Raw genomic sequence first — 72,089 nt, forward strand, 5'->3', positions numbered from 1 at the left:
CTATTGTTCTTGTCAAGTCTCGTCAAAAAAACTTAATGACAGAAAATGATATGAAACAGGAGAATACATTTGGAAAAAAACTTGGGTGACACCTTTACCATCAGTTCCACATATAGATTTACTTAAAATACTAGAGAGACGTTAAAGATATCCATTGGTCCTGAATTTCAATATAGACTTGCATGATAGAAACTAAGAAAGAAATTTCTCTCCCTTTTTATCCAGTTTTACTTCTTTTCTACAACTTAGCATGATGCATTGAACTAATTAAACTCACCTCAGGTCCAGTAGCTTTTCAAGATAAGAGAAACCTCTATGAAAAATATGTACAGCTATTTGTATTAGGGATGTCTTTTCTTCTAAATTCACAGCTTTTGAGTTATAACTAAGACAAGATACTTTTGTTTTTCTCTCTGCCTTAATGAGCACTCTGCACTATTTGTAGTACACAGGATTGCACTGTTATCCAATTAGGAAAGTATACAGGATGCAAAGCTTATTATTATTCTGCACATAATTGAGCCATGCATCTTCTACCTTCATCATTGTTTTATCTCCCTCAGAGATGCTCATTATCATGCGTAGTTTTTGCTTTTTGGCAGAATTGAGAATGTCCTTTGGGGGTTGAACTTCAAAGTAACTTGACATCCTCATTAACTTTTATGGCAACTAAGATATTGAGCATCCTTATACTGAAGAGTTATCTCAGATTCTTATAATTTCTTCTTTCTCCCTCCATTAATTACATACAGTCTTATACTATTATGCATCAGAAAAAAAATGAGAAGAAAACCAAAAGAAATTATTGGGGTTTTGAATATATTTTTAGTGTTTCTAAGTAGAAATGGCAATTTCTTCTCATAAACGGAGAGGTGGATGTTCTATGAAAACAAACTTTTAGAAGTTCATATAACCATTTAGTTTTGTGATTTCAACAGATTTTGAAGCCTGAAGGTGTGTTAGTGATTGCTGGGATTACCAATTTATTTTATAAATGAAGTTATAAGGACCTTAAAGAGAGTAAAGACTCATCAAATTTGGCAGAATAAAATTAAAGCCACAGAGCATTTTTTAAGCCAATTGTATTCAATGCATATTAAAGAACACTAAAATGTTTTAAAATATGTGTATATAACATAGGTTGGGCAGAGACAATTGTCTAAATTTCATTTCTTTCCAGAGCATCCTCCAGATTACTATAAGCTATATATTTGAAAATGATACTTTTCTGTTTCAAATGCTTTGCTAACTCTTCATCAGCTACAACAGTATTTCACAAACTTCTGTGATTATCAGAACCCCACCTGATCATTCCCCTTATTCAGCAATTAAGCACATATTGTTCTGTAATTGCTCATTGAATATGTATTTTAATTGGAAGACTGTTGTAGATGGACACTTTTTTTTTTTTTTTTTTAAATCCTGGATTGTGTTGTTGGAAAATCTCTGATTAGTCTTTTCCTGCAAAAACATGCCACCCCTCTTTTGGGCTGGAAATGTGTTCTAGTAAGTCCTTTTATGAGATGCTCATCAGGAGACAGAATGAATCATCCATTAAGACCAGAGGGCTACTTGGTCTCCTTGCGGTAGTGAATTAAGAAACAACTATGACTTTCAGGGGTCCCAGAGGTGGCTTTGAATAAAACTATTGATAGACTGCTTGACTTAAGAAAAGTCGTTGTAAGATAAGTTATCTTCATTAACCACTCAGTTAAAAATACTTTTTATAATTATGGATACACAAGTAAACACCAGTAATCTTTCTCTTTATTTCTCTTTATTAAGTCTTTGCAAGAGATCTAATTCAGAACAAGGTTGCATTTATGAAATTATAGATCAATCTCCAGAAGGAACATAAAATAACTCAAATCCTTTGCTTTCATCCTTGAAGAACATTAAAAGAAGATCAAAAAATATAATCCAAATAATATTAAAAGTCCTTTTCCTTGATTCTTTAATTCTTTAAAACTTTCTGAATATTCTCACTCCACAAACCACAATAAATCTTTACATTATTTCACTGTTTATTTTCTAAGATAATTTTATTTTCTTGTCCAGTTTTGTCCCAACCAGAAATCCATATCATACTCATACCACACCCTCACATGATGTTAACCCAGAGAAGTTCACGGTTGCTCAACTCTGGAAGGAGTAGACTCACTCATCCAAGTTTGCAATTTTTCTCATGAGAATTAACCCCTTTTGCCTCCTTCCTTAGTCTTATTCTGAAGGGCATGAGTGTATATGATTGTAGATATTCATATGTTAATAATTAGAAATTATATATGCCCATATAATTTTTAGTATTTCTAACTTTAAATGTTTATGAATAAAATACACAAAATGAAAATACACAAGAAATGAAAAAATGAAAAAAATAAACAAAAATGAAAAAATGAAATAAAAATCACCCATAGTTCCACTACTCAATGACGAACACAATTTAATAGATCATTATGTCCTTTTTTCAGTTACATATAAATATATTTAGTTACATACACACACACACACACACACTCACATACACACATTTTCAGTATATACAATCTAATAGAATTTGGATTGTATCACACATATAATATCCTATTAATAATTATTCTATCATTAAAGAAATTTAAATTCTTCCATTAAAAAAATTTAAATTCTTCCATAAAAAATTAAATTCTTCCATAAAAAATACAAAAAATAATTGTATTGTAATTTATTATGTGAATATACCATAGTTTCTTTAACCATTCTCAGATATGTAAACATACATGTGAAAAATCCATATTGAAATGAACTTCAGGAGTTTCCATTTTATAGGAAGAACAATCTGATTTTAGTAGCTGAAAAGATCCACAACTACATTTGGAAAACTCTTCAGAATCTTCAAAGAACCAAATATACTTTCAACTCCAAGAGAAATGGTTTGGTGTAAAATGAAACTGGCTTGGGTCCAGTTAAACATTCTTTTTAAGTTACCTAGAAAGTAAGTCAAGGTGTCATTTCCATTCTATTCATTTTCATTCCATTCAAGGTGTCATTCTTCCATTCTAATGGAAGAAAGGGAAATTTATTAATTTCTAGTTTTTAAAATAAAATTTTAAGTCAGCTTGAAACATTCTTTTTCAAATATTGTTTTTATAATAACCAGAAGTATATGCTCATCAGAAGATATTTTAAGCTCCCTGTAATCATTCAATTACTTCATCAATCTAATGCAGACAGTACTTATTTTTCATGGTAATTTTATTCAGTATTTTGCAGTACAGACATACTAAAAAACGCATTTATTTTAAACAAATGAAATTGGAACAGTCAGTAAAAAGAGGCTGAATCTGATGGAATTTTTAAGTAAATGCCAACTTCGGTATTCAATTTATTTATTCAATAAGAGGGCAATTGACAGGTAAAGAGAAAAATGATATGTTTTAATCAGATTCTAAATTCATAGCTTAGCCCTGTGACAGAAGTTACCAAACAGTGTAGAATAATACCATCCCTTCTCTGAGCCTCTTACCAAAGAATCTTTAAAAGTTACAAACATCAACCTTTATAGTAATCTTGCAAAACTGGCAGAATCCACATTTTCCAGCTAAAGAGATAAGCAACAGAGAGGTTAAAGTCACAGTGTAAAATGCAGATAGCAATTTAGAAAGCAGAGCTAAAATAAATCTTGCACTGTTTCCCTCTTATACCTATCTGATGCTCCTCTTGAAAAAAAGAATACTACTATTATGACACCATGGCAATGACAAGAGTGATGGCTACTAATATCGCTACTATGACTTATGATGATCCTAAGAAATGGCAACGAGAACAAAAGATTATCGTGATTGGGAAAGTTTGAAGAGATTCAAAAATCTTCATCAGAACAAAGTAAAATGAATAAATCCCATTTGAAAGAAAACTTTTGTATTTTTTTAGAAATTTTTTAAAGAGTTTATTTATTTATTTGATAGAGATGCAGCGAGAGAGAGAACACAAGCAGGGAGAGTGGGAGGAGGAGAAGCAGGCTTCCCACAGAGCCAGGAGCCTGACATGGGGCTCAATTCCAGGACCCTGGGATCAGGACTTGAGCCGAAGGCAGATGCCCAACAACTAAGCCACCCAGGAGCCCCAAAACTTTTGTATTTTTAAAAGAAGAAGGGCCATCTGTACCCCAATGTTTATAGCAGCAATGGCCACGGTCACCAAACTGTGGAAAGAACCAAGATGCCCTTCAACAGATGAATGGATAAGGAAGATGTGGTCCATATACACTATGGAGTATTATGCCTCCATCAGAAAGGACGAATACCCAACTTTTGTAGCAACATGGATGGGACTGGAAGAGATTATGCTGAGTGAAATAAGTCAAGCAGAGAGAGTCTATTATCATATGGTTTCACTTATTTGTGGAGCATAACAAAAAGCATGGAGGACATGGGGAGTTAGAGAGAAGGGGGTTGGGGTAAATTGGAAGGGGAGGTGAATCATGAGAGACTATGGACTCTGAAAAACAATCTGAGGGGTTTGAAGTGGCGGGGGGGTGGGAGGTTGGGGTACCAGGTGGTGGGTATTATAGAGGGCACGGATTGCTTGGAGCACTGGGTGTGGTGAAAAAATAATGATACTATTATGCTGAAAATAAATAAAGAAAGAAAGAAAGAAAAAAAGAAGAAGTTTATGTCAAGATTATTATCCTTGTAGTTAAATATGGGTAAGGGAGCATGATATAAAATTGTATTGCTTTCTGTAAAGCAATCTCATTTGTTCTACCTTTACCTACTGATTAGTTATACAAGGAAAAAATGTCCACCCTCCCTTTTTTCAAAGCTTTGGCAGTAATGTACGGGTTGAACTAAATTATTTTCATAAGAGAGGAAGACTCAAAATCATCAATTTCATATGACTTACCTAATAGAACTAAACCTATTTAGAACAGTGTATTTAGGTATTTTTCTTTTGATCTATTTGTCTTCCCTACTAATCCTCTCAGACCTATCAAATCTCTCTCTGACTCCACTTGCTCCTGTCTTCTAAAATACTCTTAAATTCATGTCTGAGTCAAGAGGGAGACATTTTTAACCTTTCCTGGGTTATTGCTTGTTGAAGAAAAAGCTTATTCCGTGGCTTATTCCATTAGGATGGTAGACACATGCAATTTCATTAACCAATAACTACAATCATAGTCATATTCCTAGGAGCAGAAGTTTGAAGCTCTTGGTAGATTTTGGAATTACTTCTGTTCTAGGTATGAATTCCAGCTAATTTCATAAGCTCAGCAACTTCGGGCAAATGAATTAAGTTCCTTCAGCCTCAATTTTCTCACCTACAAAATCGAAATGATAACTTGTTTTAAAGGAAAACTATAAGGTTTAAATTACATGATATTAATATATATCATATTAATATATATATTAATATATTTACATATGTAAATATAATATAATTATATTCATGTTAAATATACATGCTATACATGTATAATAATGAAATGAACAGTGAGAGATGAGTTTCTAATTATTATAGTGGGAGTTTTTAGATAAACAAGGATAGGAGGTTAGAATGATCTGTGCAATAATGGATTAAAGTTGGAGACTTTAGGATGAACTCATGCTTAGCTTCAAGTAGTTACAAATAATTATATATAGAAGTATTATAAATATATCTATAAATATAGAAGTATCTATAAATACTTCCATATATATAGAAGTATTTATAGATATATGTATATACCCAGGTTGGTACACAAACATATTTCTTTGCTTTGGCAACTAAAGGGCCTAGAAATAGCCCTAGTAGAAATGAATATACCTAGAACCTAAGTCATGATTTCTAATAACATTTTCCAATAAAAGTAACTATTACTCCTTGAGAAAAATGGTTTATTTTAGGACTGGAGTAGTAAATATTTTACTACTGGAGTAGTAAATATGCACGATAAGTCTGGAGCATCTCCTCTGTCAGATATGACATAAATGAGGTATTGAGTGAATAAATAAATGGGGAATAAAAACAAATATCCTAGGGGCACCTGGGTGGCTCAGCAGGTTAAAGCCTCTGCCTTCGGCTCAGGTCATGATCCCAGGGTCCTGGGATCGAGCCCCACATAGGACTCTCTGCTCCGTAGGGAGCCTGCTTCCTCCTCTCTCTCTCTCTGCCTGTCTCTCTGCCTACTTGTGATCTCTGTCTGTCAAATAAATAAAATAAAATCTTTTAAAAAAATTTAAAGAAAATATCCTATGCAGAAAAATTCCAAATGATTTATGTAGATACTCCAACCTCAGGTGGTTACACTCCCACTTCAATATGGGCTGTACTTGGTGATCTCCTTCCAAGGAGTACAGTATACATAGGTTAAAAAAGAGTAACTTTACAGTGGTGAGACCTAACAAATATTTTTAGCAAGATGATAGGGGTCAACATCAAGAGTGATTTACAAAGTAGAAATCTTAATATAAAGTGATAAAGATTGCACATTACCTCTATGGTGTTTTTCTCAAAACACATAATACCAGTTTAAGAATAGAAAACAAGGGGCTCCTGGGTGGCTCAGTGTGTTAAAACCTCTGCCTTTGGCTCCGGTCATGATCCCAGGGTCCTGGAATCTAGCCCTCATGGAGCCTGCTTCCTCCTCTCTCTCTGCCTGCATCTCTGCGCCTACTTGTGATCTTTGTCTGTCAAATAAATAAATAAAATCTTTAAAAAATTAAAAAAGAATAAAAAACAAACAAACAAGAAAAACTAGACAATTTCCAATAGAAAAACTCTCTGTCTGACAAGCAATCTTCAAAACTGTGAAGGTCATTAAAACCAGGGAGAGTCTCAGAAATTGTGAAAGCAAAGAGTAGCCTAAGTATATATGATAAAAGTAATGTTATACATTTGATAGGATCCTGGAACAGAAGAAATATATTAAAGGAAATTTTAATAAAGTGTGTACTTTACTAAATAATAATGTGCAAATATTAGTTAGCTAATTGTTTCAAATGCATCATACTAATGCAGGATACTAATAGAGAAAAGTAGGTATGCGGTATTTCAGAACTCTGTACTATATCCACAGTGTTTCCTGTAAATACAAACATTTTCCAAAAATTAACTTTATAAAAATAAAAAAATATAATGATTAAATTAAAAATAATCTTTAAAGGAGTTAATACACTAGAAAACACTCTCATGCAAAAGAAAATGGTAAGGAAGAAAAAAAGGGACAAAAAAGATATGGGACATATAGAAAACAAAAAAGAGATGACAGACATAAATTCAACTATAACAATAACAAATGTAAATGTATTAAATAATAATATCAAAAAGCAGAAACTACCACACTTAAAAATAAAACAAGAAGATCCAACTTGGTGCTGTCCATAGGAAACATATTTATGATTAAAGATACAAATAAGATGAAAATAAAAAAATAAAAATAATTGTATTATACATATAGTGATGATTAAAGAGCTGAAGTAATATCATACAAAGACTTTAAAACAAAAAAAAAATTAAGAGATGAAGAAGTGCATTTTATAATGATGAAAAGATCAGCCCATTAAGATGACCTATCAAGTATAAATGTATATTCATCTAACAAGAGTATTTAAAGCAACAACTGACAGAATTAAAGGGAAATACAGACAATTTAACAATAACAGTTGGAGACTTTAATATCCTACTCTCAAAAATAGAAAAAAAAAAACCCAACTACATAGAAGATCAATGAGGAAATAAAATTCTTGAACTACTCTATTAATGAAGTAGGCTTTACAAATATCTATAGAATACTCCATCCAACAATGGCTGTATATTCTTCTCTAGTACACATGGAATATTCTCCAGGATAGGTCACATTATAGGCTATAACAGAAGTCTCACTATATTTAATAAAATTAGAAACATACAAAGTTTGTTCTCCAAAACAAATGGAATTACATTAGAAATTAATAATAAATTTAAAAATTCACAAATATGTGGATATTAAGTAACATTATATTAAATAACCAACAAAATCAAAGATCGTACCACAAGTGAAATTAGTAAATATTTTGAGATAAATGGAAATGACACACCATTTGACACCATGTCAAAAAACATGATACACCAAAACTTATGAGATACAATGAAAGTAATATTCAGAGGGAAATGGATAGCCATAAATACTCATATTAAAAGAAGGAATATCTAAAACCAATAACCTAAAATTCCACCTGAGGACACTGGAAAAATAAGACAAAACTTACACGAAAATAAGCAAAAGCAAGAGAAAAAGAGTAGAACAGAAATATGTAGATGATAGGAAAAAAAAAAAATAGAGCAAATAAAGGAAACCAAAATTTGTTTCTTTGAAAAATGTAGTGTAATTGACAGAACCTTAAGCTATAATTAGAACAGAGAATGAGAGAGAGAGCATGTGAGCTAGTTTTATTTACCAAATTAAGAATGAAAGAGGGGTGAAGTGGAAGTCACTACCAAACTTACAAAAAGAAAAAACATTACAAGGAATGCTATAAAATATTATATACTAAAAAATTAGATAGCTTAGATGAAAGAGATAAATTCCCAGAATAATACAGACTACTCAAACTGACTCTAGAAGAAATAGAAAATCAAAATAAATATTTAATAAGAAAGGAGATGTAATTCATGATTTAAAATGTCTTACTAAGAAAAGCCCAGACCCAGATGGCATCAAGATGAATGTTATCAAAAAGTTAAAGAATTCACACAAATCCTTTACCAATTTTTCCCAAGAAATAGAAGAGAAAAGAACAGTGCCTTATGCCTTACTTACTATATTAGTCCAGTCTCACCTTGATTTCTAAATCAGACAAAGACAAAATGAGAAGACTGCAGACCAATATCCTTTATGAATATAAAGGTAAAAATACTCAATAAAATACTATAAACCCAAATCTGTAAACATGTAAAAGGATTTACATACCATGATCAAATAGGATTTATCTTAAGAATGCAAGATTCGTTTAACATCCGAAAACCAATTGACGTAATACACCATAGAAATAGAATAAAAGATAGCAACAACATGATCATATCTATAGATACATAGAAAACATGACAAATTCCAGCACCTTTCATAATAAAAAGAGAAACACTTAACATACTAGAAATAGAAGAGAAATTCTTCAACTCTATAAAGGACATTAACAACATGAACAACCAAAGAAACCAAACAGCTAACACCACATCATCATTTAATGGTTATAGATTGGATGCTTTCCTCCTAGGAACAAAACAAGAATTTCTGCTCTTGCTATTTCTATTCAACATTATAGCCGAGTTTCTACCCTGAGAAATTTTCCAAGGAAAATAAATAAAAGCCATCCATATTGGAAAATAAGTAAAATAATTTCTCTAGAGATGGCATGAGGCATAGGAATATGATGGTGCATATATATATATGTATATATACATATATATATATAAATATATATAATGCTGAGCAATCCACTAAAAAAAAAAAAAAACTGTTAGAACTAATAAATGTGTCCCCATATGATTGCTGTATACAAGTCAAATATACAAAAATCAATTGTATTTCTATACAGTTTTTAAAAGATTTTATTTATTTATTGGACAGAGAGAGATCACAAGTAGGCAGAGAGGCAGGCATAGAGAAGGGGGGAGGCAGGCTCCCTGCTGAGCAGAGAGCCCAATGTGGGGCTCAATCCCAGGACCTTGGGATTATGAGCTGAGCCAAAGGCAGAGGCTTTAACCCACTGAGCCATCCCGGCACCCCTGTATTTCTATACATTATCAATTTAAAAATCGGAAAATAAAACTAAGGAAATAATTAAATTTATAATAAAAGAATAAAAACATAGAAATGTAATAAAGAAGTGTAAGACTTATACACTAGAGCTATAAAATATTTTTTTAAAATTTATTTAGAGAGTTAAATTAGACTTCATCAAATTAAAACATTTTCCATGCTGGATCTTCTTAAAAAAAAAAATAGGGTCACCTGGGTGACTCAGTTTGTTAAGCATATGACTTTGGCTCAAGTTATGATATGAGAGTCCTGGGATCAAGCCCAGAATTGAGCTCCCAGCTCAGCAGGGAGGCAGCTTGTCCCTTTGCCTCTCCCCTGTTCATTCTCTCTTTCTCTCTCTCTCAAATAAATAAATACAATCTTTAAAAAATCTGTGCTTCAAAGACACTACCCCAAAGATATAGATGTGGTGAAAAGAAGGGCCATATGCATGCCAGTGCTTATAGCAGCAACATCCAACAATAGCCAAACTGTGGAAGGAATTGAGATGCCCTTCAAACAGGTGGATGGATGAAGAGGATGTGGTCCATATATACAATGGAATATTACTCAGCCATCATAAAGGATGAATCCTCAACTTTTGCATCAAAATGGATGGGACTGGAGGATATTATGCTAAATGAAATAAATCAAGCAGAGAAAATCAATTATCATATGGTTTCATTTATTTGTGGAACATAAGGAATAGCATGGAGGGCATTAGAAGAAGGAAGGGAAAAAAGAAAGGGGAGAAATAGGAGTGGGAAATGAACCATGAGAGACTATGGACTCCAGGAAACAAACTGAGGGCTTTAGAAGGGAGAGAGGTAGGGGAATTGGTGAGCCTGGTGAGGGGTATCAAGGAGGGCACAGATTGCGTGGAGAACTGGGTGTTATACACAAACAATGAATCATGGAACACTACATCAAAAACTAATGATGTACTGTATGGTGACTAACATAGCATAAAAAAAAAAAGAACATGAATGAGAAAGTAAAAATGGCTCACCTGTTTCCAAACTATGTATCTAGTAAGTATTTACTATCAAGAAAATGTAAATAGCTGTTACAACTTACCAATAAAAAGACAAATACCCCAATTAAAAATGGGCAAAGAATCTGAACAGACATTTCTCCAAACATGGTCTCAAATAGCTAATATGCACAGGAGAAGATTATCAACATCATTGATTAGGGAAATTCAAATGAAGACCACATTGACATGCCACTTTATACCTTCTAGGGTGCTTATACTCAAAATGATAAATAATAAAACATGTTGGCAAGAATATGGAGAAATTTGAACCTTCATACATTAGTTATGGGAATGTAAGATGTTACAGTCACATGGAAAACAATTTAATAGTTCTTCAAAATATTAAATATAGAATTACCATATGATATAATTTGATTCCTAGGTATATGCTCAAATGAAATGAAAACATATATCCATACAAAAATGTGTGTGTGAATTTTCATAGCATTATTGTGCACATTTGGTAAGAGAGAAAACAACCCAATGTCCAAAACCTAATGACTGGATGAATAAGATGTGGAATATTCATACAAAGGAATACTATTAAAAAAATCTAATACATGCTATGACATGGATGAACTTTGAAAACATTATTGTGAATTAAAGAAACCAGTTGTAAAATACCACATATTGTATGATTCCTTTTCTATAAAATGGCCAGAATAGGCAAATCTACATAGACAGGAAATAGATCAGTGGTTGTCTAGAGCAGGGGATGGGAAGAATGTTGATAAACTGCTAAATGTGGATGTAGTTTGTTTTGTAGATGACTAAAATATTCTAAAATTAGATTGTGCGATCATTGCACAACACTGTGAATATACTAAAAACCACTTAATCATATACTTTGAGTGGATGAATCCTGTGGTAAATTTTATCTCAATAAAGCCATCTCAAAAATTACTGATTTAAGGTAAAAGCAGAGTTTAATAACTTTTCTCTGAATTGCCACTCTCCTTGCTTTCCACACTCAATGTACTTGAAAGTGTGGCTTAACCTCTCATGAATGTCAGGGAGCCAGAAATGACAAGAGAAGCCACATACAAATAGGATAGACTCTCTAAACATCAAAGTCCCAAGGTGTTCCCAGTTTGATAAAAACAGTATTTACTTTTAGCAATATATTCCACACCAGCTTCAGAGTATGACAGAATAACAAAGTCAGACCCCTGATTTCCTTTGACTCTACAGGATTCATTCTGACCATGGCTATGCACCAATTTATGTGGCTGATAATAAATCCCACCCTGCCTTAGTTATGTCAGTTAGGCTTTACTGTGCTCCTAACTTGAGCCTCTAGGACATACTTCTTATTTTCCTTTTTGCATGACATTACATATGTCAGGGAGCCTCAGCTTTGCCTCCTCTGCTTTCTTTATTATATTAACATGATTTCCTAAGCTTTTCTGCTGCTAAAGTACATAGAGATGGAAATAATAATCCTTTTTCCATTTTATGGTTTTGTTAAATCTGTGACTAAGGAAATTTAGAAATTCGGTCAATTCAGTTTAAAATGTATTCAAACCAGCTGTTTGGTCAATTAAATGACCTAATGTTTTAGTGATATATAAACAGAGCCCAAGTGTGTTGAAACACTAAATATAAGCATTATAAATCAAAATCATTTTCCCCAAATGGTACCTTAGCATTTTCTAACTCTTATATGGTGACCACAAAATTTATTCTTTGTATAATGTTGTTTAATGTTTATGTAGTTGTGCTAGTTGGAATTGCTTTGAGCTCCACAACCATTAAACGTGGTATATTTCTTAGCTATGTTTAGGAAGACCTAATGTTTGTAGTGCAAGCCCTGATTGCCAATTATGTTTGCATGTGATGTGACTTCTTTATAAGTAATTACTTGTTTTTATTTCTGTGCATCTTCAGGGATTGGATGCTGATGTTGGTCATTGAAGTTTAGTTCAGACCGGTGCAGGTTTAAGCAACTTAATTATAATTATCAAAATATTTCTAAAAGTAAGGTCAACTGGTTCATTAATTTTCAAATGCATCTTCTTGCATTAGATAGATTTAATTACTTCTATTGTGACTTTATTTTTGAAGTATAAGAAATCTTGAATGCTTCAGAGCTTCTTGCCCATTGTTTTTAGTTTTGGAAATTACTGTTATTCATACTAAAACATTTTTATTCACTAAATGATACTTAGAAAATTTAAAAAGGATAAAGTTCAGAAGAAACAAGTAAAATTATAATATCATCCTTACTATTGGCCTATAGTTGGAATTACAATTATTACAATCACCTAAAATCCCCTGATCACTGCTTCTAATTCCTTGAACATTTTAGCATCTTATTTACTATTAGTCTAATACCATTTTTGTCTAATTCTTAGTAATTTCAATATCAATGTACTTTAGCTTCTCCCAGTAGTTTTTGACTACCTCCTGGTTTCTTGATCTCCTCTTCATCTGATTTTATTTCCATGTGTCCTCAGTTTTCACTGCTATGGACAAACTACAGGTACTGTCAATATCAACCTCTCCCATTATCTCAATTTCAATATTCCACCATTTGAATACAACTCCTTATCTTTCCAGTTTAGTCCCTCCTCTTCTACAATTACTACAATTCTTTGACTCCACTAGGTTCTACAGAATACTGCCTTTGTTTCTACCTGATTATAACTATTCCTCACTCCTTTATATTCTCTGATTTCTTTCTATCCAACATGGTATCTGTAGTCCATTACTAGATTGATTTTCTTGCATGCACTTTCAGCTCTCTTTGTTCCTCTTTCCTGATATAACCCCTTAGTAAGAACCCAAGCATGGTTCAAAACAATTATCTGCCTATCAAAAAACATCTACATCTTGGCAGCTGACTTGGGTGGGGGAAAACACAAAACTATACTGATCCTGTTTTTTAAAAAATATTACAAATTACCAGGGCATTTAATGGTACCTAGATTTCTTCTGATTTTTTATTGTCTAAAAATGCTCCCTGTCTCAAAGAAAACTCTTTCACACACTTCTCTCACACCTCTGACACTCCTTTCATCTCACTATGACCCTGCTATCTGATTCACTAAGAAAATAAAAACCTGCATGAGGATCACAGTAGATTTATTCTAGGGATATAAAGATGTCTCAACATCTGTAAATCAACAAATATGATGCCAAATAAGATGAAAACCACATGACATCTCAAAACATATAGAGGAAACACTTGACAAATTCAGCATCGTTTTATGATAAAAATTCTCAACAAACTGGGTATAGAATGAATATACTTTGATATAATAAAAGCCATATATGACAAGCCCAAAGCTAACATCATACTCAGTGGCAAAAAGTTGAAAGCTTTCCATCTTAGATCGGGACCAAGACAAGGATGCCTACTCTCATTGCTTTTATTCAGCGTAGCATTGGAAGTCTTAGAGCAATTAGGGAGCAAAAAAGGCAAAGATATCTAAATAAGACATCCAAATCCAAAAGTATATGGATACACACACAAAATTTGTGTGTGTATCCATATACTCTCTCTCTCTAGAGAATTTGGAGAGTCCATGAAAAAACTTCTAGGACTAATAAATAATTTCAATAAAATTGTAAGCTATGAAACCAGCATAGAAAAATTAGTTGCATATCTATATACCAACAATGAAATATCATAGAAATTAAGAAAATAGTGCCATTTACAATAGAATTAAAAAAGAATAAAATACACCAAAATGAACTATCATAGAAATTAAGAAAATAATCCCATTTACAATAGGATTAAAAAGAATAAAATACATAGGAATGAATTTAACCAAATAGTGAAAGATCTGTACATTGAAAACTATAAAACAGTAATGAAATAAATTGGAGACACAAGGGAAAACATATCCTGTGTTCATGGATTGGAAGAATAACAATTTTTAAAATATCCACCGATATCTCCCGATTCCATGTAAGCCCTATCAAAATTCCACTGACGTTTTTCATAGAATAGAAAAAGCCATCCTAAAATTTGTATGGAACCACAAATGTCCCTGAAAAGCCAAAGCACTCTTGAGAAAGAACAAAGCTAGATGCATCACACTCCCTGATTTCAAAACATATTACAAAACTATAGTAATCAAAACAGTAAGCAGAGGTGGTTACAAGGAACACAAACTAAAAAACAAAACAAACAGTAAGATAGTAGCCTTAAAACAGACACACAGAACAATGACACAGAACAGAGATCCTAGGAATAAATTTATATATATATGGTCAATTAATTTTTGAGGAAGGAGCTAAAAATATGCAGTGAGAGAAGGATACTCTCTTTAATAAATGATGAGAAAACTGGATATCCATATGCAAAAGAATGATATTAGACCCCTATCTTACACCATACACAAAAATCAACTCAAATTTTTTTAAAGACTTGAATGAAAGTACTAAAGCCTTAAAAATCCTAGAGGAAAACATAGAGAGTAAACTCTTTGACATTGAGCTTAACTACACACACACACACACACACACACACACATTTATTTATTTATTTATTGCTTCTAACAATAAGAACAAAAACAAAAGAAAAAGATAAGTGGAACTACAACAAGTAAAAAGATTCTGTTTAGCAAAGGAAACCATCAACAAAATGAAAAGGCAGCCTATAGAATAGGAGAAAATACTTACAAATCACATATCTTATAAACAGTCAATATCTAAAATATATGGGGATCTCATACAACTCAATAGCAAAATAAAATAATAATAGTAATAACCAATGGAAATAAAATTAGGAAAAGGACCTAAGTAGACATTTTTCCAAAGAAGACATACAAATGGTCAACAGGTAACAAAAGCTGTTCACTAATAATCAGAATATCACTATTCACTAATAATCAGAAAAATGCAAGTCGAAACCACAATGAGGTATCACCTCACACCTGTTGTCTATTATCAATATAATCAAACAAAAAACAAGAGGTAACAAATGCTGACAAGGATGTGGGAAAAAGGGAATCCTTGTACACTCTTAGAAGGAATGTAAACTGGGAAAGCCACTGTGGAAAACTGTATGGAGATTTCTTAAGAAATTAAAAATAGAACTACCATATACTTCATCAATCCCACTCCTGTGTGTATAACCAAAGGAAATTAAATAATTATCTCTAGGAGATATATGTTCTCCCATATTTACAGCAGCATTACTCACAATAGCCACAATATGGAAACACCCTAATGTCCATTGACGGATGACTGGATATAAGAAATGTGATACACACATACACACACACACATGAATATTATACAGTACTAAATAAATGAAGAAATTTTGTCATTTGTGAAAACATGGATAAATCAGGAAGACATTATGTTAAGTGAAATAAGCCAGCCAAAGATAAATACAACATGATATCATTCATATTTGGAATGTTAAAAAAAAAAAAAGGCAAGCTCACAGAAAACAGAGTAGAAAACTGATTGCCAATGGATGGAGGATGGGGAAAAATAGGAAGAGATTGTTAAAAAGAAATAAAAGCTCATTTATGAGATGAATAGTTCTGAATATCTAATGCATAACATGATGACTATAGTTGAAAACTCTGTGTTGTGTATTTGACACTTCCTAAGAGAGTAGAAGTTAAATATTCTTACCAAAACTCTAGGCACACATTAAAAGAAAGAAAAAGAAAGAAAGGATGGAAGGAAGGAAGGAAGGAAAGAGGAAAAGAAAGAAAAGGAAAGGAAAGGAAAGAAAAGGAAAAAAAGGAAAGAAAAGGAAAAAAGGAAAGAAAAGAAATGAGAAAAGAAAGGTAAGTATGTGAGGTGAACTCAGTTGGGGGATCTTTTCACAATGTATAGGAATATCAAATTGTATACTTTATTTGTTGTTGTTGTTGTTGTTATAGGCTATATAGTTTGTGGGATTTTTTAAAGTCTTACTAAATTCTAGTCAGTGAACATATAGTGTAATACTGGTTTCATGATTAGAATTTAGTGATTCATCACTTACATACAACACCTAGTGCTTATCACAACTTCCCTCCCTAATGCCGTCACCCATCTAGCCCGTCCCCTGCCCATCTCTCCTCTTACAGTTTGCTTCCTCTATTTTTTTACCCTCTTCCCATATGTCCATCTGTTTTGTTTCTTAAATTACACGTATGAGTGAAATCATATGATATTTGTCTCTCTGACTGACTGATTTTTCTTAGCTCTATCCATGCCCTTGCAAATGGCAGGATTCCATTCTTTTTGATGGCTGGGTAATATTCCATTACATGCACAAACACACGTGTGTGTGCGTGCATGCGTGGACACACACACACACACACATGCCCCACCTCTTTATCCATTTATCAGCCAATGGATATTTGGGCTTTTTCCATAATTTAGCAATTGTTGATAATGCTGTCATAAACATTGCAGTGCTTGTGCACCTTTGAAACACTATTTTTTTATCCTTTGGGAAAATACCTAGTAGTGCAATTCCTGGGTTGTAGGTTAGTTCTATTTTTAACTTTTTTGAGAAAACTCTGTTTCCCAGAGTGGCTGCACCAGTTTGCCTTCCCAGCAATAGTGTAAGAGGGTTCCCCTTTCTCTGCATCCTCACTAACATCTGTTGTTTCCTATGTTGTTAATTTTAGTGATTCTGACGGTGTGAGGTAGTATCTCATTGTGGTTTTGATTTGTATTTCCCTAATGATGAATGAGTTGTGAACTTTAAATATCTCGATATTTTGTGAATTATGCCTCTATAAACTCGGGGATAAAAAAGAAAGCCATTAAAAGGAAACTGTGTTATGATTCCACCACTGTATACCACACCATATAAACTTGTCTGCATTTGCATTCCTGCATTTCCTCCTTCCTCTTGCTGCTACGGACATCTGTGCTTCTATCTGTGGACAAGCTCTCTTCTAATGGACTCAATCCCAATTTTCGTTTCCTGTTCAAGACTATTCATTTGGAATTATCGTGTCTCTCATCCTTTGTCATCAAAATTTGCCTTCCAATTAGATCAATCCAATCAACATGCAGATATGCTGTCATATCATATAGTTCTAAAAGTTGCATTTGTTATTCTACACATGTTCTTATTCTACTGTGCGGTATACTCAGTGTGTGGTGTAGTGAAAGCATGAAATCAAAGACCTGGTTTCAGTTTGGGTCTGCTACCTATTAACTATGCCTATCTTAAATAGGGCACTCAAATCTTTGAACCTCTGTTACTTAATCTGTTAAATGTAAATTAGCATTACCCCTAAGGATATAGAGGCAATTTTGAGGCATTGTTTCAAAGCATTCACAGTGCTTTTAAATGTGATAACATTTAATGTTCACTGTAAAGCCATATGAAGTGAGTTCTATTGTTTCCTATTGTTTCTATTGTTTATGGATGAAGATATCAAAGAAACAAGAAGTGAATTTAGATAAATATTACATTAAGTAAGGTACAAAGCTAGGAATAGAAATCAGGCCTCTTGGAGAAAATGAGGCTTTCTTTAGGTGTCAGAGGCTATTAGGTCTTCACCACATTTTATTCTGCTCTTTTCCAACATTAATAGAATTTTAGCAGGAACAATCTGTCCCATATTACATTTTCTAGCTTTCACTGCAGTTAGAGATGACTAATTTGTACCAGTGAAATTTAAGCAGAAGTGATGTGTACTACTCCTAGCAATGGACCTTAAGAAAGTGGACACTGTCCCCTTTCTCATACTTTATATCTCCTTCCAACTGAGCAGTATCTAACAGTGGTAAAAACCTACCTTCAGCTGTGTATCATTAATGCCCCAGGGCAAGAGTCAGTAAATTATGATTTTAGGCCAAATATGTTCCACCTCCTGTTTTTGTAAATAAATTTTTATTGAAACAGGGCCATTCATTTATTTATATATTATCTATGGTTGTTTTTATTTATTTATTATTTTTCTTTTTTAATTTTTTATTTTTTTTTATAAACATATATTTTTATCCCCAGGGGTGCAGGTCTGTGAATCGCCAGGTTTACACACTTCACTATGGTTGTTTTTACATCAAGACATCAATGTCATTATTGATATATATGCCACAATATTAGGTTTCCTTTTTAGTTTACTTAACATATAAGATTCAGAATTGTTTACAATTACTTCTTTTTACAATTTAAAACTCTTCGTAATTATTTCAGTCAATTTAGACTATTAGAAGATGATAAAGTCTACTTACCATTCCGAGTGACATTTTCCTAACATACTCATTTATTTTCTTATTTAAAATTTTGCTAGCTTACAAAGACTTATATTGCAGATAAATTTTCAGGATTTACTCATGTCATAGTGCAAGTACCCACAAGGACCAGGTTTACATTGCCGTAATAGTGAATAAATAGATTTTTAGTACTTGGTTTGAAAAATCTAAATGATATTTAAATGATAAATATTGCAAGAGGTAACAATACTAATTCAATGGTAGATTGTTTTTCTTTTGTGGTGTGAAATATATTAAAAATTATATTTGTGGTAGATCAGGCAAATAAGTAGATAAATTACTACTTAATTATTTATAAAGTTCTCTCTCATAATTCATAGACACTTGAAGGTCCAAAATTTTCTGACAACTACAAAGAAAATTTTCTTTTGATATTGTGGTCAAATAGTAAGCTAACCTTTCACTCCCTTATTTCTTTAAACTGACAGCTCCTGTGGCTTCATCTGTCTGTTCTTATACTTAAATGTGGACTTTAGTTTGCATATATATATATATATATATATATATATATATATGATTATATCTCTAAGCTCTCTATTTTTAACTATAATATATTGAGCACATACTGTATGGCAAGTACCATAAATTAAAGTTACTTATATCATCTTTAAATCTTAGCAAAATCTTTCCAGGTAAGTATTATTATCCCCATTTCAGTAACATCTAAATGGTTCCTCGCTTAAAATCATACAGCTAATAATAATTTTTGAAATTAAGATTCCTTCCCTAGATATGTTTAACTCTCAAGCTATGACCTTTCATGAAGTTATTCTGCCTCTTTAGTGCCTATGAGACTAAAGATTACATAAAAACAAATGTATGTGTTTCTTCACAGGAGTGGGTTTGACCTCATTAACAAAAATATAATCTTAATATGCCTTATATCTACCCAAATGAAATTTTACTGTTTATTTTTCTAAAATACCATCTTGCTACTTGATTTTTGATTCAGAAAATATTTCCTTTTTCCCATTTGACTTTATTTTTGTGTTAAATTCTTATTGAAGTATATATTACATACAAAAAAGTCTGTAAATTGTAAACTCAATAGCTTTTCACAGTGTGAACACACTAATGTAACCAGCCCAGAGATGAAGAAATAAAACTTTACCAGTACCCATATAGTATGTTCTCTCTTGTGCCTGGCTTCTTTTAGTCAATACAATGTTTATAAAATTCATTGTATTTTGTGTGTAGCAATAACTTTGTTCTAACTGTATAATATTTCATTGTTGGAATAAAATTTTATTTATCCATTTTAGTCTTGACAGATATTTGAATTGCTAGCAATCTGGGGCTATCACGAAGAATGTTACTATCTACGTTCTTGAACATTATTTTTTTTACATATGTGAATCATTTTATTTTAGTCAAATGAATGGACTTGCTGAGTCATATAGTATGCTTTAGTAGAAAGTGACAATCACTCCTCTAAAGTATTGTACCAATTTACATTCCCACAAGCACTGCATGTGTTCCAGTTACTCACCAATACATGGAATTGTCTGTCTTCTGATGAGCATGTATGAAACTGGTTTTATTTTTCATTTCCCTAATGCACGTTTTTTCCTAATGTTTATTGACCATTTGGCTATCCTCCTCTATGAGGTGCCTGTTCAAATCTGTCCTTTTTAAAAAAATTGCATCACCTTTCTTTTCTTCTTGACTTGAAGAAATCCTTTATGTGTTCAAGATAAAAACTTTCTAGTGTGCTCACATTATATACATATTACTGTACATTTTATATATGTCTTCTACTCTGTAGCTTTATTTTTCACATATATATAGTATCTTTTGATAGACATCTTTAATTTTACTAGTCATTAATTTTTCTTCATGTACTATTTAAGAAATCTTTCCATTCCTTTTTAAAAATTTGTATTCCTTGCTATTTATTATAGATGACATTTCCTTTTAAAATATCTAGAAAACAAAGCACCCCCATTTAAATTTTAAAAATCTATACAGTTTTGAAAGGGCTCTTTGCAAAATATGTAATATTAAAGATTTATCAATAAAAAGCTTTATTTGTAAAAAAAACTCTAACAATCAAAATATATGATGTCATTGAAATATTAGTATTAACACTTTTAGGATTTGTAATTGATTGCAAAAATACCACTTCTCCTCTAATGGATAAGCATTACTGAAATTGTAAAGGAAGAAAAATAGAGTATTGGTCTACCTTAAGGAAAGGATATGTTTTGTACTTGAGAACCCAGCACTATTTAAACTTCTCATCAGCAAAGCTGGCTACATTTTCTTGATTTAACAGTTAATTATACTGGAGCTAATTATTAAGCCTCATAATGAGTGATGCATCAGAAACTACAGTATATGCCCTCTGAAAATGCAAATAAGCAATAAACATTTTCTTCTAATTTACTTCTATTTTTAATTTTCATATGATAGTTTGATTGTCTGATCTCTGTCCATTAAGCTTATTTACATAACTAAACTTTAAGTAGAAATGAAATCTCTCTTGATGTACTGATTAACCATAAGGAGCTGCTTAAAAAGAAAGCACGATTATCATAAACTTCCTAAAAACGGCTCGATTTGAGTCCAACCAGCCCAAAGCAGAGTATTCAGTCATTTACAAAATGCAAATTGGCTTTACACATATTTATTAAAAATTTGAAGTTGTTGCTAAAAAACACATTCAGAGGTAGTGTGGTTGTGAATTAAAGCTAGTATCTCATCACATCCCTTAAGTGTAAGACACTGTATAATATATTAAAAACAATTTGCTAAAGTGAGTAAGTTTGGGTATAAGCTCTTTTTAAAAATGCACATTTTTATATTCCTCTTTTTGGCTTGTAGACTGTGCTGTTTTCCTCACAAAGACTCTGTGTTGGAATACAGTATGGTTTCATTCTGAACATAGCTTTCAGAATCATTTTTTCCCAGGATAATATGGTTAACATATAATTTAAGTGTGATCAAAAGAATAATATGGCGTTTTTTTTAAATGTATACTTAAAATTAACTTTCTGGTTTGAGTTTGCCTTTTAACAATGAGCATATTTTGAAGTAATAAATTTGCTATACTTCAGAGAGTGAGCTAAGTGTGAAAAGAAAGAAGTTAAATATTTATTTATAGAAGACTCATAATAGATGAAAAAAATTGAGGCCAATTTTTATGATAATTTATTTGATGTTGTTGCTTGTTGAGTGCTACTGATACTGTTTGAACATTGATGTCCCTGTCAGTTCCAAGCATCAGAAATGGAAAGGAAATGGAATGCTATCTCTGCAGACATGGCTGACTCAGAAAGCAGTCAAATCCCTAACCATGTTTGATGTCAATGAAGAGGGCCAAGTCTTGCTAGCAGTGAGGGTGAGAAGCAAAGGAATTGAAAAGGTCAGAACAAAGTTTTATGTGAAAAAGTTTGCCCAGAAACAGGGTTGGAAGGATGAAAACAGACCAAAGCCAAGAGGCCTTAAGAAAACCATAGAACAAAGGATGAAGTCCTTAGGATCATATTAGAAGATGTAATAGAAATGTCAAGAAAATGGCTGTGAATTACAGTTGTCTTGGGTTTAAATACCCAACTTGCCATTTCCTACATTTGGCATTTTAGATACGTTTTTATATACTATGAGTACAATAACCTCTGTTGCTTCTTCAGAGGTTTTTTGCAAAGTTTAAGCATGATAATGCATGGCTGTTACTTAACACAGTGCCTTGTATATGATGAATAGTCAATGATATTTATTCTTATTATAATTCAGTATTTCTACTCATTTCTGGTCTTTATTCCATTCCATTCCTTGAAAAATAACCTCCCCCTACATATTTTATAGTTTCCAAATGGCTCTGGCAATCCTCAGGTCAAATGGTACCAGCATTAAAGTTATCATAAAATCTTCCTTTGTTTTTCTTTTCTGTTCTCCTCTCCTTTCTTATCCCTCTCCTTACTTTCCTTCCTATTTCCTCTTATTTTTCTTTTAACACTTATTGATTGGCTCTGGATATGTGTGAGTAATATAATTTATATCAAGGAGAAATTATAGTTTAGTTGGCAGAAAAAATGTGTAGAGAAATATTTATAACTCACTGATATATGTAATAATATTATTGACTCTGAATAAATTTCTAGTTTACTTAATTGGTTAAACTTGAGAAGTAAAAACAAACAAACAAACAAACCCTATAAATGTATGCTGTCCAAATAGGAAGGTATCAAGAGCAATTTCCATAGATTCCAAAACATAATGTAAAGAAGCTTGCAGAACATATATTTTTAGTTCTCTAGGGCTGCCTTGACAAAATACTACAAAGTTGGTGACTTAAAATAACAAATGTATTCTTCCACAATTCTAGAAACTGGAAGTCTGAAGTAAAGTGTCAGCATGCACATTGCCCTCCTGAAGGCTTTTTCTAGCTTTGCGCTGCTCCTAGGATTTGCCACTCTTTGGCTTATAGCTGCATCATTACATGCTTGGCCTTAATCTTTGTATGGACTTCTCTCTGTGTCTCTGAGTGTTCTTTTCTATTTTTATAAAGAAACCAGTCATTGAATTTAGGGTCTACCTTACTCTAGTGTGATCTCATTTAAACTTAATGTTAACCTATAAAGTTCCATTTCCAAATAAGTTTACATGATTAGGTTCTGGGTTGACACAAATTTTGGAGAAACACTATTCAAAGTACTACACACATATTGGCCCATGCTCCCTATGCATATCAAAATACATACCCTCCAATCATATCCATCGTGTCATATGTATGTGGATAACACAGGTAGGGCTAGAAAAGACTTCTATAATCCAATAGTCAGCTAAGAAATACACTAAAAACTGTTAAATTCTCTATTGTTTTTCTTTGATTGTATACTTATTTATTTTTCCTAAAGGCAGGAAGACAGGTTAAGCGTGTCAAAGACAGTATTAACCTTCAAGTCGAGATTCAAAGTTTATCCAAAATGTTTGATTTTATGCCTTACTTTTAGCTCCTAGCAGGATAATCTCTGTTATGTGTATCTGGGGCTATGTACCCTTAGAAGAAAATCACTGCAAAACTACAAATAGAAATAAAAACAAATATATAAATTAACTTTAGGAAGAGCTTTATTCTTTGGATAATGTAACTATTCACTCTTAAAATTGAAAACCATTAACACAAAGTTTTATTAAGTACATATAACAAATTTATATTTCAAGCTAGTATCTAGTTGAAGGATAAATAGCAAAATAACAAATTTAAAAATTGGGGGGAAGGAAAAAGAAGAATGTGAAATAAGAAGGAAGGTGATAGAAAAGAACGAAGAAAAGTCAAAGAAGAAGAATGTCATCAAGATGGAAAAATTGGTTATTCTTGACTCTAGGACCCCTCACAAGAAGACCAACTAACAACTATACATGGACAAATACCACTGTGAAAATCCCAAACCTGGGGGTGCGTTTGAATCGCCCTCTTGGAGCACAGAGAGAAAAAACATCTGAGAAGAGTAAGAATAGCAGGTTCATTTTGACCACATCACTCTGGCTCCAGGCCAGCATAGAACTACACCAACAGGCTCCCAGGCCTAAGGTTTCTCTAGTGACAAAAACAGAGCCCAAGATGAACATCTAGTGTCTCCATTATTACAGTACAGTTCCCGGAAAGACCTATTGTGTCTCTTTTCTTAGGGTTCACTGATGGGAATCCGTGAAACTGGACCACTGGGGATCAAATAGATATAGGAAGAGGGGGTAGGACTTATACCAACTTACATATAGATCTTGGCAGATTGTATTCTTATATTTTTCCCAGCCGACTTGCTTAACAGCAGCTCCTATTTCTCTAAGAATTCCTTTACTGTGACCAGAACATCTCTGACATGTTTATCAAAAACATCACTTACAACGAGTTGGTTCTATACAGCTGGAATTTCTCCTACTATGTTTGCTTTTGTCTCTATTATTCTTCATGGCAAAAAGTAAGGAATTCCAAGAGAAGGATTTGGAAAATTTTACTTAAGACTAGATTTTCCTATCTCTTTTATTAAGTAACAGTAATTTTTACAATAAATACAATGTATATAGACTTTTTGAAGAATACTGCCTATGATATTAATTAATTATCATCATTTAGTGAAATATTCTCTCAATATTTATTAACCTTTACTTTGTGGCAGATACCCCAGAGATACTGTTTCTTGCCCCAATCTGTAAATGACATAGAAAAGCATATATGCTGGACAATTTTTTAAAGTATGTCTTTGTAATTCTTTGGTTAAAAATCATGCTATCTGCTTTGTCGATTGCCTGGTTTTAGCAAGAAATTACAGAATCCAATATGATGCTTTGTAGAGCTTATGGGAGAAATACAAAACAATATTGTCATTTTCACTGAAAATTAATGTAATCTTCAGAGCAAGATATTTTCGAATCACCTCTGCATTGCAAAATAAGGCATTTACACATAGATGCAGACTCTCAAAACAACTAACCTCAAGGTTAAACAATATGCTGATGCTAATGAAAGAGCAGAAACAGTTATGGACTATAGCTTGGGAAAAAATACTTATTCTTCACAGGGAGTAAGCTGTTGACCTATGTTCTCACTGAGAACAAAAAGAGATCAATTGCCAACTGCTAATTATGTTTCTCTGGGTATTTTTTAAAGAAAGGATAAATGGTCACTAAGTGGCTAAAGGTCAGAAGAACAATATACCTATAGTATTGGTAAAATAAATTTAAAATTGTTTAGAGTGAAAATATGTGTTAAGCTCAGAAGTTTGAGTACTTATCTAAACTTAACTATATCCGTATCTTTTAAAAAATGCAAGATGCCTCACTCTTATTGCTGCTTAATATCAAATACAGGAATAGGGATTAGTCAAAAAAATAATGCAATATTCTCATTTACTGGTAACCTAATTATTAAGGAAAGAATTTTGTGATGGATATTTGTGATAATGAATGTTAGTATTTCATTCTGATATCAAATACTATAATTAAGATTACTATAGACTGTAGGAGCTTGGTGATCTGGACTAGGTCTATTTTTTTAAGTGTCCTCTATAGTGTTGGCATTGTATTTTCCAATCTGGATCTTTGAACTATACGAATCCTTTAATTAATATGGGTGAGGGAAATCTGCTATTTGCTTAGTATATGGATTTCTAGTATCAGGGCATTCATTAAATTGTATCATATTGCTTACCTATTTTCTTCTCCAAACTAGCCCAGTCCTTAGTAGCCAGTGGTTTTTATTTCTGTTCTCCATAGGGAACAGGATAATCCCTTCCTCTTACTAGCAGGTTGGGCCTAGTAACTCACTTCTTACAATCGGAATATGGCAAAAGTGATGGATTGTCTCTTTCAAGATTAGGTTAAAAGAGACTGAGATTTCTGTACGCATACTTTTCATGTGCTTGGTCTGGAGACACAATCTGGTAAAACCTAAGTGTTAGGGAACTAAGGAGGGCCTCTGGCTAATTCTAAGAGAGGAATTGAGGCCTTCAGCTCAATAGCCCCAGAGGAATTGAATCATACCCGAAGCCATGTGAGAGAGTTTAGGAGTGGGGCCCTCCCCAGCTGAGTCTTCAGCCAACACCTTGTTTGCAGCCCTGTGAGAGACCCTACACAGAGGACTCAGGTAAATCATTTTGGACTCTTGAATCACAGAATTTATAACATGATAAATGTGTGTTTTTTTAAGTTGCTAAGTCTTGTGGCAGTTTGTCACATAACAATAAATAACTAATAAAATCATATATCATACTTCGTACCAATGTCAGTTAATATCCACAATCAAATCCAATTCAAAGGAGATGTTTTCATGAAACTTAGGAGTTCCAAACTAACACTAAATTCCCATGACTCTACCTAAAAATGTTGATTCCTTTCCACCATAAAATCATTACTAACCATCCCCAGGTTGGAAATACAGGGGTAGCTGATGTTTCCCACATCAAACATACAACTTGCTGCTAAGATAGATCATTATAAGCTGTTAATAAAATATGCTTTTGTAACTGGTAAAAATATAGAACTTACTCATTTCAGTTTTCATTCTTAAACTTCACAAAACCCAAATTTACATATCTGGTAGAGGAATGCATGCTTGCTTCACATTCCCCAGCTATGGCCATCATTCCAGTTTTCCTGCTGTTGGGGCTCATGGTAAAATTGTAGTTTCAATTTAATCAATAAAATCTGGATTGCTTTCTGGAAGAATTATCTTAAATGGCAGTATGAAGCACTGTCACAGTCTCTTCAACCTGGTCATAAAAGCATGTGAAAGAAGGAGTCTTTGATAACCTGGCTCTCTGAGTTACTGCAGTGAACCCCAGCCATTGTCAATTCATAATGAGCATATTGTGAGAACAAAACATAAATTAATTTTGTGATAAAAGACTGACAATTTGTGCTGTTACTGTAGCCTAATCAGGCTTATCCTGACTAATTTGTGCCTGGGGTTAAATTGATTCCGTGCATCCAAATATGGAAGGATGTTTGTTTGACGAACGGATTTTTTTGTTTTCTTTGTTTGGCTGGTTGGTTAGGTTTTGCTTTTTAACGCAGAACCTAGGAAGAATTTTAGGCAGATAATAAGCCATTCAAAGTTATTTTGTCTTAAGTTGCTTTCCAAAAGCTAATAGTATCTGAAAAATATCTAAGTAGTATCTGAAAATTTTCTAGCCCCTCTGAGTTCTTTGTTAATTTTATTTAAATATTGTTATTATATGCTGTATGGATATTATTACCCAAATGTTGTGAACATTAGGTTATAATATAATATATTTTAAAAAGAGCAGTAAATATCATATGTGCCAATTTTAATTTGGGGATTATCCCGAAAATTGAGTTAGTCATAGTGTTCTAGCAAATTTCCTATTCCTCTCCCGGATCATCATTTTCATTTTTCATCATTTGCAAACCCATACCTAGTTACATCTTCCATCTTAAAACACAACAAAATACAACCCCAACTACATTGCCACTCCAGTTGTAGTCTCACCCATCTCCTTACTCAGAAAGCAAAACTCCTTGAAAAAGTAGTCTATTCCACTGTTCCAATTGCTCTCATTCTTTTTTTCTTAAACCTGGTCCAATCCTGCAAAATTTTTTTGTCAATATTGACTGATATCCTCCCCCGCAACCTGCTTCTCTTTCAATCTTTCCCATCTCCGATGACGACAACTTCATTTTTCCTGATGCGTATGCCAAAAGCCTTAATGTATTCTTGATTGCTTGATGCCTTCGTTGACTGCATTTATTGACCATACATGCTCCATGCTCAATCCATCAGTAATTCATTTTGACTCTATCTTTGAAATACATCCCCAATCCAGTCAGTTTTATGTTGCTTCTTGTGTTTCTGCATTAATCCAAGCTATCCTTATTCTTGCTTGGTTTTCAGCAATAGTGTCCTAAATGGCATTCCTGATTCTGCTATGCCTCCTACAGTCTATTTTCTATTCCTGTGCTAGAGTAAACGTGATGAAAATCAAGTCAAATCATGTGATGTTCTCAGAGCCTCTACTGGCTTCATATATCACTCACAGTGGAGGTCTAAGTCCACAAGATCTGTAAAACTCTAGTTGATACTTGTATAACCATATTATTTTTTAAAAAGTATTTTATTATTTATTTGAGAGAAAGAGAGAGTAAAAGTGAACAAGCAGCGGGTGGGGCAAAGGTGGATGCTCAATCTCAGGACCCTGGGATCATATCCTGTGTCAAAGGCATATAGGCAGATACTTAATGGACTGAGCCACCCAGGCACCCCTATAACCCTCTTATTTTGTCTTGGGCTACTCTCTCTCTTGTTTATTCATTTGCAACTGCAATGGCCTCATCTCTGTTTCAAAAACACACCAGACAGTACTGCCTCAGGGACTTTGTGTTTTCTATTTTCTTTTTCTGGAATGTTCTTCCCTGATATTTCCATGGTTTATTCCTTTGCCGATTTTACTTCTTTATTTAAATGCGATCTTTTCAGTAAGATCTGCCCTGTCTACCTTATATAAATTTGAACCTCTGGTCTGACAGCAACAGTTTCTATCCCTCTTTTCAACTTTGTTCTTCTCCTTAGCACTTATTATTACCTAAATTCTTATATAGCTTTCCGGTTTATTCTATTCAATTATTGTCTCAAAAAATAGAATGCAAGCACCATAAGTGCAGAGATTTTTTATGTTTTTATTACTGTATTCTTATCACTTAGAAGAATGTTTATTTATTGAATTATTTAATGAAGAACTTGGCCCCTACCTTCAGACTATGGACTATTTATTTATGAGGATGGTCATACATGACTTTCTTAGGAAGCTATTTTTTTGTTTTGTTTTGCTTCTCTTTTTCCTAGGAAAAAAAATGATTAAAATAGCGACTCCTTCTAATATATCTACTTATGAACTTAAGGAAAATAATGAGCATTTATTTCCCAATCAGGAACTGATACTATTCTATCATCATTGGTAGTTTGTAATTTATGGAGCCATGATGAATAAAAATGGAAGATCAAGATCGACTCCTCTCATTTTAAAAATGTGATTCAAGTTTTCAGATTAGTAAATTGTAAGCTTGGGTTCCAATCCATGATAATTAATGATTACATTGTCTTAGTTTTTAAAATGTAATTATCAATATTAAAATGTTTAATGTACAAAACAGAGCCTTCAGTTGCTTTCCTATGTGTTTTTTTTCCCCTTCCTATTCAAGAAACTAATAGCATAGTCTTTTTGTTTTTGTTTTCATTCATTAAGGGAAAGAAAGAAAGAAAGAAAAAGAAAGAAAGAAAGAAACTAATAGGAAGCACCAGAACTAAGGATAGATGTAATCTGGTCTGATTAAAACTCTGGCATCAACTTTGATATTAAGGAGTGAAATTATTTGATAACAAAAAAGGAAAGCTATGCCAGAGAACTGATCAATGTTGATTATTTTCAACCCCAAAGTGTTTTTTTCTGCATTTGTGTGATAACTTCCAGCCTGAATCTCTGAAAACATAATTCATATGTTTATTATGCTTTCAAAGTGTCTTCTAATTTTATAGTCAATGAGAGCAATCCAATTACCGTTGTCACTCTTCCGATTTCCTTAGCTGTTTCTCATCAGTTTTCTTCTCATAACTCTGTATCATCTATCCTAAACTATAACTTTTCAAAGCAATAATAATCTTATTATTACAAAAAATCTCATGTTGGAACTCATCAAGGTGTTATTTTGTAATATGGGGCTCCTTTTCATTTGTGTTCTCTCTCTCTGCCCTTATACAACTCATTACACTGAGTTTTATACTTACTCCAAGCAAACAATCAAAGAACTATTCTCCAAAGAGTTCCAACTTATTTTTTCTTTCTCTTCATGTTTATTGATTGGCATACGTTCCCCATCTCTATGAACCTATAGTACAGTAAACTTCAGCTATCAGTAAACTGAACCAGGCATTAATGGTAAAATTATTTTGACTCAGATTATAATATTTCTCACATACCTCTGATTTGCTATCATCATAAAACTCATTTATGTGGTTTATAAAAGTGGCTTTCATGATGAATTATGTAATGCTCTACTTAGCAGTCAAGGAAAAATAAAGTAATTTATATTCATTTTATTTGCTCTCCCCAACTGAAACTATTCTTCTTTACCTTGTTATCAAATCTTATAAAATGTTTGTTGGAAACCCATATTTGGTGTAGAGTACATATATATTTTCTAGTTCTCATATTGTATTGCAGCACTACTTATAATTTGACCTTTACTATATATCTTTTCAATGTTTCCTACTTTCCTGGATATTTGTTTACCCCAAACAAAAACACTAAAATGATATCCATAGTCCTTATTGTTGTTGTTTTGTTGCTTTTTTCTGTCCCGATTTTTTCCAGGAAGAGTGAATGCATGATATGGAGATATACTGGGTTGTTCCACAAATAACTCGGTGAGACTATCCCCTGAGCATATTCTGCATATTCTCCTCACTCTCTGTGGGGTTATTTCACTGAACAATGTTTACCAAAATCATGTTAAAACACCTCAAATGGTTTCAATTTGAAACTTCTCTTTTCTCAGCCAGAACAGGGGAATGGTCTCATATCAGCCTGCCTTTAGCAAGACAGAAACCAGTCTGAAGCCCTCCTGTAGAAAGAAGCCTTTAATTAAGTGACAAAATAGGCTTAACTCTATGGGTTGGTTTCCACAGACATGTTATCTAATGTAGTGTTTCTGTCAGAAGCCTGTGGAAATGTTTTGGCAGTTAGTGTGGCAATTAATATATTTTATAAGGTCACAAAAGGCATCGTAAATTTCTTCCACATATCACAGAGCATCAATTTTGGAAAGTGGAAATGAAAAACAAAGTTCCATAAAAAGAAAACTGTTGCTAAAATAAATTATGAGTTTAGATAATCGGGGAAAATTGCTAATTGTGATTCAGAACTAAATAAGCAAATCTGATGTATTTGTTATACCTTGGTAATTATATTTAGAGCATGTAACTCATATCCTCTATTATATAAAGTTTGAAAAAAAAAAAAAAAGTTTGTAGGTCCATGCCAAACAAACAAAATTCAAGAGAGTGCAAGGTGTTTTGATTTTTTAGGACAAAGTACCAAAAAGGCAATCCACAGAGGGTTTTCTTCAAGTATTCAGCAGAGTAATGATCAGTGCATATATGTGAAGATACTACCCAAGACTAGGAAAATATTTATCTAAAAATAGTAAAAGAAATAGTGCCTGGGCTCTTAGAAAGTCAAGAATAGTGCCTATTCCAACCAGCCAGACTAGAAGAGCTCATAGCACGGAATATTGAGTAGTGCACTCAAGAATGTCTTGTCTCAATTGTGGGGATAATTAGCCGTATACTAAACTCTGCTTCTAATCAGCCAAATGAAAAATAAAAACAAAATCCGAAAGTATCAGCTTATATCCAAGTAACGTAGGCATGTGTCAGAAAAAAAGCTAAAGAAAAAGAGGAATACAAAAACATTCAAAACCCAACAAGGTAAAATTCACAATATTGGGCATCCAATGAAAGATTACCAGACATGTAAAGAAGCAGTAAAACAAAATTCTGAAGGAGAATGATAATCAATCATTTTCGATTAAGAACTAACATAGATGTTCAAATTAGTTGACAAGGACATTAAGAGATTTTTTTTTTTTTCTCTTTTTATTTTATTTTATTTTTTTTTTATTTTTTATTTTTTATAAAGTATGTGTTTTAAGTATGTGTTTAAGTATTTTTAAGTATGTGTTTTAAGTTAAGTAAATCAATGGAAGCTTTAAATGAAGATCCTATTTGAATTAGAAATGACAATCACAATGCCTTAAATGAAAAATCCACTGGGTAGAATTAATGGCAGATCAGACATTGCAAAGCTATCAAGAAAGAATTCACAGTATTCTCCATTAGTTCTTAACCTCAAAATTCTATATTATAGAACTATTTAGTGTTCTACCAAAGCATATCTAATAAAACATATAGTGAATTTACTCTCTGATATAGAGTTCTCATACACTTTATCAGAGAATGAATAACAATGTACAGGTTGTTCTATGGTTCACTTGGATTTAAAAACTTAATATGGAAAAAAAAAAATAGAGCCAGAATTTATTGTTCTATTTTGAAAAAGAGTCTGAAAAACATCACTTCTCAATGTAGCAATCGATGAAAATTCTTTTCTTTCATTTTATCATTATGACTAACAAAAATAATTCCCACTTAACCTCCAATGTCCTTCAATGTGTGTATATGTAGATATAAATATCCAGAGACACATATAGATTTTATGTGCACACACATACACACACTTGTGTAAATACATGTATTTATATCTACACACATATGCACATACACACACATTTATTAATATAAATCAGATCTAATTTTCAAGAAAGGAACTAGAATTTCAAAATTAATTTTCATTTAGTTTTCATTTTACTCAATGTCTTCGCTTGTAAACATACTGGCAAACGGAAGTACTCAATTTTCCCTTTTTTTTTCCCTCTCCAGTCTCCTCTCAAATATTTGTTGATAGTGGTTCTGACAGGGAGGAAATTGCTAATAAAAGCTCCTGTTTGTATTGTGCTTCTTGAATCTGCTCTGCATCTGGGCCACTCTAATGTACTTGGTGGGTTTGAATTTTCCCCAGAACACAACCACTAACAGAGGAGATTAGTTTTTATGACTGAAATATCGCCCATGTTAAGTATCTCTTTAGTCCTCCTGCAACTCTGGCACCAAGGAAAAGAGAATTTAATGTTTTCATGTGTTTTATTTTAATTGAATTAGCTGCAAGAACGAAATGCTTTTTCGTTTGAGATTGAGAGAGAATTGCTGCCTTGGTTCCACGTCGCTGCTTGGTAACCAAATAGCTCTTCTTTGCCTAGATTTATTATATTTCTACTTCTGTGTAGGAAAATGTTGTAGTCAGTGTTGTTTGGGACATTCGCTGCTGAGTTCTTTCACTGACACATTCCTCATTAGGCCACCGAGAAAATTAAACAGATTCTATCAGTCTCTCTCCTAACACACTGGTGATATTTTGTGTGCTATAAGCTGAAAGAAGGGAAATTTACCTGTGACTTCTGAGAACTAACTTTCCATTAGGTAACAAAATATTTTATGCTTCCTGTCAGGGTGGATATAGTGGAATGACTGAGAAGCGTATTATGTAATCTCCTCATCGCCTATGAACCAGATTAAATCCCCAAGCCTGTGTCTCAAGTTGTTCCTAGCACAATATCAGCCACCTTTTAAAACAAATATAAAAGAGCCAAATATTTCCTGATTGGTGTTTCCATGTGCCCTGGGCTTCAATCAACAGTCACTTTGATGCTAGCCTTTACAATTACATTTGGGAATTCATTCACTTGGTTCAGACTTTCCCTGCCTCCAAGTAAGGTGCATTTTACAAAAGCTTTGGAGTAAGAAATATCACTCTTTACGCATCACTTATATGCCTCCTATTTGTATGATCAGGGACAGAGCTTTTTGTTGTTGTAGTTTTGTTTTTATTTTTTTTTATTTTATTTTTTCTTTTTAAGAGAGGGAGAGAAAGAGAAGGAAAGAGGAGAAAGAGGCAAAGAGAGAATTTTAAGCAGGCTCCACACCCTTCATTGAGCCAGACATGGGACTTGACCTCACAACCCTGAGATCATGACCTGAGCTGAAATCAAGAGTTGGATGCTTAACCCACTGAGGCATCTAGGTGTCCCATGGACAAAGTTTTTAATTTTTGCATATCAGTTTACTCTCCTATGATACATAAGTGTTATGTTAGTTAAAAAACAAGTTCAATTTAGCCTGATGCAAAAAAACACAATGATTTAAGTAAGTACGAAGTGTACTTCATTCTCATGAAAATAGTTCAGCATTGAGTAAACCAGGGCTGACACGACGGTTTTGTAATCCTCAGTGTATAACTTTTATCTCTGGAATCAAGGCTTGTGATCATAATTTCCAGATAATGCAAGATGAAATAAGGAAAATGAGGGCAAGCCATTTCCATATTGAGGTTGCTGTAGAATATAAAGCCAGCATTCCTGCTTTCTCCCCATTGACCAGAGATTGGTTGCAGGGCCAACTGCATGGAGTCTGAGAGGATGTGTCTGCAGTTAGTAGAACATATTTACACCCAAAACTTGGAAGGACCTTTTTCTAAAATAAAGTAGAGAATATATATTGGGGACCAACGAACAATTGTTTTGACATTTAAAATATGCAGTTGCTGAGATTACAGGAGGTAATATCTGAAACCAGGTTGGACACAGGCATGTTGAAATGACTGGATAAATGTCCAGACATTTTAATTTGTGAAATAATAATTTAATCTCTTCTTATAAATAAAAGCTCTTGGAAATGGCCTCAGTTTCTCCTCTGAGTTTTCAAAAAATACAACCATGTGTTTAACTAACTAAAATAGATATCCAAATGGAAGCACTGGGACAATTTAAGCTTTCATTAGTTAACAAAGTCAGAGGTAAACCCACTGTAACCAATGAATAGGAATACTCCCATTGAAGATTTTAAAGGATTTTAGGTTGTAGTATTGCAAACAATCTAGTTTGAAAGAAAATTTTATGATATGATGATCATGGGTTTTAAGATCACAAAATTCATTTCTGGGATTCCAACTCAAACACTCTTACTAGCTGTGCTATTTGGGGGCAAATATATTTAGTTGTCAAGACAGTGTTAGGGTTTTTTTGTTTGTTTGTTTGTTTTTGTTTTTGTTTTTGATTTGTTTTAATACGGAGACCTATACAATAAGCCATCCTATACCCTCCACTGAAAGCAATACACATACACAAGAGTTTCAATGGGGCATGACATAGGAGTGCAACTGCTGTCTTGTAGGGTATGTGCATTTTGAGCTTTACTAGATAGTGGTAAACTGTTTTCCAATAAATACTTCTAGCTGCAGTGGAAAAGAGTTCTAGTTATTCTATATTCTCACAATTCTTTCTACTGTCAGACTTCTATTTTTTCAAATTCAGGGAGTACTAAATAATATCTCATTATTCTCTTGCCTCTTTCTGAGTACTAATACTGCTATCTTTTCTTGTCTTTATTTGCCATTCTCTTTTTCTTTTCTGTGCTTTGTCTCTCTGTACTTTTTAAAAAATGCCTTTTTCATGTTGATGTGTAGGTATTAGAGTAATCAAAGATCTAATGCTTTTGTCTATTATATATGTTACAAATATGATTTCTAGGTCTTTTGTTTGTATTTTGAATTTTCTTATAATGCCTCGTCATGTGAAGAGTTTAATTTTTTATTTTACCTTGATTAAATCATTTCCTGTTTTGCTTATGATTGAATAAGTTCATTTTAAAGAGATATTTCCTACCTGTAGGCTCTAAAATATTGTTCCATATTTTTTTGAAAGTTTGAAAAGTTTTAATGATTTAGACCCTTAATCCAACTAGAATTTACTCTTTTTGGTATGAGGTATAATAAAGCAGCTTAATTTTATTATTCCATATGGATTGCTAATTATTATAATACTATTTATTGACTACATAAATTTTCTCATCCTATATTTTTTCCCCTTCTCTTACATATTTTCTAATCGCTTCCCCCTTTCAAGTCCATCCTATCTCTTTATCCTCTCTTTATTCATGCCTTTCCCTTGATTGTCCTTTTCTTTCCTTTCTTCTTTCTCTCTTCCTGTTCCTTTTCATAATTATTGTTACTATTATTAAATGAGTGCATATACCAACTTAGAAAATCAAACATCAAATCATCTAAAATAGTAAATAAATTTTTTTTTTTGCTTCCACGGTTCAACAAAAATATCCATTGTTGATTCATCCTACATTTAGTAAATATTTATTAAGCACCTAGTTGAAGGCACTAGAAAGTCAGAAATGAACAAGATAGAGAAGACTTACAGATTTAAAAGAGATTTAAATATAAGCACATGAAAAAATTTAAGCATATTTATTATGATAGTTACAGTTTCCAGGAGCACTTAGCTTGGCAGCTTCAGCATGCCCTCAAAAATTATAGATAGATATTGTATAGATATATTTATAATTTTGAAATGTATAATATATAAATGTATGTGGTATATAACATATTATATATGTTATGTGATAAATACAAATATTATTGTACCAATACAAATGCATATAAATAAATATATATTTATACTAGTCTGGGATATAATTAAACATTTATATCAATGCAATTAAGACTTTGACATGCTTTTGCCATTTTAAGGACCTAATTTCTTAATGCAGAGTTTAAAAACCAGTCTGAATTCAAGTTTCTAAGCTTATAAAAAGACTGATCATATTATTCTCTCATTCTAAGTGATGACAATATATTGAGTTAATTTCAAATTTATAAAAAAGTTGTAAATATTTGTAATGAAAATATATTGTGTCTGACATCAGTTATAAACTGTAGTTAAAATAGTTTGTTGGAACACATTAAGTATTGCCATGTATATTAAATAAATAAACTAGATCTGCTCTGAGGGAATTAGGGAAATCTTGACTTTACAGACTCATTGTTTGGCAGTGCTCTTGGCAAATCCTGACAGTCCACTCTATCTCCTAGTAGCTTATAATATATACAAAAATAATTTTTCTCTCAAAAATATATTGGTCTGTCTTTCCTAAGCCTGTTTCTACACACAATAATCATTTGGATTTTTTTTAAGCCAAAAAGAGGTTTTGGTTAAACTACTGACACATGACTTAATTTGATTAAGAAAAAAAAAAAAAAAAAAAGGAGGGACAAGCTACACTTAAAAGACCTAAGTGAAAAACTTCATTCTTTATTTAAAAGATAGCTGATTTTTGTTCTTTAGAAATATTAATGTAGTCAGATTGCTCTTAAAAAATGTTAAGATTATTAAATTAATAGTCCAATTCTGAACACTGGTGATATTACATGTACTTTGCCAACCACTCTGGCTTTTTGACAGATCTCATTTGACTTTTCAGTTACAAAGAATAAAAAGCTAAATATTTTTGCCAGACCATTAGTCCTTAAGGCCTAATAATGGCTTAAATTTATTCATATATTTTAATAAAGGTTTTTATTTGTGTGATATATCAGACTTTAACTTTGGTTCATATAAATAAGAAATAATTGATTGAGAAGACTGGGAAATAATTATTGGCCAGGACTTAGCAACTTAAACCAAGAAGGAAAAAGCATTTATAAGAATACTACAATTAATTGTGGGAAGTATTACGATACCAATTTGTCTGAAAATAGTATTATCGAAATTCATAAATTGACTTGAAAAAATAAGATAAGGTAACTCTTACAGTACACAATGAAAGAAGACTTTATGTTCATTGGAGGCAAATTCAGAATGCAGTAGAAATGGGATTAAGATAGGTATTTTCACATAGAATAAGCACTATGAGCAAAGGTACGTAGGTATAAAGTAGCCTAGGTGTACAAAGAACTTAAATATCCATTATTATGATGATTTTAATATCATAATAATAAGGATGAAATAAAAATCCTGACCAAATCTATAAAGGATAAAACGAGTCGTGTCCTGGGCAACACACATAATAAGTTTTTTGCCGGAAAGATTGAATGTGAAGAGTATAGGGCACTAGACATTGAATGATTCTATTAAAATTGGAACCTCATGAAGGCTGATGGGCAAAAATAAAAATAAAATTAAATAAAGTTTCCACATACATTTGACTGACATTTCAATCAAATATGAAACCAAATCAATGAACCATCATTATCAAAATACAATAGATTTCTATACACTAGGCTAACTATTGGGGAAAAATGACTTGGGTTTTATTGGTATAAAGATTCATGGTTTGTAATGGTGAAAAAAGGTTTAATGAAATCCATATATTTTTATTCATCAAAATGATGAGAAACATACTATTGGCTTTCAGTGTATGATGGTCAGAAATGCTAGAAACCTATAATATTTATGATAGACCTGCACAATACAGAATTATCTCACAGGTAGCACAAATTTAGAATGTTTCCTAGATTTGTATGTAACTGAAAAACTTGTTTAAAACCATTTCCACCTAGAATTTTACTTCACACTGTAAATAAAGATGATTTACCTTTGCATTATTTAATGACTATAGAATTTCCAGGAATGCTGCTAACTTGCAAATAGAGAGAGAAATACATTTTCTTGGTTCAAAAATTTACAAGAATCATTCACCATTTCATAAAATGACATTACTGAACATAGCACTGACTCTGGTTTTAGAATTGTGTATATAGCCTAGATGTGTTGGTCTGCACTTGTAGTTACAATTTTTCTAAATAATCCTACATATAGTTGTATTGTATGTCTCACATATGTCTTCTAGATATGTTATGACCAAATATTTATAAACTGAAATATGTTTTATCTAATTATAAATTATTTTTTATTTCATCTTCATATTATAGTTTGGTAATTACAAAGCTTATTTTCAAAATTATTTATGAGGTAATTGATTCACTCCATGAATTTTATTAAGGATAATAAAGCTATTGTCAAATTAGGGCTTGAAAATCATAGGTTTAAATACATTAGCTAGAATTTACCATAGATTCATTGCAATAATGTGCATGAAACTTTAAAATTTATTACCCTCTTTCATCCACGTTTTACCATTCAATATGCATAGCACTATGTAAAGTAGGGCAATGGTTCTTTTTAAGTTATTTTAAAGATGTAGAAACTAAGTCTGAAAGAGATTCCACAACTTGTCAGTGATCATATAAGTTTAATAAATGCCATATCTAGAGTCAGAATCCAGGTCTCTATTCTTTAACTTCAAGTATTGACCATGACCTCATGTTGTTGCCCGATGATGTAGTGGACAGAAGGGACTATTTTATTTTATAATAATTTTATTCTTTTCTTCACTACTAGAATATTCATACATATAGAATGTTGTTCATTGACCATTTTAAGCTTTCTTTAAACTCAAATGTAGCACAAAATTTTTATTTCCTATTGTATTGTTATACAAATTTACATCTTCAATGTACATCTTCAAAGTGAACGTGGATACTGAGGCAATATACTTTTTGTTTTTTTTTTTGAGAGAGAGCACGCATGATCTGAGGGGAGTGGCAGATGGAGAGGGAGAGAATCTTGAGTAGTTTCCATGCTTAGTGCAGAGCCCCCTTGGGGCTCAATTTCACAACACTAAGATCATGACCTAGGCTGAAATCAAGAGTTGGGGGCTCAATGGACTCAGCTACCCAGGTGCCCCTTGAAGCAATATTCTGAATATTTCAGAGCAAAAACAAAGCAAACAAAAACTCACTTAAAATTTAGCCTTATTGTCTAAATATTTTTAATGAAGGCAATACTTTTCAGTTTGACACAATTTTATTCCCTAATTCTGGCTTTTTATAATCATCAAAACATTTCATTTCATTTTCTTACTATCTACTTAAGTCTGCATAGCTTTTTTTTGCCCACTACTATCAATCAATATTCTTATTGAACAGATGATGCATACTATCAACAAAGGACACACTGATTGCTTGTATGAATAGAATTTGTGATTGTTGGTTTCCAACTGGACCTTTAAGTAAGACTGTTCACCTTTTGCCTCAATAGCAAGAGAAGAGCGGTGATATTTTTTCTGTTGCTTATGATTTTACCTCTATAGGAGAGGAATATGATGAAATATTCAATAGAAAAAATATAACTTTTTAAGGAATAATAGAATGCATATTAGAAAACCCAAAAGCCCCTCTAGAACTGCAAATTTAGTTGAATGGCTAATGCACTTCAATTTCTGGTCTCTTATTGAAGTAATTACTAGCAGAGTCAAATTCATATTTACACTTTTTAGAAATGCATTTAAACTAACTTTTGGTTGTTAGAATTTGACTGGTCTTGCATATATTAAACATATTTTTCAAAAACATAGCTATGTGGTTTGTCTCTGAGGACCAGGATGAGAACTAGAGATAGCATATGTAACATAAATATTTTAGGAAAAAAAATCATAATAATGAAGATCATTCTTACCAAAACTTATCATCTATATTCAAATTTCTTTTCAAATTCCCTCCTTTTCTAGTTATTTTCCTCCTTATCTTTCCTTCTCTTTCTTCTTTCTTTTGTTTCCTCCTTTCTCTTTTTCTAGATTTACACTCCACCATTTTAAACATTAGAGGATAAATTACTCTGTGCCATCTTTTATTTTTTTATTTTTTTTTTAAAGATTTTATTTATTTATTTGACAGAGAGAGATCATAAGTAGGCAGAGAGGCAGGCAGAGAGAGAGGAGGAAGCAGGCACCCTGCTGAGCAGAGAGCCCGATGTGGGACTCGATCCCAGGACTCTGAGATCATGACCTGAGCCGAAGGCAGCGGCTTAACCCACTGAGCCACCCAGGCGCCCTCTGTGCCATCTTTTAAGAGGGACAAAAAAGAAAACAACATTCCCCATGGATAACAACGAGCATGGTGAAAGCACTTGAAAGAAAGACATGGTGGAAAAGCCTTGTTAATTTATACTTGTGTTTTCTTCTAAATTATATTCTCATCATTAAAATAACTACATGTAGAAAGAAAATACTGGCATAAGACATCAGAAAAAAAAAATATATGCTGATAATTGTATAAAATTAAATAATATTTAGAGCCCTGAATGAGTAAACTATATAGGTAAAATGAAATAAGAAATCATAGCCACAACAAAGTTGACCTTTGGAGAAAGTTCTAGAGCAGGTAGGGTCAGGCTACCATGAATTCAACTTGGTTTACATTCTAAATACAGGATTTTCCAATATCCACACCTTTTGATAATGGAAAATGCATTATTTCCAATTACTTGTGTTTGGGATATTATCTGTTCATTATCCTCTAAGCTCTGCTTTAGAACCACATAGAAATGAAAGTGGCAAACAATAAAGTGACAACAAACATCTCTTCCTTCCTCTTAACCAGTCTTGTTTTTCACATTTCTCTTTTTAGCAATCCTTTTCTGCAATCCTTTTTTTTTTTTTTTACAAATTCAAATATTAGAAGATAGAAAATATTTGATTCTGTCGAACTAGAAACCAAATAATTAATAATGTTGATTATTGTTGTTTCCTTGATTCTTCATGTTTTCTGAGTATAAGTGCTATTCTTGAATGAGAAAACACTGAATGGAATAAAACTCATGACAGCAAATATGTTATCGTCTATGTATGTTTATACATACCACATATATAAAACAATGCATGAAGCAAATCTTCAGAAGTAATAGAAATATATCACAACATTCTAGTTACTTGTACATAAAAAAATAAGCCAAATTCTAACAAATCTGCTATTACCTATCACTCTAAGCTTAAAAATTTAAAAGAATTAAAAGTTTAAAAGAACTTATGTAGCGAGTGAAGATTCCTGAAGGACTTAGAATATGTAGAAACAAAAGTAACCCAAGAAAGAAGAAATTCAAAATTAAATTTTAGTATACTAAAAGAGGCTGGAACTCAGTAATTCAAAACTTCATTTCCAGAAGTGGGGCTTCAAACTAAACAGGACCCATAGAGGCAGACACACAAAAGTGTTACATCTGGGACAGAATTAGATTCACAGAGAAGGAGAGAATCCTCTTGGTTAGTGGAATCAACAGAAAAGAAGGAAATTATAGGGGAACAATAAGAATCCCACTGAAATGAAAAGAACCAAGACATGTTGGTCATATCTCCAGCATGATCAATAATATATCCATAAAGGAAACTGCACAGAATAGATTAGAAATGACAGAGTAGGCCACTCCCATAATAGTAGACCTGTCAAAGAGAGTAGTTCATGCCTATATACAACTACTGGGGTAAAAAAATCCGGGCTGCAAATCAAACATTTTTGGTGGTTAAATTTCTACCAGCTACTCTCAAAAAAGAAGCCGAGGAAGAGTGTAACATATCACTCCAAATGGAATTTAAAACTTAAAATAAGAATATAATAATGAACTATTTTTCTAGTGAAAATTTTGTGCAAAATAAACACAAAAAAAAACTCACAGTACCACAATACTCTAAACAAAACTGCATATTCTCCAACAAAGATGTGAAGTTTTTTTTTAAACCAGAAACACAGAAATTAACAATAAAAATGAACTGAAAGAGAAATAAAAAGAGTTTGAAAGCAGGAAAAATAAACCAGAAGAAAACATCAAAATTATGTTAGAAATGAAGCCTAATTTACAAAGTACCTAATGCAGAATTTATTTAAATGAAAACTTAGTTACTGATGGTTCACTCATATGGATAGATATAGAAATAAATATAGATACAAATAAGAAAGCATATATATGTGCATATGTTTATGTACACATAGAGAATATAAACACTTGCCCACATTTAGAGGGACAGAAACAGAAAGAGACAAAGATACAAAGAGAGAAAGAGAAAAAAAGAGAGAACCTATATATTTATTTTTCTACAGATACAGTTTGAGAGCAGAAATACTCTTGTGACAGTGAACATATCTAGAACACAAATTTTGGTTTCTGAATACACTCTTCTCAGAAGGAACTGATGCTTCTTAGAGAAATGGCTAATCCCAAGGCTGTGGCAGGGAATGCATAGATAAGCACCCCCCCCCAAAATCTTGTTATGAGTGAATATAAGAAAGTGTTCAATAATTGCATGTCACAAAGACACAGAAGGCAGCCTGTCCTGAAGGTATTTACACTGACCAAATCTGGGATAACTTAATATCAAACTGAGAAATGATAATAGCAGATCATAATCTATTGAATAAAACATAAGTCCACACTGATATATATGTAGACAAATATAGAAGTTAACTAGTGCCTGTTGCAAGGATCACTGTTCTGCTCTCGATGGCTATAAAATCCTGAAAAGCCTCAACCTGAATTTAAATGCTATGGACCACAGTGGCATGGTTGTGCTATGTGAGGATTTGAGACATCCAGAGTGTGCCCTGTAGGTTCTTGGGCTGCAAAAAGCTGAATTTGATGAGGAAATTCATAGACTTCTGATAAAAGCAAATTCCCTACTTGCCAATCAGAGCTGACTGGACCAGAAGGGTTAAACACTAATTGCAAACAACTTAAACTCATTCTGATTTAAGATCACCTCCAATAGATAGGTATTAGAGCCCCTACTTGTCACTCACTCTGTACCTGGGAATTAATGGTTATTGATGGCTTCTGTGAATCCCAATTTTTCTGGCAATTTGTTCAGACGTGTCTCACTGAATGTTTATTTTTATGTTTTTTACTTGTCTTCTGACATTGGAAGCTACTGAAAGAGCTTCCAGATAAAATTTCTAGTCTGTCTCACAATTACATTTTTAAAATTCAATAAAGTCGTAAATCTTAAAACAAAAGAAAATGTGGAGTGGGAGGGGGGGAATTAAATTCAGTCTCCATGACAGTGATGGGATGCAATCACTAGGAAAGTACATGGATTCTGGGGAATCCATGGTTCCAGCTAGGCCAAATGACACCAGGAAGACAAGGATCTGATAATCAGGGTCCAAGCAAGGGTAACAAGAGGCATAATATTTTATTTTTTTAATTAACATATAATGTATTATTAGCCCCAGGGGTACAGGTGTGTGAATTATCAGGCTTACACACTTCACAGCACTCACCATAGCACATACCCTCCCCAATGTCCAAAACCCAACAACCCTCTCCCTCCCCACCCTGCAACCCTGTTTGTTTTGTGAGATTAAGAGTCTCTTATAATTTTTCTCCCTCCTGATCCCATTTTGTTTTATTTTTTCCTTCTCTATCCCCCAACCCCTCCTCTCAATTTGCCTCTCAAATTCCTCATATCAGGGAGATCATCTGATAATTAGCTTTCTCTGACTTATTTTGCTCATCCACATTTTTGCAAATGGCAAGATTTCATTTCTTTTAATGGCTGCATAGTGTATATATATATATATATATATATATATATATATAAACTTTTCTTTATCCATTCATCTGTTGATGGACACCTAGTTTCTTTCCATAGTTTGGCTCTTGAGGAGATTGCTGCTATAAACATTCTGGTGCACATGCTCCTTCAAATCACTACATTTGTACCTTTAGGGTAAATACCCAGTAGTGAGATTGTTGGGTCATAGGGTAGCTCTATTTTCAACTTTTTGAGGAACCTCCATGCTGTTTTTCAGAGTGGCTGCACCAGCTTGCATTCCCACCAACAGTGTAGGAGGGTTCCCCTTTCTCTGCATCCTCGCCAGCATCTGTCATTTCCTAACTTGTTAATTTTAGCCATTAATAACTGGTGTGAGGTGGTATCTCATTGTGGTTTTGATTTGTATTTCACAAGAGGCATAATAAATAACCCCCTAACTCCCATTGTCACTCACCTGCAACATAACACTCTTCCTATATTATGTGTATAGATTATGTATATATATACATACACACACTATACTTTACCACACACACACACACACACACATATGTATATATATCAAAGCTCTTTATTTCCATAATATGCAAACTAGGAATGTGGAATTAGAAAAGAAACTTTCAGCAATATTCATAATAATAATAATCAAGGAAAGAAGGACCAACAGGTGCAAAAAGAGAATGAGAAAAAGAAATTTGCATAATCACAAAGCCTCTCTGTACAGAATACTTCTTAATTACAAATTTTAAAAAGACAACTATGTAATGAAGAAGTGTTCCAGATATCAACTTAATCAAATTATTGAATGTGTCATCACCAGTAAAAAAACAAATCAATTTATGATGTCACCTAATAGAATGCAATAAAAACATCATTTTTATAATATCCCTCTCAAAAACATATTCTTTGCCTAGTTATGAAAGAGACTAAGTCAAATTGAGTGACATTCTGTATGTGCTATTACTGCTCTGTAATCTTGATAAAAATTTTTGAGGGTACGAAATTCAAGAAAAGACAGAAGAATACTTCTAGATTAAAGGCTAGGATGATGAGGTAGTTGGGTAGAACAGATGAGCCGGAATTGTATCTTTTTGCTATTGGAAGAATATGAACAAGGTTTCTGGGCCAGGAATCTATAGGAGTTATTTATATGATTCCTGAAACTCTTCTATAAGCTTCAATTTGTTTCAGAAAGAAGTATTAAAAACATGCAGACCTGTTTAGATAGTCCTACTGCACATAATAAAAATGCAACTCAGGGTACCTGGGTGGCTCAGTCAGTTAAGTGTCTGACTCTTGATATCAGCTTAGGTTTTGATCTCAGGGTTATGAGTTCAAGCCCTGTGTTGGGATGGAGACTACTTTAAAAAATTAATGAATTAATTAAAAAAACTAAAAAAAATGAAACTCTATCAAATTGAATGCAAACTGTTTTGCCTCCTGTCCAGAGAGAGGAATCCACTGACAACATGAGTTTTTAAACACCTCCTCTAATTTTTTGCACTTTCTTCTTATGAACTGGTAAGAACCAGTTAATAGACTGGCATGGGTGTCCATAGGCCACAGTTTGTGTAGAAAATGAATTAGAAGAGAAGAGAGAGGCCCATAACTGAGAACACAACATTTTATCAATGTCTAAGTCATAGTGCCTGATTATGGTTCTTTCTCTAGGGAAGGGTTTTAGAAATAGAAGGACAAGGTTTAGAGAAAATTGTCAGCTGTTTGCTCTGCCTAGCAAGCTTCCTTCTTTAAGGTACTGAAAATGATAGATGTGAAGAGCTACCTTTTTTTTTTTTCTGTAAGAATACAGTTTTCAGTGATGCCCTAGCAAACACAAAAATAGCACATTACTTTTAATATGGAAAATATAAAAGGTATTCAACTCTTGCCATTGTTTAAATAAATAAATAATAAGACCTTTCAGTTTATCACAGTATTGAATCATAGCTCCTCAAAATATGTGCACCGTTTTAGCAAGAGCATAGAATTTTGATGAAAAATATTTTTAAGTTAGGGAAAATAAAATAAAATGTTTAGACCTTTACAGAAACCTAACGAAAACTCTTACAGGCCATAGGTGAGATATAATTTTTTGATGTCCTTTTTTCCTGATGTTCTTTTAATATTTATAATAAAAAGTGACAATAATAATAATGTTTATTATTTATGTATCATACTAGCATCTTAAAAGAACTATTTCATCTAATCATTTATATAAACCTATGAGGCAGATCTCATCATTCCTATTTTCATTGTGCAGATGGAAACACTGAGGCTTATGGGGCTTCATTTGCCCAAAACCATACAACTGGAAATAAGAGTTGGGATTCATAATGAATGTTTTATTATTATTATTATTATTATTATTATTATTAAGCACTTGATTTTTAAAAAGTCTTCTATTCCCAGAATGGAAAGGTTCATGACTAAAATATTCAAAATTTAATCTTACTGTTTTATTTTTGTTTTTTCCACATCAAGCAATGAAACCGTAAAGTTTTTGTTGTGCTTATATACTATTTTTTATCTGCTACACAATATATTATATATGAATACATCTTACATCTTCCAGTTTGGAATTGAAAAGAGATACACCCCAGTTAGACTTTCTATTGCAGACCTACATAGATTTCCCATTATTCCCAGATAATTATTTGAACTCATGGCTGCTTCTCTGAATGTCACTTAAGTGATCTCGACTTGTTTTCCACTTGTTTCTTTCTCTTTTCAGAGACTTAATTTCTAATAAAAATAACACCTGGCTAAAAGTAATATATTTCAGTTTCTCTAAAACTTTTAATTCTTCTACTTTTATTTCTATTGTGGTTCTTCAAAACAGATTAATTTATTCACCAATCAATTCAAAATGCCTTTGTACTTCAGTTCATCGTAAGATTTGAATGGATTTATTTTTTTTACTATTTCAAATAATATATTAACATATTTCAAAGTTTCTATTTTCTTTTTTATACATTTCTTTCTTGATGGATTCTTAAATCTGACAAAAATATTAATACAAGTAAAAGTTTCCTGTTTCATAATTGCTCTTCTTATAAGAATAGATGGGACTTTGTTAGGTATATTTCACCAAAATTGCTCCTAAACATCAAAAAAATATATATATAATGAAGCAGCAGCTCGGCTGCTATAATTCTATTTTTTGAATCATGCTCTTCTGTGTTTATCTTTCAAACAATATATTTTCACACCAGCAGTTAGAGTTTTCCTTTTTAAAATGTAGCTAGATTACAGCACTTTCCCAGGATTTCCCAGCTCAGAGAAACCTGGTTCCTGTTTAGCCTAGAGACCTTGCAAGATCTGATTCCCATCCCCCTTCTTACCTCAACCTGATCTCACATCTTCCTTCCCTTGGTCTTGCTCACTTTGTCCCACCCAAAGAGACCCCATTTCCAGGCTGGCTTTTGCTTACTCTTTGATAAATGAAGGTTATTCCATCCTAATTTCCTCCCCTCTTGTGTACAACTCAACTAATCCCTTCCTGACCAACTCTCTTATCCTCAGCAAAAATACTAATATCCTAGTTCATTTGTCTTAACTGGAGTGTATAATGTTGCTGTCGTTTCTAGGAATGAGGGTCTATTCTATCTTCTTTCTTTGTAGGATTTGTTTGCTCTCCTTTATTGCAACCCAAGATTAAAGCCCACCTCCATTCTTTGCCATATTCTTTTTTTTTTTAATTTTTTATTTTTTATAAACATATATTTTTATCCCCAGGGGTACAGGTCTGTGAATCACCAGGTTTACACACTTCCATCAAAAGAAATGAAATCTTGCCATTTGCGACAACATGGATGGAACTAGAGCGTATCATGCTTAGCGAAATAAGTCAAGCAGAGAAAGACAACTATCATATGATCTCCCTGATATGAGGAAGTGGTGATGCAACATGGGGGCTTAAGTGGGTAGGAGAAGAATAAATGAAACAAGATGGGATTGGGAGGGAGACAAACCATAAGTGACTCTTAATCTCACAATACAAACTGAGGGTTGCTGGGGGGAGGGGGTTTGGGAGAAGGGGGTGGGATTATGGACATTGGGGAGGGTATGTGCCATATTCTTTTTATCTGTTCTCCCTGATCAAGGAAACTTAAAGAATTATGAATAACTAAAGCCTATGAAATCCAGAGTATAGAGACCGGGAGCTGGGGTGACCGATTAAAGACTACCTTACATTTTAAGATCCTGGAATATTTAGAATCCATCCATACCAGGTTGTATGAATCATGTTTATCTGGTTAATTGAAAAGTCAAGATAATATATTTTGCAAACTTTTATCTGCCTGTTCATAATTTACATAATGCCCATTCATGTAAACTGTATTAAAAAGTCAAGTAGGCTGCACAAAATTAAATTTATGTCACTTCTATTTGTCTTCAATAATTCTGCAACTTAAAAGTGTCATCTAGAGAAAAACACATTAATTGAACAGATAAAGAGAGCAATTTGTATTTTAATGTTGTTTTGCTTTGAAAAGCTTTAAAATTCAGTTTGACCTTTTGGAAAACATGTTTTAATACTTGCAAAATCTGATTAATCATATTTATATCCAAACACAGGTGTGAGAATGAAATAATTATAAAACAGCAAGTAGAGCACTTTGGTCTTTGGACAGTAATTGTCTCTCAAAATAAAACCGAAAAGGAGAATCCAAGATCAAGGACTCAAGAGATCTAATTTTATTTTTTTAATTTTTATTTTTACTAAGACTGTCAAAAGCTAACTATGTTTGAGAATTACTGAGTCTATGGTGAAAATAGTTGGCAACTACATTGTGTAATTTTTCATCTGCAAATTACAATATTCATTTGAGGTGAATAACAGAAAAGACTGTTGACAAATGAGATTTTAACTAATTTCCAATTTCATTTTGGTTAATGTGATGTGATTTGAGTGCCAGATGTCCTGACAGCTGAGATCAACAAGACTCTATTAATGTACATGAGGCCACTACTCACCTTGGTTGGATGGCCTACCTGAGTAGGTCATAGGAGAATTTACTGTTTCTTTAAAATGCTAATTTTTAAAAAGAAACAACCAGTATCATAGTAACATCTATATATCAGTTTCTTATTGAAATTCATGGTATGGTGAGAAACAAGTTACTGTGAAAGAAGAAAAAAATCTGGTTATTTAAACCAAATCAAATACTCAAAATTCAAAGTTTCAGATCAGAAAATCTCAGTGGGCTAATAACTGGGACCTATCCTGCTGATGCAGCAGAGGCTTCATGCCTTGGTCTGATGATAATGAACCAAAAGGGATTAATTATGTATTTTTAAAAACAAGCATAAACACTTATTTTAGTAAGAAGAAACTGACTTCATTGTTGCCATAACTGTATGGCTATTTCTAACCTATACAACTGTCTTAAAACCCAAATACTCATATCACCAAAATGATGTTGCCATTATAGGTTTTATAGATCTATCTGTAACCAATACTACATATTTCCTTTACCATATCATTTAGGACTGGTATTCCATTATAACCAAAATATAAATGGATAAGCAAGAACAAATTAATTTTTCTCCTCTATAAACTGAGCACTGTAAGAGAGACTTATGCATCTGTAATGCAGCACTCAAACTCATTACTGTTATCAGTGCTACAATTCAAACCCTAATTTTATGTCCTAGATCGGTTTCATCCATGCGTCCATTCAATAGCTAAGTACAAAGGGCCTGATATCAGGCAGATCCTGGGATTGTTAAAATAGAGTGGTGGAAAAAAATAGACATGAACTCTATATGATATTTATGTTCTTATAATTAATATTAGATGAGTTAAAATAATTGCTAATATAAAATATAATCTGTAATATATAGTGCATATAAAATAAAATTAGTAATTTATAATAGTATTTCTAATAAATATATGAGCATAAACATTAATATTATGAAGAAAAATTCTAGGATCTACAAGGAAGTTATTCAGTAGATTGTAAAAATGATCACAAATGCTTCCTCTTCCTGAATTCATGCCCTGGGAATATAGCATTGCAGATCTTCCCATTAAGAGATGGAATCAATTTTCACCTAAGCGGATCACATGTCTTACTTTGTCCTTTAGTTAATATGATGCAAGCAAAGAGTTCAGAAGTATTTGTACATCAAGTCTTGCTCGGCAGTCCTACGTTTATCACAGCATTATTAGTCATGATATGGAAATAACTTTTGTCTACCAACAGAAGAATGGATTAAGAAAATATGACTTTATATATAATTTATACATGATGTGTATAATATTCATATATATTATTCTTATGATAACATTATATATGAATATTATTCAACCATAATAAAGGAAATCCTGCCATTTGGTACAGCATGGATAAAGCTTGAGGACATTATCTTAAGTGAAATAAGAGAAAAACAAGTACTGTATGATCTTATTTATATGTGGAATTTAAACAACAACAACAACAGCAACAATAACAAAAAGACAACTCCTATAAACAGAGACAGATCTATAGTTGCCAGGGCTAGGAGGTGGCAGATAGGGAATACGGGTAAAGGTGGTCAAACAATGCAAAATTTCAATTACGCAGTGAATAAGTCATGGGGATATAATAAACAGCATGGTGACTATAGTTAACAAATCTGAGAGTATATTTTAAAAAGTTCTCACCACACACACAGACTTGTAACTATATGAATAATGGATTTATCAACTAACTTTATTGTGATGACCATTTTGCAATACATGTTGTATTTCTTAAATTAATACAATGTTATGTGTCAATTATATCTCATGAAAGCTGAAAAAAAATGAATCAAAAAAGAAAAAAAAAACTTTTTTTTTGCTAGGCTTGAAATTTGAGAGCACCATGAGACAGACCACCTTGTTGCCTACTAAAGAATGAGAGATCATGGGGATGCCTGGGTGGCTCAGTGGGTTAAGCTGCTGCCTTCGGCTCAGGTCATGATCTCAGGGTCCTGGGATCGAGTCCCGCATCGGGCTCTCTGCTTAGCGGGGAGCCTGCTTCCTCCTCTCTCTCTCTCTCTCTCTCTCTCTGCCTGCCTCTCTGCCTACTTGTGATCTCTGTCTGTCAAATAAAATAAATAAAATCTTAAAAAAAAAAAAAAAGAAATGTCCTATTCTGCCCTCCAGCCAATCCCCAAATATATAAATGACACCATTTGGGACCAGCCAGCTTCAACCAAAATGCCAGTTGGTAGCAGAATCCGTGACTGACCACAGAGACATGAATAAGCCCAGCTGACACCAGCAGAAGAAAAACACAACTGAAACCAGCTTCAAATAATGACTCTTATTATCATGAGCTAAACAAATGATTTTTGTTAAGTCACTAAATTCAGGGTATTTTGTGATGCATTGAAAGCTAAGTGATATAAATCATGTTAGAGGACCTAATTTAGTTTGTAGAGTTCTGGAACACTTTTCTGAGGAAAGTATCTAAAGGATGAATATGAAAGAGTCACCCAGAGAATGGCATGAGGAGTATTCAGACAGAGGGGAAAGCATATGTAAAAAGCTTGAAGTGAGGAAGAGTTTGAAACATTTGAGGAAACAGAAGAATGAAGATTTTCTTTGTCAGGATTCTTTCTTGTTTCAGAATCCCAGCATCTTTCTTTCCACTCTACCCTGTATATAACTTCAGACTTGAATTTTGATCATTTGATTTCCATTTAATGTTCTTTTTTCTAGTAAACAGAAATTCTAAATATTCTACTGCTGACTGATTAGCTATTATTTTTACCAAACTCTTTCCAATGGAATGCAATGATCCACCGATCTTGAGCTTGCTGGTTAGGGTCCTTCTATGTGCTGACAAGTTTTTCATATTCTATTTCTTGTACTGGCCTTGAGAACTGGCATATCTAGATTCCCTGCTCTACTGTTTCTTATATCACCACACTATGAAAGTTTATATGGGAAGGGTAATTGTGAAAGATAATCATGCAGATGGGTAGACAGATTATGGATAGATGATAGACAGATGATAGATAATAGATAGAGGCAATTAAATGAGAAAATCCAGTTAGAAAGCAGCCTCTATAATCTCATTTTTATAAAAACAAAAATATATAAATATCAAGAATATGATAATGTATTTAATAATGTATATAATGTATATAAATTGTATTTATACACAAACATGTATACATACATACAGTAAACTTAACAGATGTTGCTTCTGCTTGTACAGTACTAGAATCATGATTCTGTTTCTTTTTTTTTACTCCTATATTGTTTTAATACATTGATTTAAATTAAATTTTCTAAACATGGCTTACTCAAGATATATTTATTAGTTAAGTTGGCTGCTGAGATATATGCCAAAAAGTTAGTTTACCTTGGACAGTTAGTAGAGATACATGTAGTGATACACTAGTTAAAATCTGGGTATACTACTTACACATAGTTTTTAACATATGACCAATGAAAGCATAATAATCTCACTGGGTTATAAGTGTTTTACTATAGAAGTATATGTCTATAAATTAACTCTGTTTTTTTTTTCTTTTTTCCTAAAATGAAAGTAAATAAAGACTAATTCAAATGTTTTTTCATTAAATGTTGCTGTCATGAACTTCTGCCCCTGGAAAGAGGGAGCAAGTAAAGTAGGTATAAGACTAGACATTTTGCTTTTCCTCAGGTCAAAGTCAACAAATTTAAAAGATGACAGTTTTAGTTTTTCAGCATCTTTTTTCCTCACACGTACACGAGAAGTATGTGTAACAAATCTCATATAGCTGATCACATTACAATTATCTTGTGAAGTTGTAAGGCAGGTGTTACTATCCTCCTTGCTTTTCTAGTTGTAGCAGCTGAAGCTCAGAGTTAAAGAGTGCATCTAGGGTCACACACTGGGTCAATTGACTGAGGGTTTTTGCAGAGATCAATAAAATAATTCTCTGGATAAGTTTAAATCATTCCCCCAGGGACAGTATTTCAACTGATACTTACAGTTCTTTTCATGAATAGTTTCTTCAGAGGACAGTTTAGTTTATGGGACAGCTTTATTACAAAGTATTTGGCCCAACTAAATTTGATTTTCTAGATGACTAAGTAGCCATTTATCGTAGGCAAAGATTTTAGATAATATGAAAAGGTCAGGTAAGAGCTGAAATATGTAAATTTTGTGTCACAATTCATTTTGTGTCAACTATTTCTTCATTATATGTAGAGAATTTGGATTTCATTTTTCTCTCATAACACTCAAGTAATGTGAGACTGTTTCATTTTAATATTGATGAAATAAATAGAGATTCAGGCTTTCTTTATAAAAACGGTAGCCATCTTCAAGCATTTATGTAGCACTTTATATTCTAAACTGCTCCACAACTTTTGTATTATTCATCCTTTCAACAACCTTGTGAATATGTCAACTGTATTAACTTAAAATAAATAAAAAAAAAAAACTTAAACATAACAAGGTAAATTACTTGCCCAGATATATAAGATTTTATATTCCTCATAGTCCTATTGAATTATTTGATTGAAATGATGCTGCTAACCTTTTATATTCTGTTTATTATTAAAGGTCTTATATGCATTTAATAATGATTATAATTCTGAAATGTGAGGTTTAAAATTTTCATTTCAAATCAAAGTATAAATTATCTACATCTGATATTTTATTTTTAGTAGAAATTCTATATATATAATAAAATAAAAGTATTTTGTTGATATCTGAGGATTAATTTTCATGAGATTCTACTTAATTTAGAAATGATATCAATTTCTGTAACTTATTATGTAAGTGTCTCACTTCTATGAATTTCTTAAGACTTGAGCTAATTTAAAAAAAAATACTTGAGCTGAATTACTGAAGAGTTAAAAATTTCCACCAAATCAGGGCTATCTAGATCTGGTTGTTAATTAAGAATATTGGGCCCATGTAACCATCCTCCATCCCCATCAACCTCTATTAGTAGTATCACTATAAGTACTTCAAGATATGATAACTTGGGGGAAAATAAGTTGACATATCCCAAATCTTAATAAAACCCTTGCCATACCCTTAAAAAAAAATCACAACAACAAGTTCTTTAGGTGGACCATCATGTGTACAATAAATTAGGAGAAACATTAGACAAATGAAACACGCTTTTTTTTTCTTTTTAGTCATCTCTTTGTTTTTTTTTAATGCATTTCTCCACCCAGAAGAGTAATTTTTTTTGAAGATTTTATTTATTTGATAGACAGAGATCACAAGTAGGCAGAGAGGCAGGCAGAGAGAGAGGAGGAAGCAGGCTCCCGCAGAGCAGAGAGCCCAATGTGGAGCTCAATCCCAGGACCCTAGGAACATGACCTGAGTGGAAGGAAGAGGCTTTAACCCACTGAGCCACCCAGGTGCCCCTAGGCATCTTGATCAAGTAAGTTCCCATGATAAACTTTGATGAATCTGAGAAGCAGATATACTGGGCAATTGGCTTCCAAAATATGTGTTTACATGATTTGATATTCAAAGGAAGGATGTCACTGGAGAGAGTGGCTGCTGAGAGGGAAAGACAGCAAGAAAGAGAGAGGAGAGGAAAGCATTAGAGTGTGCAGGTTGAAGGACCTTGAGAAGCCCAAGGGAATCAGGGCTAATATAAGAGACTTGAAGAGGGGGGTCATCTCCTCCATTTCTGCACAGAACTCAGGGGCAGGGCTGTGGAGCCACCATTAGTGCTGGTGGCAGGCTAAGCAACAAGTGGTTACCTGGTCAGTGTTGACAGAGGGCATCAGAAACAGAGTTGGAAAAAGGAAGCAGGGTTAGAAAACAAAGAACAAAAAAACAAAAACAAACAACAACAACAACAAAACAGAAAACAGAAAAAGAAACAGAGCTGAAAAAGAAAAGAAAAAGGAAACAGTGTCGGATAAAATGCCTCTTTCTAATGGCTTATAGGCAGTCAATTTCAACTAGGAAACCATAGCAGAAGAGCACATGTAAGTATCACTCATTCAAAAAATATTTATTGAACATCAGGTAAAGTATTTGTCTAGACCCAAATAGACAAATAGGACTGCTCCTGGAGAAACCTAGACCTAATTGTGGAGATTTTTTTCAGGATCTATTCAATTTTCTTTGTGAGACAGCCCTAAGCAGGAAAAAAAATGAGCTACGGATGTTAAGGCTAGCTCGTTTATCCCTAAGAATGTTGTTTAAGTTGTCTGTGACCGTTTACATTCAACTTAAGTTGGTGACCCAGCTTTCCCCAAGAGATCTTCAGGATTAATTCCTTCATACCTCACATTCTTATTTCCTTAACTTGATACCAAAACCCTAGCCCGAAGACAACTCTTTCCAATCCCGTACTGCTCTGTGACTATGTTTAGCTGACCAAATTTCAGTCCTTTGCTCTTTTCTTCCTTATGACTGATAAGCCTTACTTCCAACAAACACCTCTGCATCCTTAACAGTATCTTTGAAGCTGAATAAACTCTGCTCAGCATTGTAAAGCCCTCTTGAGTAAAGGCTGTTTTTCTTTCCTTTCACAGTCTTACCTTAGGTCTTGGCCTTGGAATACAAATCCTCCTTGCTCCCTGTTGTTGTTGTTGTTTCTTCACTGCCTCCTCCTCCTCCTCCTCCTCCTCCTCCTCCTCCCCCTCCTCCTCCTTCTTCTTTTCTTTCTTTCTTTCTTTCTTTCTTTCTTTCTTTCTTTCTTTCTTCCTTGTTTCTTAAAAAGAAAGTGAGAGCAGGAGGGAGGGGCAGAGAGATACGGAGAGAGGGAAAGTGGTCTTTTTTTTTTTTTTTTAAGATTTTATGTATTTATTTGAAAGACAGAATGAGTAAGAGAGAGCATGAGAGGGAAGAAGGTCAGAGGGAGAAGCAGACTCCCTGAGGAGCTGGGACCCCAATGCAGGACTCAATCCCAGGACTCCAGGATCATGACCTGAGCTGAAGGAGGACACTTAGCTGACTGACCACCCACCACCCCTGCTCCCTAACTGCTTCTTTCAGACAACTTCTTTTCTGCTCCCTTCAGATTCCAGGGCTTCTGACAGTCACTTATTTTAAGTTTTTCATAAGCTACTGCCTCCCCTTGCTCACTGCTGGCCTTTCTACCAATATAATCAACATTCTGGCAACTTCCCCACTCACATGGATGATTCTTCCAGAAACTTGGCCTTTCTGTTCCTTCATTCCTTCTTCCATTATCAGTTCATGGTCACACAGATATCTTTATTAATTGGATCAAATAAAAAATCTACAACTATCATCCCTTACTATCTTCTCACCTTCTGGTTTATACACTTTAATATACCTCTGTAGCCCTCTTCCCACCTTGTAGAGAGTGCTAATGTATTATCTATCTTTCTCGTGCTCAGTAACCCAGTTTGTGTTTTCATGACACTCCTTACAAACTTAGAATCTATGATTTCTTTAATTCTTCCTGCAAAATCTTTTACTTTCATTGCTTCTCCTTTTATTGACTATGAATGCTAAGAGCTAAGCCAAGGTTAAACATAACATTCTGCTGCCTTCGTGCCTCAGTTTAAGATGGTGAATCTTTCTAAAGGGGAACATATGCATTCCCTGACTGCCTCCATTTAAATTCAGGGTCAAGTATCTGGCAGTACTCATAACTTTTGGGGAAGCTGATTGCATTTCCCTACTATGTTCATTTTCCCATCATCCAGAAAAAGTTTCGGTCTTCTTCCAATTCTCACTCTTTCTTTGCAAACTTTACTCTCACCTGATGCCTAAAAAAAAATAAAGTCAGTAATTATAGGATTTCTGTAATTTTCTCATTCTGCAAAGAATAAGCCTAGCCACATCCATTCACACATTTGCTTTCCTTTTTTTGTGTGTATGTATAACTTTACTTTGTTCCTACCATAAACCAAACTCTCCCCTTCTCTTGATATACTTCATCTGATCTCAAGACCTTTCCCTCTGTCATTATCCCTATCTCTCAATTATTTTGTTGTTGTTGTTGATGTTTTCTATCAGATCATTCCTCTTGGCTTATATTCTCTACTAAAACAAAAACAAGAATTCTCAGTAGACCCAACACCTGACTGTAGTAACCCCTCATCTCTCCCATATCTCTGGTTTCATCTATAGCCATGTATCTTACAGAGTCCATTTTGCAACATCCTAAATTCAAAAATCTCTCAACTCAAATTAACCGATTTTCTGTTCTAAGCACTCTACAATTTTTCTAGTGAAAGTCAGCCACAATGTGTATGTTGCCAAATTCAGTGGGTTTGGGGCCATATAGCTGCCATTTGGCCTTCCAGATTATTTATCTACCCTTTTCTACCCGTTCTGTGCCCTGGGAGTTTGACCTATGTGGCTTTTAGTTAGATCTCCTAACTTACCCTCTCCAGTTGGTTTTAGCCAATGAAGAACACCAGCAGAGGACCAGAAGTCAATATGAGAGTTTGGTAGGGATATTAAACTATTCAGTTTCCTCTTTGCAAGGACCTGTAAGGTGATTGTGTTCCTTGAGCAGTTCTACTTCTTTTACAGTAGTCCTCTCTGTAGGAAACTACATTCAGATTCTGTTAATCCTCTGGGCTGTTTTGAATCTAAAGACAACAAAGGGAAATAAAAGGTATCCAAATTGGTAATGAAGAAGTCAAACTCTCTCTCTTTGCAGATGACATGATTCTTTATATGGAAAACCCAAAAGACTCCACCCCCAAACTACTAGAACTCATACAGCAATTCAGCAACGTGGCAGGAGACAAAGTCAAATTACAGAAATCAGTGGCTTCCTTATACACTAACAATGAAAATGCAGAAAGGGAAATTAGAGAATCGATTCCATTTACTATAGCACCAAGAACCATAAGATACCTGGGAATCAACCTAACCAAAGAGGTAAAGGATCTATACTCAAGGAACTACAGAACACTCATGAAAGAAATTGAAGAAGACACAAAAATATGGAAGACCATTCCATGCTCTTGGATTGGAAGAATAAACATTGTTAAAATGTCTATACTGCCTAGAGCAATCTATACTTTTAATGCTATTCTGATCAAAATTCCACCGGTATTCTTCAAAGAGCTGGAGCAAATAATCCTAAAATTTGTATGGAATCAGAAGAGACCCCAAATTGCTAAGGAAATGTTGAAAAACAAAAGTAAAACTGGGGGCATCACGTTAAAGACGGTAAAAACAAAACAAAACAAAACAAAAACAGACCTAAATATTTCTCTATCCTTTGTACCTTATATCCAGCATATGCTGTTACATAGAGACTTTTTACTAAACCTTCTTGAATACCTTAATTTGCATGCATTATCTATTTCTTGCTGAGACCCAAACTTGAACAGTTACATTTCTTTTCTTTTCTCCCTTGACATCTTGATGGCATTTAGAATACATATGTGTGGAGATTATATATATATATATATATATATATATATATATATATATATTTTTTTTTTTTTTTTTTTCCTTTCTTGAAATCCTTTTTTTCTCCCTTAGGACTTGAGATTCCCTACTTTCCTTGTGTTCCCCCAAATTCACTGATTTCCTCTAAATCTTCTATACTAGGTCCTCTTCTTTTATTCAACTCCTAAATATTGAAGTACCCTATGGTTCATTTTTGTATTGGCTTTTATTCTTCAAGTAAAATTTTTGCTTGGGTGATATCATCTAATCCTGTGACTTTTAAAGATTTATTTATTTATTATTTTAAAGAAAGTGGTGGGGGAGAGAGAGAGAGAGAACGCAAGAGTGAGCATGAGTGGTGGGGGAGGGGCAGAGAGAAAGGGAGAGAGTATCTCAAGCAAACTTCCACTGTGCTGTGAGCCCTGCACAGGATGGATCCCAAGACTCTGATCATGACCTGAGCCTAAATCAAAAGTCAAATGCTTTACCAACTCAGCCACTAGGTTCCCCCAATCTTGAGACTTTTAATAATAACTGTATTTAGATGATACTTTAGCTCTGGATCTGACCTCTCCTGAAATGCGTATCTTGCATATCAAACCACTTACATGTGATTTCCACATGGAAATCTGATTAACATGTCAACATGAACATAGAATTTGGTTTAAATTTCTCATTGCTGGGTTGCCTCTATGTCAGTAAACTCTACTACCATCTACTCCCTTAAGCCACATATTGAAAATTGATCTTGATTTTCTTTTTCTTTCATTTAGTTCTCATGTCAACTGTAACAGTAAATTTTGTGCAGTCAGCTTAAAGGGCATATTCTAAGTCTATACATCTTCTCTTTGTGCCTATCCCTAACCTCTCAAGTCAGTCATGTTCATCTCCCCTTCAGACTGCTACTATCCTTTTAAAACGGACTCCTTAAATAGCAACCTTAATTATCTTTTAAAAATAGAAGTCACATAAAATCATTCCCCGTTCAAATCCTCTCCTTGTACAACTTAAACTTACCCTGGTGTGTAAAACTCTAAATGACAAAACATTCTGTCTTTGTCTCTTATCACATCTTGTCCCACATTTTTTCTCTCCCAATTCGCTCCAGCCACTGTGGTCTTCTCTCTATTCCTTAAGCATGCTAACCTAATTTCTATCTCAAAGCTTTTGCACAGAGTGCCTTTTTCTTTTCTTTTTTTTTGGCCTGAACTGTGTTTCCTCTAGTTTTAACGTGGCTCTCTCCTTCTCTTGGGTCTCAAATGTCACCTTCTCAAGGTACTTTCTGTAATCATGAGATCAAAAGTTACTTAGTTTGACAATAGCCAGACCTCCTGATCCTATAAGTCTTCTTTAACCTAGGAAAATCCCTTTAGAGACTTCCTTTATCTCTACCCCCTCCCCACCTTAAAAGTATATAATCAATAGCTCCTCACAATCACAATGCAGCTCTTTCTGCCCAAGGGTCCCCCATGTTATATTAAAAGCACTTTTTTTGCACCAAAAAAAGAAAAAAAGAAAAGAAAAAGTAAAAGAAAGTAACTTCCCAGCCATGCTCCAGCACATCAACCTATTTTAGGTTTTCATCAGAGTACCCATACTTTTAAACGATTTCTTGTTTATTTTATTGCTTTAAACAACAGCAAAAACAAGCCCTTGTCTTTCTTCTCCTTGAGAATGCAAGAAAAGGAAAGATATTTCCTGGCCTTTTCTTCCCTAGAGTTATGAAAGTGCCTAAACCATACCTAGAACAGATTAATTGCCTAAAAATACTTGTTAAAGGAATAAGCACTTTAATAAGACCTGAAAATACTTGATTTTATTATAAGAAAATATTTATATTACCTTCCCTCCTCCCCGGCATCCCAAAACATTATATTGGGCTGCCAATTAAAGACTTTAAATACTGACAACTGAGCAATGTCAGCTCTGTCCTTGGTGAGAAGCAGGTAGCCCAGTAAAAATTGCATTATTTACCCTGTTCTTATCCAATTTGCTTTTGCAAAAGTGAAACTACATTTATTTGTGCATTCTTAATGTAACTATCACTTGATTTTACATCATGGGAAGTCCTATAGACATCAGGTATGCATAAGTGAAAGGTCTGTTCTTGCCCATGAGTCCCTAGACTTACATTACTACTTTTTTTATGGATATCCATGACTTCTGTATCTACTGCATTATCAGCAAACATGGTAGGTAAAATACACACACTATAAAGCATCCAGTGTATAAACTACAGACACATCTACCAGGCATGGATACAACGAATATAATTAAGATTTGAGCTTGCATTAATGGTGCAAAAAAATCACTTGGATAACATTTGCAGACTAATTTTTGTTATTCACATCATCAGCCTCTGAATTAAATTGTTAGACGTTTCAAAGTTATTATAGTTGAGAAGTATGCCCAGAAGTGAGAAGCATCCCTCTCACAGATTCACACATCCACAGCCTGAAGCAGATGACCCACAATATGAAGTAAAGCCATTTTAGCTGAAAGCAAAGCCATATAAGCAAGAAATAAATGCTCCTTGTGCATTGAGACTTTTTTTTTTCTGAATGATAATTACTTAGCTGATTAATGTATCAGGATTCTTAAGTATGGAAGCAAACTTGATTCTTCTAGTTCTTTATGATGTCACGTGCTCAGCAATATCCCAGGCGGCAACCCCCAAACACTGAATCAGGATGGTCTCAGGTGACCAATATTCACGGATCCAGAGAACTAGGCTTTTAGGATTGAAGTTTTTGAATCCTTGCACCTTCACTCTATATCCAAAAAGACATATTCTCCTTTTACACTACTTCTTAAAATCACCTTGTAAAATTTCAAAGACTAGTTGCGAGTTCCCATTCAGGAGTCCCTTGCATCCTGTGACTTTGTGTTTTTTGACCATATGCAGGCTTTGGTCTCCCAGAGCAAGCTAAATAAATACATGCCCTGTACTCTAGATTGTTGCTCTTACTTCTAATTTTTCTTCCCATATCCCAACCATTTAAACATCTTCTTTTTCTCCTTCCGTTATTAAAGTTCATCTCTTTCAAAACAAAGCCAATTATTTCTGAATCTTAGGCAATGAATTAATAAACATTTAGTCTTGGCCTGTATGTGCAAGCTTTTATGCTAGTAGTTTTGGGAGTACCAAGACATAAGAGGTAGTCTTTGACCTAGGTCATTTGTACTTAAGTGGCTTAGGCAAATTACAGTTAAGAACAGGGTAATATAAAATAGGTGCCTCACAAAAGGGATGGCTAAGTGGTCCTATCATTGTGCCATGGCTGGTCTTTAAGGATGACGTTCCAGCCATTTTCAAAAGTCATTTCTTGAGTAATGTTGATGTGAATGTGTCTAAAGAACAGGAAATCTTTTAAATTGAGAATGCTCCCCACTTAAACTATTTGAAATTTTAGCAGAATGGAAGACAGAAATGCTGAAATATAAAGGCACATTTGTTCCTATTAGCTCTACTATATAAAACACACATTAACCCAAAAAATAAAGAAATCTTTGGTTTTCATCCAAATGAGTAATTGATATCTATAGGAACTTGCAATTTTTAATATGTAGTCTCTATTTGTAAAAGGGGGATAATGAAATTCACTATATGCATAGACAGGGTTTTAAAATCAATCTAATGTTTATAAAGTAATTTAATAAAAATATTAGCCCATTAATGCTGTAAAAAATTACAAGTTAAATGTTTTGATCATGGATTTTTATTAAAACTTTCTTTTAAAACCAAACTAATTACTCTTTTAGGAAGCCTTATAATTAAAGAAACTTCTTTTACTTATGAATATTATGCTTTATGGTGAATGGGCAGAATTCCACATTGTATTCCATCATTCTTTTTTTTCTTGTTGTTGTTTTACACAGTCATTTAACTTACTCCAACATTTGTGTGTATAACTAAGAAGCCCAATGAGCCAGAACAGATTTTAAGACCTTGCTGCCCCTTCAACTGAGAAGTAAATGTTTGACACTATTTCCTTAAGGAAATAATCAACAGTTTTGCAAAACAACAGAAGGCATCAAGTTTTATTGCTGGTCCCTGAATTACAATATTAAATTATGTGTTAAAAAGGTATTAGGCACACAGTCTTCTGGAATAACCATCATCATTACATCATATTGCTTTCCATTTAGATTAGCATATAAATGAACAAAGATGGCCAACCACATAGCTGAGATGAGATTTGCCATCTTAAGCATTTAGTTGCCTTGGAAACAGATTGTATAAAATGCAAACTGGTATACTTGGATGCTGATATTTGCTTGTTTGGGAATTTAAAATTCTGGAGCTGGTCTTAGGATAGCAGGGACACACAAAGCAATTACATAATTTTTCCCAGTAGATCTTTGAAAACATGTTAAACAATGCCAGGAAACTAAGCTGGTAGAAAAGATGGCATTCTTGGTTCAACGGACAGATGCACAAGGGTATGAAACAACATGGTACATCACAGTAGCTGTAATTAGCTAGGTTTACCATTAGTCTTAGGCATCTGAAGAGAAAGGCATGGCAAAATATAAAACGAGCATCATTGATGGATGGTCTATGGACAATGGAAAGCATTGTTAAGTATTCAGTCATGGCAACCATAAGATCAGATCTACATTTTATCAGAAGAGAAGATCAGCAGCAGCATGCAGATGAAGGATGGAATGGAAGGTTACAGTGAATTAAGAAGTCAGAATTATTAAATTATTAATTCAGAATAATCTCCTTGAGAGATGATGCAAGTTTGAGCCAACAAACAAATATTGGAGATGCAGAGGGAAGATTCTTACACAAAACATGTAATTATAATCTATAGGAGTTGGCAATGGATAAAATGTAGTTGGTAGAATGAATAAAAGAATACATTCAAGACAGAGACCCAGATTTCTAGCTTAGAAACGTGGTGAACCTGTGGCACTAAGTGCGTTAGGGAGTAAAGGAGAGAAGTAGAGTAGTTTGATATGCCCCTTTTGACCTGCCTAGAGGACATTCAGATAGCAATACCCAAGGACTAGTTCCTCACAGGGGTTCTGCACTCCAGGCTTGAATTCACTGATTTGGGTACCTTCAGTGATTGAAGTTTGGTTGCTATCCAGATTGCACAGAGTGAGAATAAAATAGACAAGAACAGGATCCTTGGATCCACCATCATTTAAGAAGGAGCTGGAAAAAGTGAGTCCGCAAAGATGACTTTGAAGAAATAATTAGAAAATGAGGAGGCACTTAGGCGGAGCCTGCTGACTCAAAAGCTGGGGGAGAATTTTCAGAGGATGGAAGGGACATTAATGTCAGAAGCCACCAGATAAGTATTAATAAAGTGAAGTTAGAAGTTATCTACTGTATTAATTAATAAAGAAATCACTGATGAACTTTGTAGGAGATGTTTTAATGAGTAGTCAGAAATAGGAGCCTAATTTCCGTGTGTTAAGGTATAAGAAGCAAGGCAAGAAAGGAGTGTAGTTTGTATTTACCTTATATAAAAGGAAGAAAAAAGATACAAGGTAGTTTGCCAAAAGGTGATTTGAAGTTGATGGATTTTTTTTTCTTCCTTCCATTCAGAAGAAAACTTGAATGCATCTTCTAACCTGAGGGAAAGAAACAGGGATGGAAAGAAAAGTAAACATTTGAGGGTAGCAGGGTAAGAAATACTAAGAAATTCTCTTGAAAAAGTAAGAGATTACTAAAAAGTCAAATATTTACTTTCCTTTTATAAGTTTTAAACTCCTGAAAACACAAAAAAAGTAAATGTAGCTATTTCTAAAAATGTATTTGAATTTATTTAAATTCCACTGATTAACATATAGTGCATTATTAATTTCAGAGGTAGAAGTCAGTGATTCATCAGTCTTATAAAACACCCAGTGCTCATTACATCACGTGCCCTCCTTAAAGATACAAATGTAGTAATCCAAAGGGGCACCTGCACCCCAGTGTTGAGGGCAGTAATGTGCACTATAGAAACTATGGAAAAATAGCTAATTTTTAAAGAAGTTTTAAAGGAGAGTAAGTTCTTATCTTTAGACTTTCAATCTCCCAACATGAATCCCCTAACTCCAGCCCAAACAGCCCCAATCTTGCTCTCTTCTGCATACTGCTAACAGTTTGGTATATATTTAACTGGTTTATTTTATATACCTTCATAGCACACTTATACACATGTGTGCATATGCATATATACATTTCACTTTTATAAAAAATAAATCATTGTACACATACTGCTTTACAGTTTATATTAAAAAACATATCATTGATGTATTTCCAGATGGCTGTGTATATTTCACATTCTTCTTAATGACTGTTTTCTAATGGTTATTTGGTATAGGGGTATCTTATTGTCTATTCTCAAAATAATAGTATTTATTTTGTTTCCAATTTTTTATATTGAAAGTACCTCCTCAAAAAGAGCTATTTTTTTCCTCAGAAAAAGGGAAGAAGAATGAGTGCAAAGGTAACTTTCCCCCCCAGGTTTATTGAGGTATGATCAGCAAATAAAAATCATACATATATTCAAGTTGTAAATCATGAAATCTTGCTATTTGTTTACATTGTGAAGTGATTACCAGAATCAACCTAATCAACATATTAGCCACCTCACATAATTTCCCTTTTTATCTGTATTGAGATTGACTCTCCATCAAATTTCAAGTATGCGATACATTACTATTAAGTATAGTCACCATGCTGTGCATTAAGTCTACAGAACTTACTCATAAGTGAAAATGTATTCCCTTCAACCAACATCTCCTAATTTCCCCCTCCTTCCAGCCATTCTACTCTCTTATTGCACACATATAAAACAATGTATTTATCCATTCTACTGTTGATAAAATTTTGGTAATGTCTAGCTTTCGGCAAAATAGTGCTGCCACGAACATACTCATATATCTTTTGGGTACACATGTGTTTACATTTCTCTTGGGCATGTACATAGGAGTGACATTGTTGGGTACATTGTATTTTAAGTTATTTTTGTGTTGGTGCACGCATTCCTTGGATTGAGGAGATCAGTGAGGACTGGAGTATAGTAACCAAGAGCTCTGTGCAGGGGGCACTACCGAGCTTGGAGAGAGGTGATGTGGTAGGCTGGCTAAGCTTTCAAACTCTGGAGTCAGATTGATTATCTTCACTCTCTCTTAACAATTAATTGGTCACATGAATGTTGTGTATTAGAAGGTTTTTGGAAATATAGTCCTCTGCAGCAAAGGTCTTAACAGAGAACAATGATTTATCTTCAAATATTACTGAAAGCCATATCTAATGCTATCCACAGAGAATTCCTTCCATATGGCTTAAATATATATGTATATGTATCTAAGTGGGGGTTTTTACCTTTGTGGATGCATTTTATTAATTATAGAATTATAGAAAATGTGTATATTACACTCTCAGTTTTCTCCCTAATATTATTCTGGATTACAGGATACAAGAGCATCTTCTTTCGCCTCTGTGATTTTCCCCATCAAGTCCTGGTGCAAGGAAAATAACACACATCATTTCAGACTCCATCTGTGGACCTCAGTAGAGAGTCCTACATAGCGGCTGCTGTCCTACAGACGTCTTCACAAGACTGTCTCTTTTCAGATTCTCTAGGCCCTTAGGAGGCAGGGTGTCATCTGTCTGTCTAATGTGTAGGTTTTGGAGAACATTTTCTTAATTCTCCCATGCCCTGGCTCTGCCCCCTTTTATTTATTCAAGCCCACCCACTCCTTTTCCTCCAGTGGAGAATTTTCAGTAATGGTTCTTGTTTTTGATTCATTTTACATTTTAGAGATACGGTGTTTTATGCTGCCTTTACAAAGTGATCTCACTCATAGCACGACATTTGGAAAACCCTTATAGAAGTCGATCAAACTGTGTCCACTGTTTTTATTTTCCATTTACTTGATCTGATGTTTGAGCAATCAGCCAACTTCAGTTAGGCAACTGTGTTACAGAATTCCAGTGAGTGAGGTGATAATAGAATTCCAAGTACATTCATTTTCTAAATCTACTTTATAATGGGAATTTTTTTTATTAAGGAAGACAGCCATAATATAGAAAATTATTACCTAGAAAAAAAAAAAAGACACAGTTTGATGATTTTAAAAGCAAGAAAAGAAAGCAACAATCTCTAAATATAATTTTTGAGGATTATGTATTAGTAAAATCTTTTCATGCATCAATAAAATTAATTAAAATCTTAATGCTGAATAGAAAGAGAATTCTATTCTTCCAATAATGGCTGAATATTAATACTAGTAATATACAGCTTCATAATATCTTTCTATCTAACCTTATTAAACTTTTAAACCCTATATACAGTGTTGCTTGCTTTGTATCGAGAAACTTCCACTTTTGTGAAATTATCACTGTCTTGCTTCCCTTCCTAGGAGCAAGGCTCAGATATTTCAGTTTGAGAAACAATGAAAGAATAACAAGAAATGTAGTTTGAGGCAAAGGAATGAACATTAAACTGAGGGCAATTGGACAACTTCTTCCTCTCTATGTAACAGCTTTACAGCAGTTTTTTTGTTGTTGTTGAATGGAGGAATGAATGAATGATGAAATTGTGGGAAAGACATTTTTCTGTATTTTTTACCCATAAAATGAAAATTACAGCAAATCCTCATTGCCTAATAAATTATCATATAAATTCTAGCAGATGAAATGTTAGAGCATCAAATTGCCTCTGATAATATTTGCTCAAAAATGAATTCCAAGGCACCTGCATGGCTCAGTAGATTAAGCTGGGAGTTTTGATTCTGTCTTGGTCATGATCTCAGGGTCATGAGATCCAGCCCTGTGTCTAGCTTGGAACTCAGTGGGGAATCTACTTGTCCCTCTCCCTCCCCTTCTGCCTCTCTCCCTAATTTCCCCCCACCCTCTCTCAAATAAATAGATAAATAAAATCTTTAAAAAATTAGTTCTTTTTCTGTGAAAACCAGATACTGCTATGCATAAGAATTCAGTTGAGTTCTTTTTTTTCTCCAATACAAAAACGAACTCAACATGGATCAAAGAGCAAAACGTAAGAGATAAAATTATAAACTCTCAGAATAAAACGTAGGGAAAAGCTTCCTGATACTAGATTTGGCAATGATTTCTTGATCAATGACTTCTTGTTAGGGGAATCTGGATGGCAGGGATTCCGGGGGCGGGGGGAAAGAGAGAGAAAGTCAATGAAAAGGAATGTCATGTATATAATGAAAGTTTCCAAAAATAAACACATCCACTACCACCACCACCCAAAAAAAAAAAAAAAATCACATTATTATGTAAATGATTGAGAATCAAGTTGGGAAAGAATTAAATCAAATTTTGTCAAAGTTGTAAAGGAAAATAATTATTAATCATTTTTTATACCTTTGGACTCATTTTTTTCCATTCATTTTCATTTTCTAAATAGTTTCATTTTACTTTTTGATTCATTTTTAATTATGTGGAACATTTAAATTATCATGAAGTTGAAACCAAAAGCAAGTTAAATTTCTAGAAATCTCACTTACATCCCTTTTTTCTTTATCCTAATTTGATAAATATTTATTAGGCTTTTGCTTATTCTACCAAAATTTTTCTTAGAAACTACAAGCAAATTGAAACATACACCCATCCAAATGCATACACATACCATTATAAACACAGACACACATATTTCTCTTTCAAACAAAAGTATGATGAATACTACAAATGTTGTTTTGCTTTTTGTGCTTTCTGTTCTATTAAAAAATTATTCAAGCAATATATTTCATGATGGTATATAAAGACCTTCCTCAGTCCTTTTTATATATTCAAAATAACCCAATTACAGATAAACCAGATTTTATTTCAGCAGTTCATATTGATGAAATATAGGTAGTTTCAGTCTTTAGATATTAAAGCCACAATTAATATTCTGTTTATGTCAGCTAGTTTGAAGATGGCGGAGAAGTAGCAAGCTGAGACTGCTTCAGCTAGCCGGAGATCAGCTAGATAGCTTATCTAAAGATTGCAAACACCTGAAAATCCATAGGCATATCGAAGAGAAGAAGAACAGCAATTCTGGAAACAGAAAAACAACCACTTTCTGAAAGGTGTATTCTTTTTTAAAAAATTCTTTTCTTTTCTTTTCTTTTTTTTTTTTTTTCTTTCTTCCTTTTTGAACCTCTTTTTATCCCCTTTCTCCCCACTCACAATTTTGGATCTCTTCTAATTTGGTTAAAGCATATTTTCCTGGGGTTGTTGCCACCCTTTTAGTATTTTACTTGCCCCTTCATTTACTCTTATCTGGACAAAATGACAAGACGTAAAAATTCAACACAAAAAAAAGAACAAGAGGCAGTACCGAAGGCTAGGGACCTAATCAATACAGACATCGGTAATATGTCAGATCTAGAGTTCAGAATGACAATTCTCAAGGTTCTAGCCGGGCTCGAAAAAGGCATGGAAGATATGAGAGAAACCCTCTCGAGAGATATAAAAGCCCTTTCTGGAGAAATAAAAGAACTAAAATCTAACCAAGGTGAAATAAAAAAAGCTATTAATGAGGTGCAATCAAAAATGGAGGCTCTCACTGCTAGGATAAATGAGGCAGAAGAAAGAATTAGTGATATAGAAGACCAAATGACAGAGAATAAAGAAGCTGAGCAAAAGAGGGACAAACAGCTACTGGACCACGAGGGGAGAATTCGAGAGATAAGTGACACCATAAGACGAAACAACATTAGAATAATTGGGATTCCAGAAGAAGAAGAAAGTGAGAGGGGAGCAGAAGGTATACTGGAGAGAATTATTGGGGAGAATTTCCCCAATATGGCAAAGGGAACGAGCATCAAAATTCAGGAGGTTCAGAGAACGCCCCTCAAAATCAATAAGAATAGGCCCACACCCCGTCACCTAATAGTAAAATTTACAAGTCTCAATGACAAAGAGAAAATCCTGAAAGCAGCCCGGGAAAAGAAGTCTGTAACATACAATGGTAAAAATATTAGATTGGCAGCTGACTTATCCACAGAGACCTGGCAGGCCAGAAAGAGCTGGCATGATATTTTCAGAGCACTAAACGAGAAAAACATGCAGCCAAGAATACTATATCCAGCTAGGCTATCATTGAAAATAGAAGGAGAGATTAAAAACTTCCAGGACAAACAACAACTGAAAGAATTTGCAAATACCAAACCAGCTCTACAGGAAATATTGAAAGGGGTCCTCTAAGCAAAGAGAGAGCCTACAAGTGGTAGATCAGAAAGGAACAGAGACCATATACAGTAACAGTCACCTTACAGGCAATACAATGGCACTAAATTCATATCTCTCAATAGTTACCCTGAATGTGAATGGGCTAAATGCCCCTGTCAAAAGACACAGGGTATCAGAATGGATAAAAAAACAAAACCCATCTATATGTTGCCTCCAAGAAACACATTTTAAGCCCGAAGACACCTCCAGATTTAAAGTGAGGGGGTGGAAAAGAATTTACCATGCTAATGGACATCAGAAGAAAGCAGGAGTGGCAATCCTTATATCAGATCAATTAGATTTTAAGCCAAAGACTATAATAAGAGATGAGGAAGGACACTATATCATACTCAAAGGGTCTGTCCAACAAGAAGATGTAACAATTTTAAATATCTATGCCCCCAATGTGGGAGCAGCCAACTATATAAACCAATTAATAACAAAATCAAAGAAACACATCAACAATAATACAATAATAGTAGAGGACTTTAACACTCCCCTCACTGAAATGGACAGGTCATCCAAGCAAAAGATCATCAAGGAAATAAAGGCCTTAAACGACACACTGGACCAGATGGACATCACAGATATATTCAGAATATTTCATCCCAAAGCAACAGAATACACATTCTTCTCTAGGGCACATGGAACATTCTCCAGAATAGATCACATCCTCGGTCCTAAATCAGGACTCAACCGGTATCAAAACATTGGGATCATTCCCTGCATATTTTCAGACTACAATGCTCTAAAGCTAGAACTCAACCACAAAAGGAAGTTTGGAATGAACCCAAATACATGGAGACTAAACAGCATCCTTCTATAGAATGAATGTGTCAACCGGGAAATTAAAGAAGAATTGAAAAAGATCATGGAAACAAATGATAATGAAAATACAACGGTTCAAAATCTGTGGGACACAACAAAGACAGTCCTGAGAGGAAAATATATAGCAGTACAAGCCTTTCTCAAGAAACAAGAAAGGTCTCAGGTACACAACCTAACCCTACACCTAAAGGAGCTGGAGAAAGAACAAGAAAGAAACCCTAAGCCCAGCAGGAGAAGAGAAATCATAAAGATCAGAGCAGAAATCAATGAAATAGAAACCAAAAAAACAATAGAACAAATCAACGAAACTAGGAGCTGGTTCTTTGAAAGAATTAATAAAATTGATAAACCCCTGGCCCGACTTATCAAAAAGAAAAGAGAAAGGACCCAAATAAATAAAATCATGAATGAAAGAGGAGAGATCACAACTAACACCAAAGAAATACAAACTATTATAAGAACATACTATGAGCAACTCTACGGCAATAAATTTGTCAATCTGGCAGAAATGGATGCATTCCTAGAAACATATAAACTACCACAACTGAGCCAGGAAGAAATAGAAAGCCTGAACAGACCCATAACCAGTAAGGAGATTGAAACAGTCATTAAAAATCTCCAAACAAACAAAAGCCCAGGGCCAGACGGCTTCCCGGGGGAATTCTACCAAACATTTAAAGAAGAACTAATTCCTATTCTCCTGAAACTGTTCCAAAAAATAGAAATGGAAGGAAAACTTCCAAACTCATTTTATGAGGCCAGCATCACCTTGATCCCAAAACCAGACAAGGATCCCACCAAAAAAGAGAGCTATAGACCGATATCCTTGATGAACACAGATGCGAAAATACTCAACAAAATACTAGCCAATAGGATTCAACAGTACATTAAAAGGATTATTCACCACGACCAAGTGGGATTTATTCCAGGGCTGCAAGGTTGGTTCAACATCTGCAAATCAGTCAATGTGATACAACACATCAATAAAAGAAAGAACGAGAACCATATGATACTCTCAATAGATGCTGAAAAAGCATTTGACAAAGTACAACATCCCTTCCTGATCAAAACTCTTCAAAGTGTAGGGATAGAGGGCACATACCTCAATATCATCAAAGCCATCTATGAAAAACCCACCGCAAATATCATTCTCAATGGAGAAAAACTGAAAGCTTTTCCGCTAAGGTCAGGAACACGGCAGGGATGTCTATTATCACCACTGCTATTCAACATCGTACTAGAGGTCCTAGCCTCAGCAATAAGACAACAAAAGGAAATTAAAGGCATCCAAATCGGCAAAGAAGAAGTCAAATAATCACTCTTCGCAGATGATATGATACTATATGTGGAAAACCCAAAAGACTCCACTCCAAAACTGCTAGAACTTATACAGGAATTCAGTAAAGTGTCAGGATATAAAATCAATGCACAGAAATCAGTTGCATTTCTCTACACCAACAGCAAGACAGAAGAAAGAG

Source organism: Mustela lutreola, chromosome 2 (genome assembly GCF_030435805.1).
Source record: "Mustela lutreola isolate mMusLut2 chromosome 2, mMusLut2.pri, whole genome shotgun sequence".
Taxonomy (NCBI): Eukaryota; Metazoa; Chordata; class Mammalia; order Carnivora; family Mustelidae; genus Mustela; species Mustela lutreola.